The 72,089-nt window shown below is 37.1% G+C and overlaps 3 protein-coding genes across 6 annotated transcripts in view; all 3 read left to right on the forward strand.

The window, feature by feature from the left end:
* The window catches only part of LOC120107389 (fasciclin-like arabinogalactan protein 2), a 1,618-nt gene extending 1,207 nt beyond the window's left edge, over window positions 1-411 (forward strand). Inside the window, exon 1 of the mRNA XM_039120653.1 lies at window positions 1-411. This exon is cut by the window's left edge and continues 1,207 nt beyond it. Within this exon, the coding sequence (XP_038976581.1) occupies window positions 1-104 (104 nt within the window). The 3' untranslated portion in view covers window positions 105-411.
* Window positions 412-21,080: 20,669 nt separating this feature from the next.
* On the forward strand, window positions 21,081-58,690 carry LOC120107391 (NAD-dependent protein deacetylase SRT1-like). 4 transcript variants are annotated; one of them, XM_039120657.1, is made up of 14 exons: window positions 21,081-21,516; window positions 28,777-28,806; window positions 28,937-29,029; window positions 31,066-31,185; window positions 33,640-33,740; window positions 33,948-34,056; window positions 40,936-41,015; window positions 42,182-42,293; window positions 46,166-46,219; window positions 48,484-48,582; window positions 53,854-53,934; window positions 56,761-56,828; window positions 56,940-57,042; window positions 58,109-58,690. In XM_039120657.1, exons 1-14 carry the CDS (start codon window positions 21,418-21,420, stop codon window positions 58,400-58,402), a joined length of 1,443 nt encoding a protein of 480 aa, XP_038976585.1. In that variant the 5' UTR covers window positions 21,081-21,417; the 3' UTR covers window positions 58,403-58,690. The 4 variants fall into 4 exon arrangements, with proteins under 4 accessions (XP_038976585.1, XP_038976586.1, XP_038976587.1 ...); XM_039120658.1 differs by having other exon boundaries at window positions 21,083-21,516; window positions 48,484-48,577; window positions 53,852-53,934; XM_039120659.1 differs by having other exon boundaries at window positions 21,083-21,516; window positions 42,215-42,293.
* Window positions 58,691-61,844: 3,154 nt separating this feature from the next.
* On the forward strand, window positions 61,845-66,570 carry LOC113463113 (nuclear transcription factor Y subunit B-6-like). The gene is made up of 2 exons (XM_039120656.1): window positions 61,845-61,947; window positions 65,821-66,570. The coding sequence occupies exons 1-2, from the start codon at window positions 61,845-61,847 to the stop codon at window positions 66,546-66,548; spliced, it is 831 nt and encodes a 276-aa protein (XP_038976584.1). The 3' UTR covers window positions 66,549-66,570.
* Window positions 66,571-72,089: the final 5,519 nt, after the last annotated feature.

Below are 72,089 nucleotides of genomic sequence, written 5' to 3' on the forward strand. Positions count from 1 at the left end.
AGAAGGCCGCGGATGATGAGAGCGCCGCCGGCGCGAGGGCACGTGCCGGGCCGTGGATCGTGGCCGCCGCGGCGGTAGGAGCGGCGGTCCTTATGGTGGCTTAAAATTCTCTTTTTTTTATTCCTAGCTATTATTCTCTTTCTGTATTTGATTGGGAGGGAATAACAGAGCGAACTGCCTCAGTTTATTTGCTTTTTGGGGTTTTATTTTTGGTTTATTTGATTCGCACTTAAAAAAAAATCCTGTTAGTGCTTTCTTGTTCGATGCTTGGATTGTCCAAAACCCCAAATTGATGTATCCTTTTACTTTTCCTTTTTTTTTTTCTTGTTAAAGATCTTTTGTCATTAAGAGTGGCAGTATTAAGGGTGAAGGAGTGCATGGACTGTGTTCATGTAGTGGCCTTTTTCTTTTCTTGGGGTTCAAAAACTTTGATGCTTGCAAATTTTATAGAAAATAAAAAAAGGACATAATTTAAAATATATTGTGAAAAAGAAAAGCTATGCTCACACTTAATTTCAATTGCATTCAAGAAAGTCTTTCATTTTAGGAAGGAAATTTGGTAAATTTTGGTCCCACTAAAGGTTGATTTTAACAATGGATTTGTGAGATCCTGGTTTATTCGGATATGAATGAGAAAGGTGGAGTAGTTGTGGATGTAGCTGGAGAGCCAACAAAATCTGGCTCTACTGTTTGGTTTGGGATTGATATGTGACTCATTGCACATGGGGGTGGGGCTCCATGGAGAGAGCCACATGCTTCCATTTGAGAAACAAAGAATTCAAGTGAGATGGGCCCTCCTTAGTGGAAGGGAGAGTCCCTACTTGTACTATTTTGAGGGTGTAGGGGTACACCAAATCTGCCACCTTTTGGATGCAAATATTTCTTACTTTGTCCATCTATTTGCTAGGGTTTCTTGTTGTTATTCTTCTTTTCTCGATATTCTGTCAATTTAATCAATGACCCCCGTAGCGATTTGTGTTAAAAGATTGCTTGAGTGATGTCTGCCAAGCATGCATAAAAAGTTTTCCGCTTGATTATCACATTACTCGTGTTGTTGTAACCTTGTTATAATCATGGTTAATAGCATTAATGGACCTTCGTCGACAATGATACTTGTTTGGTGACATGAACACTTTATTGTATGGCCCAACTTTTTGTGACATAAGCAACTCTAATCTTTCAATGCTGCAAATTTTGACCTAATGGTACAAATCAATAGTCCACATGTTTTGTGATGCGAAGAAAGTTGCGCAGGCAAATAATTATGAAACCATGACATCGGATACTAGCTAGGGTTTTGGATAAACTATTGCAGCTAAGAAATAATGTAATATCATAAGGGTGAGCCATATTTTATATGTCGAGATCTGAGATTCATACTTTGTATATCATCTATTTGTAATATTTTACACATTTTTAACTATACAGTAGTGAGGTAGGAAGGTTTTCCATGTACAATGTGGGACCCTTCGATATCTTAGATAGGGTTGGAGAGGTAGCCTATCATTTGGCTCTTCTACCAACTTTGGTAGAGGTGCATAATATTACATGTTGAGAAAATATATGCCGGATCCTAGTCATGTGGTGAGGTTTAAACCCTGTAGCGTAGTCATGAGATCTCTTATGATGAACAACCTATCAAGATTGTAGATAAAAATGATCAAGTTTTGAGATGGCGCACCATACCATATGTGAAAGTCCAATGAAGCAACCATACCGAAAGAGAGGTCACTTGGGAGCTAGAAGACAAAATGAGGTCTAGATATCCTTAAATGTTTCAAGGCTCGGGTATGCCTTAAATTTCAAGGACGAAATTTCTGTAAGAATGTTAGGGTGTAACATAACTAGAGAATACCCTATCAATACCTATCATAATTAAAGGGAGGATAACTATGATTAATCTATTTAACATGCATCAGTTTATGAAGGCATTTCATATATGAGATAACCATCAATAAATAAAATGAGACGAGGTTACCTACCACAACTGCATTGGATGCCTATGCATCCTATTTGGTCAGAGCATAGACGCAGGCCTAGGTCTTGGGTCATTACTTTCCTCTATGATCTTGCCCCGAGGGAGTATCTTGTCTGGATTGAAAATCCTGACCAGCAGAGAGAGTTTGAGAGGGTGGAGGCTTCGGAGTAGTCTAGATTGTCCGGCTATACCGCCCACTTCTATGTTGAAGATAATCCATAGCTTTGTGGCCTCGCCGACCACACTCAAGACAATGTTGAGGTAGAAAGATTTCCTATAATATTCTTTTTTTCTATTTATTTTTTAAAATTTAAAATTTAAAATTTTTTAAATTATGAATTCTTGATATGGGCTGAGATGAAAATGCTGCCAACTGAAGGAATTATAGCAGCTAAAAAATAATATAATATGAGAATGGATGAGTCATATTCTGTATGTCAAGATCTGAAACTACTCTGAACGTCATCATGGACTTTGGGCATTATATTCTCTCGTACTGACACTTGGTCCTGGCCTTCCCCTGTAGCCATGTAATATTTCTCGATCCACAGCCAAGGCCACAATTGAAGTGGCCAAAGAGAAAGGAATAATGTTTTTGGGGGAGGCAATCCAATCAGCTTTTGTAATATGTAAAAAATTGCATTTTGACTTATCTATAATTGGATTATAATTGCACTACCCTGGTCTTAATTCCAGAAAAAAATCCAAGTGAACTTTCAAAACTATAATTAGAACGTAAAAGGAATAGGGAGAAAAACCCTTTTCTTTTGAAATAAAAAATACGACCATGCTTGATAATCTCTAGGTTCAACTCATGCTTCATATTAAACTATGCTTACAATATCATGGTCTTGTTCAAATAGGAACTTTATGGCATACTGCATCAGTTTTGTCAAGATTAGCTCTAGCTTTAAGTTTATAAAAACAGAAACTTAAATCTAGCATGACTGATTAATCCATCCGAGTTGGTAGGAGTTTTTCTTTTTATTAAAATACATTGTTGAATGTTGCTTTGTGGTCTCTTTTCTATGTTAAGATGTTCTACCACATCTTATAATTGATTAGGTTCTACATTAATTTGGATATGAATCAATTTAGAACATAATCAAATACTAGATGAGGTAAAACATTTTTTCTTTTCTTCTTCTTTTTCTTTTTTAACTTCTAAAAAAAAATTCATATCCGTCGATATTCCCTTGTGTAACAAACATGCATCATGTACGGTGCACGTGCAGCACCACATGGTATTGTGCAACCATGGATAGCCGCTATTAAGAGATGGACGTCCATCAAACAAGACAATCTATGAGCGCATACCATCTCATACACGGCATGTGTTGTTTGATGGCTATCCACCTTCTGATGGGGGGAAAAAAAATTTGGATGGAGAAACAACAAAAAGAGTAACCATTTTTAAAAGGCGAAGTCCCCACATTTATGTACGACTCTACTGTATGGCGATGATCATATGCCTCCGTTCTTATTTACATCATTAACCGTGCTTTTGCTAGGATTTGCATTTTTTCCGTTGTTGCTACTAATGGTTATGATTGTTAGAAATGGTATCTTTCTGTGACAAGTGATTGCAAGAGTGACTTGTGTTCATTGTGAAAGCCTCTTTTTGAGTACTTCTCTTACTCCTTTCATGTGACAAATCAAAATTATTGGACCAATGGGTCATCAAGACTGCCACATGGCTCCAAGCCCCATTAACGTGAAGTAAACTTTGATGCTCCGCAAAAGCCAACCCACTTTATAATGCTAAACCCACTTGGGCTTTCACTTCAAAAAATGTAAGGGAACTAATATTTTTCCCTAGCATTTATAAATCAATCACTTTAAAAGAAAAAGAACAAATGCTACCAAAAAAGAAAATAAAAGAAAATAAAAAAAATAAGCATGCCGAGGATGAATTTTGGCTGCACATTAGAACTTATAACTTTTAGATATGGTCACAATTGATAATTCATAGATTTGAATCATACTAGCAACCCGTACATACAATGCATGTTAATATAAAATAAAAAATAAAAATAAGTGCTGTGATAAACATGGATTAGATAATGAGTTTTTAAAATTTTACTAGAGTCCAATTGATCGGGGGCATAGATAAGAGATGGATAAAAGTTTTTCCTTTTAAATAAAATCCAACTGTGTAGAAATGTCTAACCCATGTGGGCATATGTCGAGTCCCACATTATTTGTGCATTGATAGATCCTGGGTACTTAGATACAAGGGCATATGTTTAGTCCTACATTATTTGTACTTGGGGATATCTTGAATAGTTATGCAGGACCAAAGAATATGAATAATAACTTCTGGCTAGCTTTTTGGATGAAGTCTTAGGTAATTACATGTCAAAGTGGAGATAGTCCATAGCCTAAGTGGACTAAGATGAGATCCTAAGTCATGACAAATAAAGACAAAGGAATAAATACCGAGGAATCCAATATTGGTATCAACTTTGGTTAATATGTTTAGGATTGGTTTTATTGGAATTAGAGAACTCGGTCAATTTTGATAAGAACTGTTGGTTGAGTAGCCTCTGCCTTGGAGTTCAATAGTTATTAGTCGTTTCATAGCTGCTCTAGCACATGGAGAAAATAGGCTTCAACTATTTGGCATATATACTAAAGATTAAGTTGGCATCTGGTGACAGAACTGAGGTTTTTTCAAAGGAAGGCACAAGCAAAGTCTTGAATAGACTGATCGAAAGCTTGTGCACTCCATATCAGGTAAGAGCCTTGACAAAAGGGAGTGATGATTAATGGTGACAATGGAAAACAGCAAGCAACAGAGAATGGCACCATGTTGAAGCAATAATGACCAAACTTGATTCTGTAGCACCAAAATCAAATGAGTTGGAGATCTGAATAATCGACAACTTGATAAAAAGTTTGGGAACTCAACATCAGATCTGAACTTTTTTTAATTCATTAGGAAATAACATCTAAGACATCATTAAGAAGATTTCTGATTTAGAAAAGTAGTCATTGATTCCCCTTTCAAATATCATATCAGAACTTTTATTTTGCCTAAGCAGAAGAAAGGAATTAAAGTGTCATAAGCTACAAGAAAGAATTAAAAATCTACCTTAGAAACCTATTGGAAGTTACCTAAATTTAGTTTCTATTAGAGAATCAACAAAAAATAAGGCATCACTAATGTCAAGGATGCGTTCAAATGGCTACTCATACAACTACTCAGAAATTTTCAAAAAGTAAAGCAAGAATTCTTTCCACAATTATCAAATATTTGAAAGGAAATTCAAGAAATATCAACAAAACTATCATGGATTTACATCTATAGTAGATGATGCTTGCTTGCACAGATTTTGGTCAATAATTATTAAAGCACTGCTATCACTGCATGGTCACTAATTGTCAAGTGGACCTTCTGGCAAGACATATGAAAAAGGTCAAGATGTATATAAATTTTCCTAGATTCAAATTTTCAAAATGTTTTTTTTCCCTTCAATTCAAAGTTTAACCTATTCAAGCTTTGGAGATGTCTCATGTTTATACTGATTTTACACCTATAGAAGTTGATAGAATAACAACATAACCATGATGTTATACAAAATCATGAAGAAACAATATTTCAATATGCCAAAGTAATCTGCATTTGAGATGAAGGATTGTCTATTGCTTATAGTTTGATTTTCACTAATAGGAGAGATTTCTGAAATGTTCACAAAGTTACAAAGTTACAAAGTTGTATGCATGTAACATTGCTCAAATGAATGCTAAAAATATCAACTCCTAAGAAGCATGTGGAAGTTCATGTCATTGAAGCAAGTCGTTTAAAAGAGTTAGTATTCATGCATAGTTTTCAATTAATTTATTTATTTGAAAGCTGTTCAAATGATCCTTTAGACTAAAATAATTTATTCAATCAGGAGGGAAAAAAAACATCTATGCCCATATCATATTGCTCTGCATGTGTTAAACTTATTTTATCATACCATCTAATAGCATAAGATGATGGTTATTTAACATTTTATGTACGTTTGTATTACACTATATCATTGCACACTTTTGTTAAATAGATACAATAATCTGTACTCAATAAAAAAAGAATATAATTTAAAAATATTAAAGTCAATGTTTAACTTAGTCTTGGCCAAGTTTAGATAAAATATTATAGAATTTTTATTAATAAAATATGAATTATCTGATTTTATTATAGAAAAGTAATGTTACAAGGCCCAAGTGCTACATGAAGAAAGAACGCAAAAAATGGTAACTCTTTTTTGTTAAATTTTATTCCCACCCAATAATAATAAAATTTTTATTAGCCTTGAAATACCTTTTTAGCCTATAAATTTTCACTATCATTATGCTATATTGATTGCTTCGAAGTTTTTAATATTTTATAAGGTACTTTTCTCAAAGAAAAAAGAATCAAATGGTGATTATAGATATGTGTTGCTAAGACTATATGATATATAAATTCCATCATAAGTTATAGTATTTATATAATATTATTTGCTTGGTGTAATAAACATGTCAAATGATTCTAGGGTATCTACTTGATTAATTTTCATATCATTTAGAAAATTTATATTTTCAACAATTATATTTAAAAATTGAGAAGAATAAATATACATTCTAAATTCAGATACAAGTTTGAATAGGAAGAAAATAAAATTATATTTTATTCTGTTGAGTCCATCATCAAAAGTTCAAACATATGAAGTAAGAGAATATTAAGATCTTATAATTATCGCTAGATACATTACACTTACATATATCTAATAGTCTCAATCAACATTAAAAATCTCAAATTTATAAATAGCCTAAAATATGCTCATATCATATTTTACGGATTCTTATTGTAGTACTAAAATGCATAGTCAATTATCAGTTTTAGTATTACAACGCATAATTTTGAGACATGAATTATAAAGATAGTAATATAAGCGTAAGGTTTAATCAATTTGTGAGGAAAAAATATGAAAAAAGTATTATAATTTAGACATAAAATATATATCATATTTAATATAGTGGTTGATGTACCTCATTAAGGCTACAAATTGTATTAGTAAATTTTTTCAAGCAATAGATTAGTAAAACACAAATGACAAATCTTGTCCAAATTATTTAAGTTAGCTTATCATAAATAATAAGAGGTAATTAAAAGTATGTCATCAAATTCTGTCCAAATTCATCATAAATTGTAAGAAGTAATTAAAAGTATGTTATCTCGAAGACTAGGATGATCTTGGAGTAAGGGTAGAGTTGAACATAGGTCTTTTGTATCAAGCTTTATCAAGTCAACTAGTTAGCACCCTATAATTAAAAGTATATTATTGATTTTTCGAAGGATTGTTCAAGTGAAATGAGTGTTGTATTTATATATATATATATATATATTCTAAACAATGATTATAGCCTATATGCATGGGTATGCAAAAATTAAAAACCCTTTTAGTTTGCAGTATAAATAAAGCCATTATTGAACATACAATGTTCAAGTATCACTCTCCATTTCATTCTTCTTGATGATGGTACCAAATTAAAATTCCCTAAAGTAGAATCAAGTAAAATAAGAACAATTAACATGACAACTCAAATATTTAATTGTCAAGTTATGGGAACATCCCAAAAGGGCAAAATAAGAAAAAATATTTTCATGATTAACATAGGTAGCTAGCCTATCAATCTATTTCATAATCTATTTTCATAATTCATTCATTATGTCTTCTTCCTCTAGTACCAGCCATACCAGCTCCCAGTTTTTGATCCCCAACTCAGCTTCCTCTAATGCATGTTGAACTAGTTGTCATAGGGCCAATTTTTTTTTTAAAAAAAACATATCAAGCAAAACTCGATGCCAACGAAGATCAGATGAAGAAACAAAATTACATATATGCAGGCAGAAAAATGAAATGCATTGATTTCCTTGAGAAAGAGATGATCCAAATATTCCAAATGCAGGTAGAATATACCCATATGTAAGGATGATGGGCAGACTGGAAGTGAAAGTCACAAATGGAAAAGCCATAGTAGTCAGGACAATGAAATAATCAACAATGAACACAAAAAAGTAATCAGATTTGGTCACTAGGGGGGAAATAAAGCAGCTAAGGAGAAAGCCATGGTAATAGTTAGAGATCAAGATAGAGCTAGGAGAGATCCCCTTTTCATATACTTATGATGCAATGAATTTAAATTATAAGGTGTTGATATTCTTATCCCTTCATGTCTCCCTCATGGTTAATCATAAGGTGAAGGGATGTAGAAAGTTGGTTATTATTGAAAGTTTTTCCAATACCAAAGGCACCAATATAATCCATGAACAGGAAGTAATAATAGGTAGTTGTTGAGTTAATGCATTTACACAATTAGATTGGTGCAAAGCATTTTGTTAGGCTTCTACCCCCACCAACACACACATACACCTAACGCACCCCCACCCCCCTCCCAAAAGAAAAGGAGCAGTCAGGGATGCATAATATGAAGGCAGAATAAAAGCATATTAAGTTAGCAAACATGATTTATATTCTTTTAGACAATTGGTCCTTATACATGGTGTCTGAGATGGATTTGTCCTTATAAATTTGGATGGAGACAGCCTGACCACCTGGCCAAGAACATTGGCAAATTCAGCATTATTTTTTTTAAAAAAAACAAGAGAAGCCCAGACAACTATTGGAGCAGGGGCAGGATCAAATTTAAATTCTTGTATCAGCTTAAAAGGTTCGAAAGTTGAAAAAACTCGGCCAGTTGGCACCTTTATCAAATCAAAATTAGTTAACAAAGTCTACGAAATATATGGCTCTGTATTAAGGTCTAAGAGTGGAGAGAACACTGGTTATAAATGATGAAATTTTCCTGATCATCCTATCTTACTTCCAAGTGTTCTTCATAGTTTTAAACATTTCCGGATGACATGCTTGATCATTTGGAGAAATGCTTCCAGTAGGCAACTACTCATTCAGACTTCAGTTGCTGAAATAATGAACCCCCCCTCACGACCTGATAGTCATCACTATCGGTGAATGCCTAATGCCTGGATGGTAATTCCTTATAGGCAGATATCTTAAGCCAGCCAACCTTTTCTCTCTCATGGTTATTTGTAAGACCTTAGTGCTCTTATTTGTAAATGCAAATCCTTCAAATCATCATGGTTAACAGACACTGGAGTAGCTTGGTGGCACGTTATATAGTTTGATCGAGCATGATTCAAGCATTCCATAAGGTGTGGATGGATACATGCAATTAGGTCTAATTCAATTGATCAGTACTCACTCGACATGGAGTCAGTTTAAGCAATCTTGTACTAAGCCCCTCGATGCTCCGATTAACCAATAGATAGAAATGTTCTCAAAAGAGTTAGGCAAAGACAGCAGTTCATTGCAGTCTTACAAGCAGCAGTATGTTCTAGGCGACACTTGGCATTGTGAGAGAGAAGATAGCTGCGCTGTGAAGGCTACCTGCTTGCGATCTTTGCAGTAAAACAGGCTTTGCACCCTTCTTGTTGGGCTTTAATATGATACTTCATAAATGTCAGTAAACGATATAGTTTACTCTTGGCTCCCATAATCCATTGGCAGAGTACTAGCAAAATGGTAGCAATCTTGGTGGACTGGGTTTTCCAAAGATAACCGACTGAGCCTAGTGTTTACAGACAGATAACAATTACGGTAAAATAAAATAAAAATGGTAACTGTTAAGTTTCCAGCTACTTCCATCATTTCCTCAGAACGAGTGTCAGACTTCTGAAAACATCCAAAAACACTGCGCAACAACTGCGATGAAGACATGAGGACAAACCCATAACCTCCTACAGTGAGAAGCTGACATCATGTTCACAAGTTGCTCGTGAACCTGCTCCAAACCCGCCCACAGAGAGAGAGATAGAGAGAGAGCAAGATTTTTCCCTCAATAAAACAAAATTACATGGTTAAAAAATACAATTATATGAACATGTAAAAATGTTCACAGGGAGAGGGTCAAGGAAAATATAGAATTAAAATATATAAAATGTGATTGATACAAGAAGAAAAATTTACACAACAGCATGAGTTTATTGCAATGACAATTATGGATTAAAAAATATTCTAAGTGGCATGATCCTTCCTTCATTTTATACAAAAAGGAAATTCTACACTATAGCTTGAGTTTATTACAATGACAATGATGAATTATCACATAACCCACAGCCTTTATTACAAACACTTGAAACTAAATGATCTTGGAAAGACCTACCAAATATAGTAGTTTAGAAAAGAGCACAACAGAAGGAGGACAGGATGAAAACACCAAAGAAAAGAGGGCCAAAGGCTTGGCCAGACAATGCCGAAGGGGATGAGGCTGAGTAATTGTAATATGGCATATAGATAGAAGCAGATGGAGGTGGATACTGGCCGGATGGTGGATACTGGCCGGATGGTGGACACTGGCTGGATGGTGGGCATTCGGCCTGAGCTGGTGCCGGCGGTGGCGGTGCTCCAGACTGTGTACAAGGTGGTGGTGGTGGTGGGCTGGAATAACATGAGCTGCCACAGAGCGAGCAGTTAAGACATGCAGTTGGAGGAATATCACCAATGGAGGTATCTCCAGCCTCCACAAAGATTATGTTGCAAACCAAGAGCCACAGCACCAAGAGAATGCTTGTTTCAGGCAAAGGAAACATAATTCTGCTCGCCATGGAAGACAGTAAGGTGAGATGGGAGAGATGATGATGGCTACTGTACTTAATAGAGAGATGCAGGATGTCGCTAGCTTAGGTCCACCGTCTCTACCTTGCGTTTGGATTAAGAACTTTTACGTGTATTCAAGTGGCAGCTCCACGTGGACATGCCTTCTAAGAAATGGAACACCAGGTGTCTGCACTAATTTTATCCTGCTGTTCTATTTTCGTAAGAGCATTGAAAGCTCATTATTCGTTTAATATTTTATTAGTTTGTTTCTTGTTTAAGAGATTTTTTTTTTCTCTCGGATAAGGCTGCAATCCTAATTTTGAACGCAGATCCGATTTAGTTGAAAATCGGATCGGGTCAGGTCGGATCCATGCCTATAAATTTTGACCCGACGAGTCATTCAGGTCGAGTCGGATCTGAGTCGGGTCCGAATCTGGATCCAGATCTATGTATTTTTATATTCAAAGTTCCACTATATAATAGTAAACAATATTAAGCAAAAAAAATGAATCGGGTCGGGTCCAGGCTCGGGTCGAGATTGGGTGGATCCGATCCGAACCAAAAAATAGAACGGGTCCAAATTTAGGACTCGACCCGGCTCCGCGGATCCTAAAATTTGGGTCGGGTCGGGTCTTATGCGGGTTGGGTCAGGTCGGGTCACGAGTCGACCCGACCCATTTGCAGCTCCCTATCAAAACCTCTTGTAATTTCCAAATTTATTTATCCTTATTTGGAAACTCAGTTATTATATGTCTATCGACAAATTTTGTATAATTCTTACCATCTTTTTTTGTTTATCAAAGTGCCAAGTGCCAATTGTGATTCTTACAAAGTTTGAGATGTCAGTTACGCTTGACATTCGTAGACTGCTGCACGAGTGTGGTGTCCATCAGACTATACATATCTACAGAAAAGCGAATGGAGCAGCTGATTAAGTTGCATCCTATACGGCCCACCACTCTGGCGGATTTGTGTGGATGGATCGGAACAGAGTGCCGGGTTCTTTATCTGTTTTGTTGTTTTCTGAATTTGTCGTCTGCATCCACATCCGTAGGGTGTGAACTGCCGTTGTACCAAAAAAAAAAAAAAAGAGGAAGACTTCATGGTAATAAAATACAAATGCCTCCAAAGAACTTAACCTTCTTAGGACCCAGTCAAGTCTCAAAGTATCAGCCATTGTATGAGCATCTCCTTACTATTTTTATCATGTAAACGCAGAAATGCATCAAAAGTAGCAAATAAAATAATCCATAAAGATATTTGTTGGCATCATGCTTTCAGAAGGTTTGCAAGCCATCATGATTGAAAAATATTTTCAGTCATAACCTATCAGAAGGTGTGGGGTTACCCACATGAATGCAATAGCCCATACAGACAGTCAATCTGACAATTAATTCACAACTCTAACGACTAGAAATCAAACACAGGCATCGGATCAAGCATGAGAGCATAAGATTATTGCCAACATGCACCATGGGGTTAGGAATTATTACCATACTATATATCTGCATGCTCGTGACATGTGACATACCAGCGATATAACTCAACAAACTGTGGGTGCAAAGCCACTGAGGTGGTAGCCTAATGGGAGCCTGGCCTTACTTCCAACCAAATGGTTCCGAGTTCGAAATGCACGGGCGTCGATTAAATTGTGAAGACCGGATGCTTCTTGCTCGGACACGGGGTCTGAAAGGGCGTATCGCTTTGTTGGTAGCCTCGGTGGTGCCAGGTGTGACGTACTCACATGTGGTATTCGTCTCGGAGCCCAGAAGGGTGACCGAGCCGGGCCCACAGGTGAGGAGGGTATGAGTAAAACCGGCCGGGGTGCCCAACACACGGTCATTTCTCCTGGCAGGGTGGAGACCCAGTGAGGGCTGCTACGCGGGGTGGGCTTGTCCCTTCCTCCCTCCTTCCTCTTTTTTCAAAGCAAAAAAAAAAAAAAAACTGTGGGTGCAACTGCAGTTTCAGTTTGTATTAGGTCTGAATAGTTGAAATATATAAAATTTAAGTGGTAGCATGAAACCTATTAACTTTATAGATAATATTTTTTTCAACTTGTGTTGTAAATCAAATTAAGGCAGTTATTTTCTCAGTCACTAATGAATCAAACATTTGGACAAAAAAATGCAAATTAACAAGACATGGCAAGAATTTAGATAACTTCAGATGCATTACTAGATCTTCATGGCTGGTTTAGGTCCCTGCAGTTTACATGCAGAAAGCTAAGCCTGTCACTGAAAGCTGATATTGTAGACACTGGGGAAAATCCAGCATAGTTCTTGTTTGCATTTGTCATGCCAACCTCAACAGTATACTTCAAAATCTGATGTTTCTGAACAAAAGGTTGTGCTGCAAATTCCTCAATTAGTAGCCACTACATAAGAAAAGAAACAATGTCACCATCATCCTCCAAAGACTGACCTTGTTATTCTGTAATTCACAGCAGTACGTGAAACCATTATCAGTTTCTTCTTTATTAATGAAAGATCCATGAATGCTTGCATAAAATAATGCGATGCAAGAGTTTCAAATTATTGAATCAATTGACAAAGGAACAATTAAAAATCTACTCTAGTGTAACCAAAGCAGTCATCTCTGGTTTCTATATTTACTGAAGAAAGAAAAAGTCTAGATAAAAAAGAACATGAAGAACAAACAGAAGGATTGGCTTACTAAGCAGGCTCTCGCAACACCCATGATAAGTATGTGCGCGCCCAAGCCAGATAGATCAAAATTATATAGAGAGATGCAGTACTAGAATAGCTTTCAATTTAATAACTACATTCTGGCTAAGCTTGGATTATATTTTGGTGGAGAACAGCATCCATGTTATCATGTGACTTTATGTGCCACGTTAATGTCATTCACCATTTGTCACTGTATTTTATGAAGATAACATTGATAACATTATAATATCACCATGTTGCGATCATATGCTTATGCATATGAATCTAATGAGGCTCCAGCACTAAAGGATAGCAGTATCGCATATCGTTCTTATGCACACTGAGCCCATAATAGTTAAGGATTGACATGGTATGCATACCCTGTCATACCGCCCCATACCACTAGATACGAAGCATACCGTACCGTACGGGAGGGAACTAGTATAAAACATGACTTCGAGTTAGTACAAGCCCCATACAACCCCATACCAAGGCATACCGAGATGTGTACTTGCTCGTACCGAAGTGTACAGACTTGTATCAATGTGTACCGAGATAAAAATTGAGAAAAATGGTTCAAGAGCTATTTTGGTACAGGAATGTACCATACCGTACTGTGATGAACAGATAAGGTACCGATACGGCCGTATCCGCTACCGAGATTGCATATCTTGATTAAAAAGGTCTCCTTTTTCATTGTCCACACACCATTCATGAAGCCTTGCATGATGCAGAACCCTACCTTTGAGTAATGCATCTCTCTCACTCTCTCTTCACTAGATACACCCCCTCAAGTTTCTCCGTCTCTAATATATGACCAAGAGAGGGACAAACTGGATTGATTTTTATTTATCAAAAATCGGGGTGTAGTTATCAATCGGAGAGCATTTTCTTAACAAATTCCTGCACTGAAGTACCAGATATGCTTAAAGGTGGAGATTAATGTACACATATGCCTTACACATGCTCCAAGTTAACCTCAAGAAATAAAATAAATTTGAGAATCATCTTTAATTTCTTGCTTCAGACAAAACAGTATTTATTCTTGACAAGGAATAAGTCGGGCTTGATGCGATCCTAAAAATCTATAGGTGCCCTTGTCATTAGTTTTCAATCACTCAGTCATGCATCTCCAAGCAAGTAATACTCGACACTTGGCAATTATTAGCATTTGCTTCATCCTTCAAATGAAAGGAAAGAAAATTCAATATCTTTCAACAATTGAGTTGAGTTACCTGGGCTGCCTCGATTTCTAATTCTTGCTTCAGAATGTCAAATGAAAGATGGCGTAGCATGGATACAAAGAACAGGTCTGACCTCTTGAAAAATGACATGTGGCTTTACCTGTAAAGATACCCGTCATATAAACTTGCATATTACGAACTTCAAGATATAGGATAACATGATATGTATCATTTTCGAGTCATATAGCAAACATGTGTTTGCATTTGGAAAAGAAGCAAAAGACGATCATAACCAAGAAACTCAACACTATTTGAGTCTTGACTTGGTAAAGTGGAAACTAGAAGCAGATCATGAGCTGAGGTACTGTGGGTGCAATATGTGTGTTCATTTGTGTGACAAGTTAATATTATGTCAAACAGAAAACACCATATTTGTGAGAGCCCGTGCAGGCGTGTGTTTAATCCCACATCGTTTATTCGCTGGGTAGATCTTGAATACTTATAGAGGACGTTTGGTATGGGGTGATCGGCCCAGGATCAAGGATGATGGGGGTGGAAGTGATGAGATCACCGCGTTTGGTTGCACCATGGTAATCCTACGTGGCGATGATTCTAAATCACCTCCACTTCTCAAATCACCCTCCAACCCTGTGATGGGATACCCATCCTTGAGGTCGGGAATATAAGATCACCCTATGGCAGTGATCTTAAGTTGACAATGATAGACCAAAATACCCCTCAACCATTTTTTATCTTGAGTCGTTACCTCTTTCTTATCTTTGCTCCGATCTCTCCGATCTCTCTGCTCTCCTTTCCAGCGAGCGCAAAGGAGTCCGAAGGCGTTCGGCGGCGACTTCCGGCGGGGATCCGAAAGGTCTCAAAGATTCAGGCATGTACTCTATGCTCTCCATCGTGTTCTTGTTTTTTTTTTTTGACTGAATGGAGAGTTTCCTGGCCTGCAGAGGGAAGGGGGGAGGAGAGAGAGGCTCCTTGCCTGACCAAAAGGAAGCAAAGGCCCCATATAAAACGGGAACAGGAGCTGGCTACGAGTCTTCCCCCTTGATGGAAGGGAGGTGGAGAGTTTTCTGGCCTGCAGAGGGGAGAGGTGGGGAGGGGAGGAGAGGGAGGCTCCTTGCCTGACCCAAAGGAAGCAAAGGTCCCATATAAAACGGGAACAGGAGCTAGCGACGAGTCTTTCCTCTTGATGGAAGGGAGGTGGAGAGTTTTCTGGCCTGTAGAGGGGGGGGAGGAGAGGGAGGCTCCTTGCCTGACCAAAAGGAAGTAAAGGCCCTATATAAAACAGGAATAGGAGTTGGCTACAAGTTTTCCCCCTTGATGGAAGGGAGGTGGAGAGTTTCCTGGCCTGCAGAGGGGTTGAATGGTTGCTGTGCTATGATGTTGCAGTTGCTGCTTGGGTACTCGAAGGGGAGATGGTGGGATGAGATTTTTATTAGTTAGATGGAGTGAATTTCTGGTAATGCCCTTGCCAGTGAATTTGTCCCTTTCTGGACAAATTCTTTGTAACTTAAGGTGTGCCAGGATGGTATGAACTAATCTTATCTATATTTAAATAATTCTTAATTCTCTGGATTTCCAATGTCATTGCTTTTGTTCATTTGCGCTAAGCAATGCTGTAGTTCTTAAACTATCTTCTCTCACCTAAGTTAAATTCACGAATCCATAGCCAAGTGGTGTATCTATTCCTTTTATGCATTTAAAATCAATTTATGCTAACCATTGATTCATAAGATCTTTGTAAGGGATCTACTTAATTCCCAGCCTTGTCTTGACTGTGATGATGTCCATTTATAAAATATGAACTGATTTATTATTCCATCTAATAGTTGAACATGTCAAAAAATTATGTAAATAATTAAAGACATGAAATAAGCTGACAAGAATATAAACTTGTAGGTATATATGCTTTACTACATAGCCGCATTTTTTTTAAGTGGTCAATGTTTCATTATAGTTCTGTATTATTAGAGAATTTGTGTCTGGGTCCTTTTTTTCTCCTCTCTATGGCTACTTGTTGGTTATTGTACCATGCTAGTGAATTTGTCCCTTTCTGGACAAATTCTTTCCTTCACCTTGACCATGAAGTGCCATGGGATAACCTATTCCTATTCTCGTCTTGCTTGACATGGTAAAGATAAGTTCATAGATAAGTTACTTATGTGGTTTTCTTTTGATATTAAAAGAAAGCTTGCCATGTAAAATTAAATTGTTTGCAGTAATGGCTCGATTTTCAAGGTCAAGGCATTTGCAGTTACTTGGTGTCTTACTTTTTCGAATGAAAATGATGGAGCACATATACTTCAGCATACATTTGCTTACTACTATCAATCTAATTTGAGATTAAGATAGAAAATGGATTTAGTTAGTAAGCACTACATAAGGTCTATGAATTTGGGTAAAATTGTGTTTGATAGTGACTTAGCCTCTGTTGAAAATATACGGATGGATAGGAGAGCCTTTCATAAATTATGTCATTTACTAAAAACACAAGAAAGACTCAAATCATCTAAAAACATGGATGTAGAGGAAATGGTTGCCATATTTTTATATATAATTTCACATGATGTGAAGAATAGGATAATTAAGAGACAAGTCGCCCGTTCTAGCGACTCAGGCTGTTTGATCAAACATAGCTTCTGTTGAATCTATCTCTACTTCCAAATTCACATGCATACAGCCCAACATGGATCATGTATTAGATAGATTCCGACAAGGGCATGAAACGGGTTTTTTTCGTAAGAGCACAAGAGAAGTTGTTACATTCCTTCCAACGCCTTGAAGAGCTACTTAATCTGTTTCATATGTTGGTATTTAAATGTGACGAAAGGAAACATTTATATATCTGTTCCCGCCACACCTCGTCTCTGCATTCTCTTTCTCAGGGGGTCAGTATGTGTCTCTATAGTAAATTTTACTAGCATAAATGGTCGTCAAAGAATCAAAAAGAAATTTTTTTATAGGGGAATAAGCAAAAGAAACTTATTAAGGACTACTAAAAGTAGAATATGTGACAAAATTACGGAGCTATTATAGGAATTAGCATATTGACTTACAATTTTAATTTATGAGAATTAAAAACACATAAAAAATCTAACTAAGATATATCAAGGGTATTTGTGGTATTATGTGGTCGGTGATCTTGGATCCCCATACCATACCAAACAAGTTACTCATGGATATCCAGGGATTTTTAATTACTGGACCATGGCCAACCAAACACAGTGATGTTAGATCACTGGGGATCAAATTACCCTAGTATTCGAATCACCGGAGATCTTAGATCACCATGGTGATCCTGTTGGGGTTACCAAACGCTCCAATACAGGATCAAAGAATCTAAATATACCTTTCGGCTAGCCATTTTGGGTGAGGTCCTGGATTGTTACAAATAGTATCAGAGCGGACTCGGCCCATAATCCATATGGACTAGGGGACACTGCAACACAGATCCATTGAGGCTAACTACGAGCCGATCGTAGTGCTTGTGATTAGATTTAAATAAATTTGAATTCTTAGCCTGACGAGAACGTCAGGGCTTGAACGAGGGAAGTATGTGAGGCCCCATATGAGCGTATGTTTAGTCCCACATCGATTATTCATTGGGTAGATCTTGGATACTTATACAGGATTGCCATTAGTTTCATGCATGTCATAATGTTCTTAAATTAATTCTCACAATATTATGGTGCATAACTAGAAATAGGTCTTCTATTCTGACTCTCCAGGGCATATATTGCCATTCATGTATCACTCGACACATTGACTCAAGGTTAAAAAAGTAGACGAATTTTCGTTTCACCCATGAGCCCTGATATAGTGATCTAGAGAAAGAGTGTGTATGATGGAACATTTATTTATAGAAAAAAATCTGAAAATAAAAGTTAAAATTATGAATTTCAAAACTTCTGAACCAGACACTTAACATGATATTTCCATATCATCAACATTAATTAAATGCACATAACATTTAATTATGAAAATAGCAAATAGGACAAATCACATATAGCATACATATTAAACTACATGCGTTCACAAGTAATACAAATTTCATCCTACTTCATACATAAGTTCAATGAAATGTACAAACAATATGTGCACATTAATCTCCGCCTTTAAAACTTTGAGACACTGGTATTTTTCTATGGATTAAATTACTCGCAAGTTTAAATCCCATTTTTTCTATCCAGGGGTATAGGCCAATGCAACATTTTGTACTTTGAGAATTTGAACAAATGGAGAATGTTGCAGCGCGCTTTGCAATATTCTGCATATTAAACTCCAAATCAAGTTCCCACTCATAGCACAAAATTCGTTTCATAACTTTGTACTCCTTTTCAAGGAACTCCAATTGTGCCCAATTATCGTTAACTATTGTAGCCTAACGGGCCGGTGAGGACCTACATAACCCTTCAACCTTTTCTTCTTCTAATAGAACAAAACCAACCATCTCAATGTTCACCTAGTTCTTTAAAGTATTGCCTAATAGTATGATTTGGGTCCATTTCATAACACATTAAGGTACAGTATAATTTCTTAAACTCATAGGGCAACATCCTTTTATTATAGTCGGCGACATCCCTTAAAACATTCTCAGTTTTTGTTTCTTAGCTATAGCCATTTTTAATTCGGCTTTCTTGGCTTCAGTTATTCTGCCTCTTTTTTTGCTTTTATTATGCAGTAAAGATGCCATCTATTGCACATAAGAAAATACCAAAAGTTATGTAGAGGCTATTGAGAAAAAATCAACTACTAAGAAAATATAATTTATGTTCTTGATATGAAAGAGCAATAAATTTAAAAATTTTCAGAACTGGAATCACAATTTTTTGATTAATATATAGTTCATTATAATTTTTCAAAAAAATGAAAAATAATGCCCTTTTGTATATTTTTGGAGAGTATAAAGTCATGCTTCATTTATAAACTGATGATTTGTGTTTTTTCTTATTTTCATTATCTTATTGTCTGATGATATAGAAAAAGAAAACAAAATTTCCATTTCATCTCTACTTTACCCGTTTCTCCACCAAATATGCCATGTACTTACAAAAATAAAAGCTCATTTTGTCTCAAAGTTTTGAATAAGATTACAAGATTGCATGCTTAGATACAATGTATTATGTTTCGCTCTAAAATCTTGGACCGTACAATACGCAGATCGCATTAATTAAAAAGATAGATTACTCCTTATAAAAAGATAATTATTCTCAAATTTAAATGATTTTTAATTTTTCTAATTTTTTTAAACACACAAGAGTTTTTATTTACAACTCAAGCCTTGTTCACATATACTAAACCATAGCAGAAGCAACATGAACTTGTGATAGGTCCACCCACTGTGTCTACTTTCTCTCTTAATAAACATAATTCATCAACCAAAACAAGGAGTGTATTTATAAATTTGACTACAAACAAACTATATCTATTATCCAATACTTCTTCCTCTTGTAAGTATAAAATGCCAACAATATATTTGATTCAAAATCTCATCATAGTTGTAGTATCTTTAAAAAAATGATGGGAGGTGATGTAACATCACACTCATATATATATAAAAAAAAATCAGTTGTATTTCTATCCACCTATCCCTAATTGGAGACAATTAATGCAATAAGAATATACTTCATCTAAATAGGCCAACAAGAAATACCGATTGTTGATGCCACTTCAATTGTCTCTGGAGAGTCAACATTTATCTCTAATCATCCAGCATGAATTCCAATATGGCTCGGAAAGCCCATGCAATCAATTATAATTTACCATTCTTTCAAGCCAATAAGTTTACTAATTCCTCATCCAACATATTGGCCGCAAATCAAAAAGGATATTCAATAATAATGATATTAGCTTCTGAACCAACTTTCAATCAAATCAAAAACTATTACATAGTTCAGAAAATTCTCCTAAATCGAGCTGTAAGCTCCAAGGTTATAACACACCATGGGCTGTCCCCTCATAAATAAAGAGTAAGCCAAACCATGATGCACCTTGTCTGCGTGTGCTATATCCTTAAAAAGGGGAAACTATTTCTTACACTACATATTAATCACAGTGGATTAATTTTACAGCCGTGCACCATGCTTGATAAATGGGATACATAGAAACAAACAGTGTAGAAATTTTTTTTTCTATAAAAAATGCCATAAAAGGTAAAAAAATTATTGTCTACCATGCATGCAAGCAGCCAATAGCAACTGCTAGTTTTTATAGGCTCTATCCATCAAGAATGTAATTAAGTTTTCACAAAAAAGACCGAAATATCTGGATGACAACGAGAGATGGGGTGGCCTTTCAGGCCAAGCATGTATTTAGAAAGTCTAACAGAGTTGCTGACTGAGTGGCTGCCTACGCGGCTAACTATTTAGATATACTTTGTGGTTAGGAGAGAGGGGCACACCCTAAGTTTGTATTTTTTGATTTTATTAGATGTATTCGTATTATATAATGAAATATCTTTCATCATAACCTCGTCCCCCTCCCCCCCTCAAAAAAAAAAAAAAAAAAAGGAAAGAAAAAGGAGAGAGAGAAAAAAAGAAAAAAAAAAGAAAGAGAGACCGGTAAAAAGTCCCCACCCCTCCCCGACGACGCAACGCCGCCCATTCACAGGTGCCATCATATCTCCCCGCTCCTTGCATCCTCCCCTCCAAGAAACGACAAGAAAACCTTCTAGAAGAAGTTTTTGTGGAAAAAGGCTCTCAACGGGGCTTGAGCGGACCGGATCCAACCCGGTCCCGTTGTATGAATTCGCCAGCCGGAGTCTTCCGGTTTTCCGGGCGGACAGAGCCTAAGTGAGAGGAAGAAACGGAAGACCTTCGCCTCTCTCGTCCCTTTTCCGAGCTTTCCCTTGGGAGAAGAATCCAAACCCTAGAGAGAGAAGGGTTTAGCGAGATTTTTGAGTAGAGAGGAGAAGAGGGGAGAGAGCCATGTCTTTGGGTTACGCGGAGAAGCTGTCGTACAGAGAAGATGTGGGTACTGTGGGGATGTCGGAGATCTTCGACCCACCGGATGTTCTGCAGCAAAAGGTGGTGTTCTTGACCCTCCCATTGCTCCAACCTTCTTGATGGATTTCAGTGCTTTTTATGCTGTTTCTTTCTTTTTGTGATTGTCTTCTCATTGGGCTTTGTCCGAAGAATGGACGAGTGTTAATGGTGCTAATGGTTTGGCATTGATGTTTGCTTGGCGGAAATTGGACGAGTTCTAAAATGGTTTTGATCCAAGAAAGACTCAAACTCGTTACAGTTGATTTGAGGAGAAACAGTTTTTGGCGTTGTTGCGAGGATTCTGTGCTGGGTGGATTGCTTGAAGGAAGATTGTTATGAGGATTGAAAAGAGAGAGAAGGGTTTTCAACTAGGTGCTTTTTTTTTTTACCGTGGATTATTGGATGGTTGTATAGGAAAATTAGGGATTTTACCATGATTGGCTCTGTGGTTTTTGATTTGAAAGTTTGTTTGGCGTGGAGTAGTTGTTTTGTTTTGGACCAACCTTCTATAGGCATCTAACTTGAAAAAAATGGTTACAAAAAGGCTAAGCTATACATTTTTCTTGTCTAGCTGTCCTCTTTTGAATTAATCCTGATAAATCAGATTGTGATATGGTTAGTCGAAGCATGGTATTACCTAAATACCTTTGGAGGTCATGTTCATACTGAGGGGGATCGAGGTCCATTATCGCAAAGTAGGAGTTTTTATGGCTGAAGAGTGATTAAAAGAAGAAGTTAAATAGGGATTTCATTGTTACAGATACAATATCAGCCTATTAGGCAAAGCCTTGTGAAGAATCACTAGTTTATTCCTTTATGGCTTGCTGCTTTATAATAAAAGATTTATGCAGATGAAAGATGCCAGAATTAAAGGATTCATGGGTTCAATGTTGTTGCTGGAATCTGGGTAAGGCTGTGAAAAGAGAGATGTGGTGATACCACTGCCAAAGAAACTAGAGTTGCAAAGATTTTCTTTCTATTATCAAGGGTTATGTAGCTGTTGTAAAATGCTGTTAATTAGGAGATGTCATTGTTGCCTTGATAACAATGAAGGCAAGGAGTAAAATCTTGATATTGGTACCATAGTGACAGCTGGCTGGTATGATACGTTTTGCATTGCACACCACACTGATGAAGAGAATTGATCCATACAATTTGATATGGCTGGTCCACCCAATTTAGGGACTGTTTCAATCTTCTTCTTTGTTCTTTTCCTCATGTCTTTGATGCTGTGTTTCTGCAAATATTGATTTGAGTGTGTCATCCTATTCAAAATGTGTGTCAAAGCTTCTGCATTGCCAGTTTATCATGCAACGTTACACGGCTTGCAGTTAAAGATACATAGAAAGCATAACCATGTCAAAAATAAACAGTTATTTTACTAGAAGCCAACCTTTTAGGGTTCAACCGAAAACCAAGTTTTTGTGATTTTAGTCTGAGGTTCATGCTCCAAGTCATGAATTCAGTGATTGCACATTAGTAAATCTTCCTTCAACATAATCCTTAAAATATTTTCCTCAATTTAACAATGATTTGATCTTGGATATTTAAATAACTAAAATAAGGGATAGAGAGAAATGTTTACCAAGCTAGTAGCTTGTACTATCCTGAAATATTCATAGATCTCAGCTTGAATTGTCCAAAATCAGGTTGTAGGGACCTCCACCATTCTCTTTTTGCTTGTTCCCTTTTCAAAATGGTGGAGAAGGGGGTAAAGAAACCCCTTAAACCGGCACTCTTTTGTGGTTCAGAGCAGGATTAATTGACTTTAATATAGTTGACAAGGTGGTTTGGTCTTGGTTTGTCACGACTGGGGCTTATTAGTCTATCATGTACCAGCTCAAGGCTTGTAAGACCATTATTTGATTCCAAGGTGCCGAACATCCAATGGCAACATGTCAACATGCGGGAGGGAATGAAAGTAGTTGGCGAAAGCTTTTCAAGCATGGTTTGCTGTATCACCCCGTATAATATCGGAAGAAAACTGGTACAAAACTTAATTTCAAGCTAGTACAAGCTCTATACCGTCCTGTACTGCCCTGCACCTAGGCCCATACTGGTCCGTATCGAGGCATACCGATCTGTATTGAGGCATACTGAGATAAGAATCGAGAAAAATGGTTAGAGAGCTATTTTTGTACAGGGGTGTACCGTACCATAGTGAACTGATAAGATTTCGATACAGTATCCGATACCGAGATTGTAAACCTTACTTTCAAGTTTTAACAAAGTCCATGTTGGTATGGAGAACAATGTGGTCAAAGAATATACAATAAGAACTACGTAGTTTGTCTTCTAGTGATTTTACTAGGTTGATAATGAAATGATCTTTTGTAATTTAGTAAGGGGCTTTAAGGGAATTTTTGGGGATTGATGAACTAATGCGTTCCAAAAAGAGATCCTGGTTTGGTGAATTTTTCTATTGAAGTGTAATAGACTGATTGGTGATTGCATTTTTGCACATTTGAGATACATGATGTGCAGAATCTTGTCTGTTTAATGGCTATCTTCAAAACTAATTAAATTTGTATATCTTCCTCTCAATCTTTGCTTTCTTCCTTCTTAGTTTGGATTTTCTAGGTATAGGAACCTCTAAGGTTGCTCTTTGATTCATGAGCTTAAACCATAATTGATAGGTAATGGCTTTTTTAAAAGTATCATATACAATACCCATGCCAGTTAAGGTTTTGCATGATGCGCATCACCTCAACATTTGATATCTGTTGGTAGGACAATATATTGAAGCATATAAAAGGATATGGATGTGTGCTATTCTTTCAAGCAGAGACTAAATTTCGTGTTTTATATTTTCTAATAATAGAAATTGAGGATCGTAAATTTTGCTAGACATTTTCACTTATAATGAAAATTTTTAAGCATATGTTGCATGAGTCTTCATAATTTGTCATACAAACTAATATTAAATGATTTTATTCAATATGAACCAATTGTTAAGCACATGTTGCATGGCTTCTTATATTTTTTTGTACAAACTAATGTTATTCAGTATGAACGTTTTAAAAACAGCACAGATGAGCTCAAAATTCACGATAAAAAAACTGTAGGCAAATATAGAAGTATGTTTACAAACTAATAACCTTTATAGAAATGTTAAAATTGTCTAACTTCATGTAGAAAGAGTACTCTTAATGAACAGAAATATTAAGGTAATTAATGCACATATCCATTCAGCCATTTAAGCATCTATTTATATTTAATACTGAAATAAAGTTAAAAATAAATGTACTCTAGAAAAATGAGTACATTGGTTCATATTATTAATTAGCATGTAATTATTATTATTAATTATGTCTTCATTAGCATGTAATTTGAATTGGTCTATCGTAATTATTATTAATTTTATTTCAGAAGTTTTGAATTTCATGGCACTGTGTTGATGGAGGTACAGAGAGGTTGAGTCAACTTCTTGTAGCTTTTAGTCTAGAATTTGGACTTGATCTTATTCACTTCTTCCATCTGATTGTTTCATTTTCTTAAAGGTTGTTCTGCATCTCAGGAGCTAGATTTGGTATTTTGAAATATTCGCTATTGTTACCAATTGGATTTATATAAAGTAACATGCCTGTTTTTTGTAATCTGGGTCTTACTTTAGGATCCAAGTTTAACATTGTTTTCTTATTCGGCTACTTGTTGGTTAAGTTGCATGAATTATGAGACTAAAATAACCCCCTTTTCTGGTACAGTAGAATAACCCTTTTTTGATTTGAATATCCTGATCTCCTTTTTTTATTCGTTTCTAACCAAAGAGGATTATTGAAATCTAATGGCATACTTTTTGCTACTTTTGAACTTAGTGATTGATATGCAAAACTTCTTCATTTGTAATACTTAGGATTAATATTTTCTTGTAATATCTTCAAGAAAAGGGAGTGCAAAATTGGACCTGATATGCATTCTATATTTGCTAAACATGAGTGAGAGAGAGAGAGAGAGAAGCTTCTAATCTCGAGGAGGAGCAACACTGCTGATGTCCTTCTTGGCCTTCTATTTTGATTATTTTCTAGGCTTCGATGTCAAGAAGGAAATAGAAAAGAATGAAGAAGAACAGAAAAGAGAATTAAAGAAAAAGAAGGGATTTCTGACTATCTAAATTTAAATATAGGAATGCAAATTGAGTACCTAAAGACAGTTATGATTTTAAATTATTCTTAACTCAACCTGGTTAAATTTCATTGAATTTGGAAACAGGCTAACCCCATCTATGCCCACTCTAAGTAAATAATATATTTAAACCCAATCACATAATCAAGTTGAATTTGCAAAAGCTAAGGCTATGTTTGTTATAGAAAAATGTTAGCTTAAAATAAATAGGGTAGCTTGCTCCTAACACTTTTTACTCCGGAATAAATTACCCCACCATGTAGGGTGGAGTAGTTTATTCTAGGTTAAGTGAAAAAGTGGCTATGCTTACTTTCCACAATATTTTTATCCTAGAAAAGCTATTTTTCTAGCATTTAGTTGGTTAAAGAGGAATCAGTTGTGCAAAAGGGCCTTATTTATAGCCTAATTGGCAATGCAATCATAAATCTTTAATTTGCTTTTCTTGGACATGACATTTGAATGACATTTTGTTTGTGCTACCATGGTTACTTAGGTGATGGAGTGAAAATTCATTTAATTTCAAATTGAAGCAGTTATACGTATTCATTTTCAGTGAGCAACATTTCTTAAACTAAGGATACATATGACTAATTTCTTAGGAAGCAATTCTTTGATTTGAAGTCATTATAAATTCAATTTGATAGAACCATACAATTACATGTCTTAGTATAATTTTAAACAAGCAAATAACTGTTTTAAGTTTAACTCTATGTTAATGATTTTTCAATGCAATAATATATAATGTGATATTAACTTCATTTTGCTTAACCAACATTGGCCTATGTATGTACATATATAAAGTCCATATGCATGTAAATATGATTTATATACTAAATAATTATTTGTAGATATATACCAAAGGATTTGTCACATGCATGGCACTGCGATATACTAGTGAACTAGAAATGTCATACACATACCGTTGGTAATGTTGGAAGCTTATACTCTATGATCTGCACATTGGCTGTACTCTATGCTAATAAATGTGTTATATTTTACTCTATGCTAATGATTTTTTAATGCAGCAATATATAATGTGATATTAACTTTATTTTGCTTAACCAACATTGGCTTATGTATGTACATATGTATGTATTATGTTTGTTTTTATGCATGTATGTATGTATGCATGTACATATGCATGTAAATATGATTAATATACTAAATAATTATTCGCTGATATATTCCAAAGGATTCGTCACATGCGTGACATGTGCAATATATGAGTGAACTAGAAATGTCTTAAACATACCGTTGGTACTTCGTAGTGTTGGAAGTTTATACTCTGATCTGCCTTGATTTTATCATTGGTTCCTGTGTAGAACAATGATCTTATTTCATGTTGTGTTCATACTAGTCATCAAACCTTCACATTGTTAAAAAAAAAATAAAACTTCTAGATTTTCTCTGTAGAAATATAGCTGCTTAGGAGATGGTCATGAAGGTTTCTAGCTCTGGAAGAGGAGGGTAAAGCTTGCTCTGATATATATTTGTTCATACTAGTGTATATCACTTTGATACAAACAAATACACACCAATATAGGTTGGTATAAATGGTATAGAGGCATGCACCCTTGTATCATGTCTATAAACTTTTGGCATGGCATGTATCATAGATGTGCCATGTTATAGACAGGAACTTTAGTCCTTTCCAATAAGTTGGATGCTCTGCTTAGTGATGGGCCTCTTAATTTTTCTGACAGGTTTCTTTTTTGCCTATGGTTGCCTCAGCTAAGAATACGAGACTGTTTCATCGATGTTGAGAGTTGACATTAGATTGATAGTTGCTCTCAAGACACTTAGACTTCTACGGTTCATAACTTGATGAATAAGATAGAACAGTTACAGATGGGATGAGCCTGGTTAACTAAGGTTAAAATCTTTAGACTGGTTATAATGCCTCACACTTTGGAATGAGTTTAGGCAAAGATAAGTAGGTATATAATTTGGAAACTAATGAAGGTTTGCTGTCTCAGTACCAGACTTCGTATCGGTGCCACACCAGCACTATGTCGGTACGGTATGGTATGTGGTCTTTTCGGCATATTGAATATTTGTATGCCACCCATACCGGGTATCGGTACTGAACTGGTACGGTATAATACGTTCCATACTGCCCAGTTTGGGCCGGTACGGCGAACCATAAAACCAATCCTTTCAAGTGCCATAGAGCTTATCCTTTTAACTATAAAGATTGTCTAATTATGGTGTTCCTTTTAATCACTCTATTCCTCTTAAAGGGAGGAGCTCATTGTGATATTTGAATTTAAGAAATTCTAGTTTTATGCAGTGAGGTAGGCATGAATACTTGTTGATATGTGATAACTTGATAAACAGTTGTTAATGTGGACTTATTGAGTGCAAGTTGGTTGGGCAGTGCTGGAATCAATCCAAAGCCAACAAAAATTAGCCCAATCCATACCTAGATTTTAAATTCATGAGTTAGTTATGGGTTGCACCATCCTTTAGAGATTGTCACAGCAGCAAGATGAAGATGGATAACACCGCAATCATGTCATTTGCTGGTACTTGTCATTAGACAATATCCTGTTGATATGCTACAATGAGCTAAAGGAATATGGGAAGGAACCGTGGAAGTTTAGACAGTCCTTAAGTTTTGGGAGAGCTTTTTCTGGCCCAAGCTAATGTGCCCAAATTTCAATTGATATCCACCTGAGTAGCGGGCTGGATTTCTTTGGGGTGTCCTTGCTGGAGGTATTCTGGCCAGATATGTTCTCGGCAGAAGGCTGATCTCTTTGTTCATGGTGTGGGCATTGTTGCTCTTGTTTGAGCATTTTAAAATTCTTGTAGCTTGCTGGTCATCTTATTTGTCCTTGGGTTAATGCTTTTATGCTCCTCCTATATTTTGTTTTATTTTAATTTGACTATTTTAATGAAAATTATGATGGTACTGCAGCAATGGCTCATCTCTGTTCTATAAATGTTATGATCATCACTGTAAATAATTCATTTTTCCAAATTTCCTTTTTGGTTGACATCCCAATAGCATTTCTCTCTCTCTCAATTATTCTCAGCATAGAACTGACCTTGTGTGCTGGAGTTATTATTGTCCAGACTTAGCTTTATATTTATTAGGTGAACCTTTTCATCCTTACATAGATCCTGATATCTTCTGGCTTTATGACTTCTGATATCTTTTGGTTTGGTTTGTGATTGCAGATTGAAGAGCTTGCCATCTTGATACAAAAGGTAAGAATTATAGTATTGCCACTATATGTGCCATTTGTTTATGTTCGAATTTGATCGTGAAGATATTAGCATCATTATGTTGATAGCTGTTATCTAACTTTATTCAAAATTTCTGCATCCATGATTGCAGAGTAAACATCTGGTAGCATTTACAGGAGCAGGAATATCAACTTCTTGTGGCATACCTGATTTTCGAGGACCTAAGGGGGTCTGGACTCTTCAGGTAAATGGTAAATGCATTGTTGATGTATGCATAATGATCCAACCAACCAGCCTAATACAGCTTGAACTTTCGGTTATTCTTCCATTGTGCTAGTATCGTACTGGCTTGGCATTTGCGCAACACTTATTGTGCTATGCCAGTGTTTGGCATGTTTTGCATGTAGTCAACATCATGCCAATGTTGCCTGTGCATAAGGCATTGGTGTGTTTTGTATTGTGTGGTATCTTGCATGCTCAGACACCCTAGGGGGCGTTTGGTATGAGGTGATCCACCTAGGATCAAGGGTGATTTGACAGGAGGTGATGAGATCACTTTGTTTGGTTTCACCTTAGTAATCTTATATGGCAGTGATTCTAGATCACTCCCACTTCTCAAATCACCGTCCAACCCAGTGATTGGAAGCCCATCCTTGAGGACGGGTATCCAAAATCACCTCAGCTTGGTGATCTTGGATTAAAATATGTTGACCAAAATGCCCTTCATACTTGCCATCGTAAATCTTTTCCTTAGTTGAGTCCCAGTCATATTTCATATTTTTTCCAAGCTTTAGAGTTAAGCGTACCTAGTAATTTAAAGCCTCGGAACTGGAAATTACATGAAATCAATACTTATTGCTTGTTTTGCTACTATTTTCTAAGTCATAATGAAGTGGTTATGATATTCATCCTCAATCTACTTACCTGTTTATTACAGATTTATTCACTTTTTAAGATTATTTTTAGAGAGCAAGATGCAAATTGCAAATTGCTTCACCCCATGGAAATACCTCAGGTCCTGAACCATCTTACAAGTCAGTTTTATAGAAATGTCTAGTAACCTACATATTAGCATGGTTTGCAGTTTCACTTGGAGCTCCAAAACTGAAATTATAATGTATTGGTTTTGGTCAGAACTGATTTGAAATTGGGCCTAGTTTTGGTAATTCACGGAAACTAATGGGCTGACTTCATTATATGTATGATTTACTATACCATTTCTTTTTTCCCGGCATTTCTCTATTTCCTTTGGGAAGAACTTTTAGTATACCGAGATTTGTAAGTTTTCAGAAGATATTTGGAATCATTGCAACATTAGGTCCAATGAGATTCAAATGAAAGTCTATTATTATGGCATAGGCTTGCCTATTTCCACTAGGAATTTAGGCTGTTCGTTTTAGATTGCTGCAGAGAATAAAATGATAAACTATACCTAAACATGCTTTTTTTTTTTAAACATATTTTTTTGAATGTTTCTATATGAAACCACAAAATCAGTCCCAGATGACATATTGTACTTCAGAATGATGTCTTCTTAGGTTAGTTTAATTTTCTTCACTTCTATATTTTGCTAATATTAATTAGGTATTTTTTTAATAATTTTCAATCAAAATTGCTGAATCTAAAGAAAAACCACTAAAACTGCTGAAACTGAATCATTTGGTTTGGCTAAATTGAGTTTTGAAGCCTTGATGTTCAGCCCCTCGCGGCACTGGACGTAATCTTTGAGATTTATTGAGTAGATAATTGTGAGCAGCCATTGTGTTATTCCGGACCTTACTTCTCCATTAGAAGATGCACGATTCTCTCCATTTTGTGGGGACAGTCTAAAATGATCTTCATCATTTTTCCGCATTTCCAGACAGCCATTCACAGGACTGAAATCTCTTTCACTATGTGGCAAAAAACTACTTGTAATGGTCATTCTGATAGTTATGCGAGTTTTTTGGCAGCTAAGACTTTTCTCAATCTTTCTTCGACACAAACTGCTGGACCTTTATTGTCCAATAAAAAGGTTTGCTTCTTAAGGATAAACAGATGAATGTGGCGTTAATGCTTGGTACAGAGAAAGAATGCTTAACAATCTTTAGCAGATGCTGGAGTGGTAATCAAGTGACAGTTGCAATTACTTATCATTCTTAACATGGCCTGACCTTGATGTTGTGATTTTTTTTTTGAGAGTTCTGCTATATTTCTCAACAAATTAATTTGTAACATAATTTTGGTAAATCTATGGATTTATTCTGTATGATTTACTAATGCTCTGATTTTGAGCTGCAGCGTTCTGGCAAGGGTGTGCCTGAAGCATCTCTACCATTCCATCGTGCATTGCCAAGCTTGTCTCATATGGCATTAGTTGAATTGGAAAGAGCTGGCATCTTAAAGTTTGTTATCAGCCAGGTATGCTAATATGTCGCTTGTTTGAAATGTCTTCTAATGTTCAAAATTTCAAATCATATATCTTTAATCTTCTTTCTTGGTCAACATTTAAGATAAATCATGCAATGGTCTTGTTATTAAGAAGAAAATCTTTTCCTTCTATCTGGGAGTGAAGTCATCGGTGCATTCCTTAGCACTTATTTGAAGTGGCGGTATGGGTAAATAATGCTTTACAGGTTGGTGCAACAGAAATTGATGTGAACTGGAAGTTAGAGATTCGATGACTGTATTGATGTGGCCAACTAGTTGACTATTAACATGTGTTTTGAATTTATATTATCATGCCTTTTGATGCTGCAGTGAATATTTAAGATAGTCCATGCTGTAGTTTTGCTATTGCCGACTAAATCTTTCCCGCCAACTGGGGTGACAAGTTGCACATCCATGCTGCTTACAGGCTATATTTGCTGATTTTTTTTGGCTGAAGTTAACTATCAGACGTTGGGTCAGTGGAACTGGATGTGATCTGGATGGCAGAGAGCTGATGTGCAGCTGGATCTGTTAAATCAAAACATGAAAGAAATGTTTCTTGGATCAGATCTACAACAGAAGGAAACATCCTGTCAGATCATGGCGCAAATGAAGGAGAATATTGGTTGAAACTATAAAAAGGAATCCAAATTTCAGTTCCAAAACTAATGGATCATCTTACTCAAGTTGGAGAAGTGTGACACGAATGGGTGAAGAACATTATCCTAAAGCTTTTAACTTACATATCCTTAGAAAAGAATGAAACTTGGAGGTGGACAAGAGGGCGAGGAGGGGGCAAAAGCAATGGAAAGAATTTGGTGGAATTTGTAGAGTCACTGAAACTTTTCTTTTACTTGACACACATAAAAAGAACCTGGACCAAATTCAGACCAAAGATGAGACAGCAAAAAGGAATGAAAAAGAAATTGAAGAGTTGGGAAGATTTGGAATAAATCGTATCATATAGAAGAAACGAAATAAAGCACACACTTTATTTACCATATCATTATAGCCCTATATATGTAATAAACCTTAAATATGTAATTCTCAAAGTTGTAAAAGGATTAAAGGGCAATGACTCTTTAAGTAAAAACCTGCTTAAATCCATAACAAAATTGTATTCATTATTCAGTATAAAATACTTTGATGTGAAAATCTTTCTGGAAGATAAGCTATCTAGTATAAACTGAAATAATTCTGAAGTTCACATGGATAAATAGCTGAATAGCTGTTATCCTTCTAAAGACAAAATTGCAGACTTGCAAGATTGTCAATTACCTAATTGATGAAAACAACAATACTTGTTAAAAGAAAGACAATTGAATTTGATGCTTCACCATTGATCCTCCATAACAACTTCTGTAATGACCCAAGACCTCACTCAAAAAATCTAGCCAAAAGGTATTAACTGGGATCCATGGCGTGTTCAAGTACCCAAGATCTCCTCAACACAAAATGATCCATCACAGGCTCTCATAAACTCTCCCTATTTTAACTCTGGTGAGGGCTAATTGTGGTGTTTGTGATTGGATGCTAAGACTTAAATATGGGGAGTTTGTGAGGATTTGCGTGGGTGTGTTTTTTTCTGCATCGATTGTGTGTTGGGGAGATATTGGGTACTTAAATAGGGCTATGGATTCCAATTAATACTTTTTGGCTGGCCTTTTTTTGTGAGGTCTGGGCTTGTGACAGTTCTGGACACTTTGACATGACATTCCATAGCACTCTGAAAGTGGAATGTAATGCTTACATCAAACTTGAAATGTTAGTTCCTGGCATGACATTGGGGATTGATCCGTTAGAGGAAGTTCAGTGGAAGTGATTGCAATTCAACTTTAAATATTTTATATGCTAAAGAATTATTCATGTGAAGTGTTTGGCCACTTTCTGTATCAGATTTTTTTATTCTTTTTCTTTTTTGGTAATGTCTTTCTTCTTTTTCTTTCATGCTACATTTCATGAAGACACACGCACATACGTACATACGTACATACATACGTACATACATACTTACGTATATATGTATGTATTTCAAAACAAAAAGTGCTGCTGACTGGTCCATTTAGTCTAATAGGTGAGATATTGATATATTTGTAAGTTGTATTGTATGGAATTGTCTGAGTTTTGGGGGCTGAAACATCAGGAACTTAGGACAATTACACATTTGGCATATATCGCAAGTTCTTAGGAATGCTAATAGCCATATTAATCGCTCACGTACTTTAGATAGTACCTTTTACTCCCTTGGGAAAACCATGATAAAGAGTGCTACTATAGACACTGTATATTCTTGTTTGCTTGAAGGGCTCTTTTGGTTGTAATGTGTTTTTCCGTTTATTTTATACATTGGTTCTAAAGTTGTCGAGACCATTTTATGAACTTTATGTGTTAGGCATGTAAGCTTTCAATTTTGATGGCACTCTTATCTTTATGTGTGTTTTCCAGAATGTAGACAGCCTTCATCTTCGATCTGGTATACCAAGGGAAAAACTTGCTGAATTGCATGGAAATTCCTTCAGAGAAATTTGCCCTTCATGTGGTACCGAGTATGGCTTTTAACTTTGTTCTGTTCTATAAAATTATGCTTAGCATTTAATGGCTCTTTATGTCCTTTTTCATAACCTTTTTTGCCTTCTGCAAATCCTACGTTTCTATACTCATATGGTTGACATTCTTTATACTTGAGTGACTGAGTCAAACATGAAAAAATTGTTCTTCTCACTCTTTGATGCTAATATGTTCTATGACTGAAGGTACCTTAGAGATTTTGAGGTTGAGACTATTGGAATGAAAGAGACATCAAGACGTTGTGCTGACACAAAGTGCGGAGCCAAACTTAAGGACACGGTTCTTGATTGGGAGGTGACATGCTGTTGATCTAATCTGTTGCATTTCATTAGCCAACATGCATAATGTAGATGCATTTATTTTGCAATTTGGAATGATTCTTAATGAAAATGTCTTTTCAGGTTATTCTTGATAACTCCAACAGATCATTAGAATTTATATTATTTGAACAAATTTTTCTTCTAATTTAATTCAGAAGGTCATCTTAAAGTAATCAGTTAGTTATTTGAAATTGATTTTCAATAATATATGTTTCATATGCATGTAATTCAGCAAGAGAATTTTTTTGTTACTCTATTATTTTGTTGAGATTTATGGAAGGAAATAATCAGCTCGATTGTTTTAACAATTATAGAATTGGTCTTTGACATGATTTTGAAGAACCAAATATTTCTTAAGATGTATGAATCTAAACATCTAATCGCATTACTGGACAATTTTTGTAGTACATCGAGATGACCATTTCTTGGATGTTTTGGAAGGAGTATCACAGAATTTATTTTTGACCATGCAAATGCCATCTTGGTTGGTCAGTCCTTTAGAGTCAAAAACTTGTGGATTTTGCTCTTGGGATCTCAGAAGTTATTTATGTTCAGTGGGTTTTGTTAGTGCATGGGGATGTTTGGACTTGGTATTACTTTTGAGAGCAAGGTTTTAGAAACCAATGTCGGGCCTGATACCCACTTTGCCTGGATTGTTATGGTAGTAGGCCATCTTGTACCAACACATGGCACAAGACTTCATAAAGGTCCCATATTGGGATGGCTAGAAATTGATTTTTTTATTTTGCATGAAATTTTTGGTTTTCTTCACCTAAATATGAACTTGTTTTGCATCAGTATTCAAGAATTATTTTTAAAGGATATGGATAATTAAGGGTTTATAATGGTATGGTCACTTAGTTTTCAATTAATTAACATAATTTATGAGTGAAGAATGGAAAATACGATGTAGTATTGTAAAAGGAAAATCATAGTAACTGATTTTGATAGTCTTAATCTCATGGAGAATGTTGATGCAATTGAGCCTCCAACCTCTTTAGATATCTATCCCCATAACCTTGATCCTAGGTGCTTTAACTGCATCACTCCTGGATCCTCTCCTTGTGTAGGATAGTGTCTTCTTTTTAGGTCTAGTTTGAGTCTAGGCTCTGTGGTCCTTATCCTACATGGCATGCGTAAACTCTACCTCGCTAGTTAATGGACTAAGCCTTGAGCACCACCACCTCCTCCAAACTATCCATCATATCCACTTTGGTCTCCTAGACCCATCACTTGAACTATTATTATCATTAATGTTATTATCACGAGACGACCTAGGCAAGCTGAGATTTGATGGCTCTGGTGCCTCATTGTCATCTTCTCGGATTCGTGTGTTGTCTGGATCGATGACTAGTGAGTGCCCCTTAGACTTGCCTTTCTCACCATGCTGACTAGCCTTGAAGGCTCGTATGCCATGTTATGACCTGAACATCTAATGATCGAGTCGCTGATTAGAATCCTCATACTAGAATCCTCATACTCCATTCGAGTCTCTCCTATTGGGTCTAACTCATGGTGGGTGAGATATGCATCTCTACCCATTTGTCTACATGATGCACCCTCAACTCCTTTGCCATGGTTTTGTCCGGTCATGGAAGAGCCCTTGGCTCATTTAGCATCTACGTCTCTTGAGACAACTGATCCAACACCAATCCAAGCATCGGATCTTCCTTGTTATGAATGAAGTCATCTACCAATGGGTCTTCCCGTTTCTTTTCCTTGCCCTGATTCAAATACTTCTGTATCAATCTCATCTTATAGTGTGTGAATACCAAGTTGTGCAGCCGCTTGCTCGTCAATCAATTTCACACTTTATTATGGATTAAGGACAGGCTGCAGTGGGTCTCGGATGGCAATCTTCCTTAAGATAGGTGCATGGGTGCCTCACTGCACCCACCACTCCCTTGCTAGGATGACAAATCTCGGGGGCAATAAAATTTTATGATTTCCTATTAGAATAATTTCCTAAGGGTGCTTGGAGACATCCTACTTACTGATTGTTGAGCTCCATTTTCCACAAAACTTCGCATTTTTTGTGGAATATTTCCCCTGATCAGATGCATAGGACTTCATGTTAATGCCATTTAAATGTGAAATATAGTGCATTGCTATGTATATTACCTCACTAATTACTTTTGCAGTGTAGCCATGATCTGGAGACATTCGCTGCATGAGTGCCTTGACTACTCAAAGCAGCTCCTTATTGAAGCCTAGCACTTCTTCCACTGGTACTTCGGATTCAACTTGTAGGTTACGTATAACAAAGTACAAAACTTGCAATCATCAAGATGTAAGAAAGATTAGTTAAAGTAAACACTTCACTTAAGATCATGTATATCTGCCAGGTGCAACTCCTTGTCCATCTGCGGTCCCATCTATCCTCATTCCTCAATAATCTGAATATAAGGGGATGTTTCCTTATAGCCACTGCATCAATAATATGTTGCTTGGCATCCCGTATCTTTGGATAAAGAAAACCAATCCATGGAAACTTCTCATGGTCAACCATTCGCAACACCCTATGCAAAGGCTCCACTGCATTTACCACATTTGCACATCAATCCTAGAATGCATTGTTCAACACGATCCCCTTGATTCTCATGCCATCAACAGAGTATCGTACTTGCTTGTCTTCCACTCATTGAATGTAAACATAGTTTTGAGACCGACTTTATTATTAAAGAGGCTCCTTAAAGCTAGGTAATATGTGGCAACTAAGTCACCCCTGGCCATGGTAGTTCCTCACCTACATGTTGCCTCATCAATGCAAGGACGCATGTATGATTGTATATATACTTTGAGATAGCCTATCCGTACTCTACAACTAACTTAAATCGTGGTAGGTCCCCAAATATCTTTTATCATCAGATCAATACAATGGGCTGCACATGTTGTCCAGTAAATATGTTGCATGTCCTTCATTATATTCTCACCTCCTTATTTGTACTAGGGACCATTATCTGTCACCACCTAGACGACATATTGTGACCCAGCATCCTCAAATATCTTCTTCATCAGACCCAGTATGTATTTAGAATTGTGGATTCAGTTAGATGCATCAATTGATGTCTAAAAGAAAGTATACTATGAAGTAAATGATGCTCTTAGTCAACCTAGACCATCCATCACACATCAGTGTCATGCCATATAATTGATATTGTTGCTTATATCTATTAATGCGTTTCTTCAAACTGTCAAGCAAGCTCTGTCTTCAAATATAGCCTGTGTATCTCATACAGAGTGGGAGGCTCAATATCTGGACTTTGCTTCTAGACTTAGGTAATCATGTTTTGGAAGAAACCACTCATTGCAGCCTAAGTCGGTATTTGATAGTAATCAAACCTGTTGGCTATAATGACCCCTATCATCTGCTGCTTATCCTTCTTGATATAGTCATCTATTCGAAGATGTGTAGCTAATGGATTTGGGTGTGTTGCCCGATCGATGTCGTAATTCCTTCGCTTTCAGAATTGTACTAAATAGGATTTTGATCCCTTAACAGCCACCTTTGGTTGATTGAGTCCGGCATAGCTATGTGCCTTCCCCTGAATATACCGGACCCACCACCTCTTGCATAATGTGAAGCCCCAAATTGTTTATGATGCCTCATGTTCTTTTCGTACTTCCATTATGCTTGCTTAGAGGCCTGAATATCCTCCTACATCTCAGAAGCCTCCATATCATTTGGATCAAACTGCTCACTCCCACTATCTTCATATTCCTGCCATATTGATTATTGGCCTCAGTTGCCCTACGGTCCTGCGAAGCCCGCTTATATTTGGCCACTTACTTTGCTTCCTTTAGAATTTGCTCTCATTGCTTATTTAACCTCCTCGAACATGTTGGTTCACTTTTGCACATCACTATAGCTATTTGCTAGATATTATTTGAATCAGGTGAGTCCCACCTCCTTTATTGTCCATGCCACAAGGATTATATTACCTAATGATGTCTCTCCGAGCCCATCCTTCTATGGCGCTATCTGGTATCGTGCTCGTTCTAACCTTTTTTGTTAGAAGCCATTTGCCAACCGAAAATTTGTGCTCCCTACTTATCATCCACTCAAATCAAGTTTCACAAGACATTTTTTTGATGCCCGTTTTACTTTGCTAGAATCTTATCATATATTATTCATGATTCATAAATAACTTTTGATTTTTTATTTTAAAAATAATTTTAAAATTATGTTATTTTTTTGTCGATGAACAAAATGCAAGGTAAGTAGTCTAGAGTTGTTCACACTAATTAATGTTTATTCCATGTTTTTAATAATTAAATCATTTTTTAATTTTAAAGTATTTTTTCTAACATGTTAATCAATAAAATACAAGATGGTAATTCGATGTCTGTTACATTTAACTAATCTTTCTCAAATTTTTATTTGTTCTCCATTAATAATAGTCTAAAGAGCATGAAATATCCAATAATTATTGAAATGCATGATAATATAATTTAAAAATTACATTGATACTTTAGGACATCTGGTAATAGTATTTCAGATTTTGAATAAATTTGGAAAATTTGAAATTATTTTATTAAAAATTAATTAAATGATTATAAATTAAATAAATGATTATAAATTAATTAAATGCATCATGCTGCAATTTTTTCACACTAAATTCTCATATGTTTTATTTTTGTTAATATTTTGATGGAAAATATGTAATTCATAAAAATATATTGCCAAAGAGAAAAAATAAATATCAACATGTTGTAGGCTACTGTCCACCCTACAACATATCCAAAATTGAAATAAAAGAATTTGACATAAGTTCCTCCTTTTTTCTGATTTTCGCCTACTTTGGGAAAAAAGATCAAAGGGCCTCACCCAAATGAAGTGCCTTTCTCTTGTTAATCCGCTGGCGACCCCTCCCTAGGGAGAGCAAAAACCACTCTCCTTTCCCTTCATCCTCTCCTCTCCCTCCTCTCTTTCTATTTTGGGTCAAAAGTTTGTTACAAGATGCCTAAAGGCATCAGAGTACCCAATTGCCCCCCGCTTTTCCCACATTTCTCTTTAAAAAAAGATTAAATGGGGCATCTTCATTGGGATGCCTTGGTACTGGTCATGTTGGGTTCAGTACCGTTTGGCACCAACCCGATTTAGTCTAGGCGATGGATACCAGCATCATCCCAATTGTGTTGGCCACTACCGAGCTGTCCTGATGGGACACCCTATCTTAGGCTCATTTCGGTGACCTAGGCCCTATCCCAGTGGGAATCCCAACAGAATGGTATGGTACTGGTGGTACCGTCCTATTCTGCAAACATATCTGAAGGAGATACTAAAAAGTTGTGACATTTGTTAATCTATTTCAAGGATGAAAGGTGTTAGATAATTTTATTACTCACTATTAATGAAGTAGCTCTACATTGGTGAAAAGGAAGCTATTGAGGGGTTCTTTTCAGATATTGAACATCATGGGTAACTTAAAAATATTCTGGTGGTGGACATGTTTTCATGACTTATGAATGCTTACGATTAAGCATTTGTATGTGATGTTTAAGTTTTAAGTTTACATGTTGTTACCATGAATATGTCAAATCTGATGATCAGAGGTGAAAGTGGAATGAGGTTTCAATCAGTTTGGTGCATGTCTTGCTATGCATAATGATGAACCCAAAATGCTACCCAAAATGTTTCTAATATAGTTCAACAACTAGCTGATAGACAACCTCATTTCTATCTTGTGTGGTTTCTTGTTGTAGACTCTTCACATCAAATGTTCCCCATGGTGATTGATCCCCTTTTGACAGCTCTATCATACAAGGTTTGACATTTCCATCTCCCACCCTGACCATATCAATTTAACTTTCTTCTGTCATAATGGTGTAGTAGTTTAATGAGGAGCTTTTGGTTGATGTTTTATCTTGAGGTGCAAGGTTCACATGTCTAGAAGTTTACTTAAATATCCATCAATGTGAATGGATGAATAAGTCAGTTTTTTAACCTCAGTCTAGTATTTGGGTTTCTTAGATACTGCAGGGTTAGTAAAATCTATCAACCAATGGACTTGACCAGCATACCAACAAGACAAGTCATTATTGAGCTAAAATTAATGCAGCATGGGTCTAATGGTTAGATTTCATTCAAATTTCAGTAAGAGTAAAATTAGAAGCTCCAGAAAAGTTATTTTCCTTTCATGAATTGATATGTGATTTGCATGAGAATCCGAAGACATTACTATTAATTTTGGGAAGCTGTCAGCAGTTTCTTAATGGACTTATAATTTGATCTGGCTTCTTTGTACTACTGGTACTTGATAATCTCTGGTCATGAATATTAATAACAAAATGAAGCATTATTTCTTATTCAGGTGACTCACTTCTATGGAAAACTGAGCTGATATTTATAGATGAACAAATTTGTAGAACATGTATCATTTTTTGAGCATACTGAAAATCTTAAAAAAATTTGATCAAACCTGAACTATTTTTATGTGCATTGCCTAAGGTTACTAGTTGATGATTAAAATATCTGAGTCTCTTCTCTAGGTTCAATTATATTAGGAGCTTTACAACATTCCACAAGCATTTCATGCTTCTTTAAAACTTAAGTGGTCAATTGATTTTCCTAAGAACATCATCTAACAACGGATTAAGATATCTTGAGTTCATAGAATGAACTGGAGAACATGTGTCACTTTTGATATCTGGACATCAGATATGTGCAATTAATGCAGGCATTCAATCTTGCCCTCTTTAAGCTTCAAGAAATATGTGTATATGTGGATGTGCATTAGTTTCAGTCTATAGCTTCTAAACATGTTATACGACATATATTTTCTGTGTGCATGTTAGGTCTTTCCTGCCTCCCCACATGCGTCCAATATGAATATGCTTAAACATGTTGCAGGATGCTTTGCCGCCTAAGGAGATGAATTCTGCAGAGAAGCATTGTAGAACAGCCGACATTGTGTTATGTCTGGGGACTAGGTAATGGTCACATTCGCACTGGAGCAACAATATTATCACTTATTTAGTGATCATTTCCTGGTATCTGTTTCCATCATTTGAATCATTGAATACAATCTAATTATTCTCCCTAAACATTATGTAAGGAAGTTTGCATTGAGAATTATCTGATAAACTCATAGTGAAGGCGGCTTAACTATTAATTTCCAAGGATTTCATGTTATCATCCTTACTTCTATCAATGACCTTATGGACATGCGTTTCTCATAAAGAAGCATATAAACATGATAAAGTGCATGTGTGCCAGTGATGGGAAACCAGCAAATGCATTATATAATTCAGAATCAAAATAATTCTGTTTGACAAAATGAAAAGGATTAGGTAGTAAAAGCTGACGGTTAAAAATGCTGGTGAAGTTCAAAAATTTCTTCATATAATAGTGAAGGAAAACACATTATATTGAGATGCTGGATGGAATCAAAAGAGATGACAATGTCAAACCAGAATTTACCATTTTTGTCTTTTTATGTTGTCAAAAATAGCTCCAGTTGTGATGTACCTTCAAATTTTTTCTGTAAACATATTTTTAACCTTTTCATTTATAACTGCCCTAGTATAATCTGTAAGACTACTCAGTATAAGCTAGTTGAAATATAACATTGCACAGTCTTTCATTCTTTTTTTGTCTCAAGGCAACATGGAGGTGTTCACCAGATTATGTGAAGTAGTTAATCCAAAAGGATATGGAGATAGCATATGAAACAACCAGTACTCAACCCAACAGAAGATGGAGATACTGAAGCACCTTTTAATTGCACTTACTTAGAAGAACGCATGACCTGATTCAGAGTTTGAGATGGTTTCCAAGTTAGGGAAAAATATAACTCCAGTAGTTCTAGAGGAGCCTATGCTCAATTACTGGCATACAAGATGTATTTTCTTAATGAAAAAGAAAAGAAAAATGATATTCTACCTTATCAATTATCAAGCGTGAATTGATAGGCCCGGCTGAAATATAGTCTTTGGAGAGCTCGCAAGATGCTTGACTTTCTGCTATCCTTATTCTATCTGGCCATTTTCATTTTTAAAAATATTTTCCTATGGCGTACACTCTTTATTATGCATAAGAAGTTTGCAGTCAGGTGTGACCCATGATGTCCTGCACTGCTGTTTTGATGCTTTCTCAGGCAACAGGGCCTTACGAAACCTACTCTGTGCAGTTTGCAGATCACTCCTGCTTGCAACTTGCCTCTAAAAACTATCCGCAGTGGGGGGAAAATTGTGATAGTAAATCTTCAGGTATATAAGCTAGCATTTCTGTATTTATGTATCAAATAGTATTAGGCCATTAATGCATTGCAGCAGTACTCTTTATTGAAATATTTATGCATGAAGAATGCTGTATAAAATAAAATATTGAGATGTAAGGCTTAAATTTAAAGATAAACTGATGTGCATATGACAGTATGCAGGGATAAGCTTCTTTGTTTTCATTGGTTGTCTCGAGACATTCACATCTACATATCTTACTAATTTCACTTGCGTATGATTTTAACGTAACTTTTTCCATCATGATCATATTTCCTCCTTTACAACAATAGGATAGTTTTGTGTGTTCAGGAATATAGTCTCAGTGGATAAGCATGTGAATAATCTGCGTGCCTCCACCATGTAATAAATCAAAGCATCTGTTTGCTGTGCTGCTGCAAAATTGTCTATCAACTGATATTGAGGCGCTTCTGCAATAAGTACTTTAGAAGTGAGGTTGGCAGAAGCTACCTTATGTCACTTTTTGGTTAACATGTTGCTGCAAGATTGGCAGAAAAGAAGTGACAAGTTGTGCTTTAGTTATGTTCAATCTTCAGTTAGTACTGACTTCTCCTAATTTGATCATTAACTAGTATTCTGCCTATAATTAGACTCTCCTATCTTAAAAATGAGATTTGTACAAAAGATGTAGTTACCTTGAACATGCAACTAGAAATATGTAATTTTAATTGTATCATATTCATCTTTGTAACCTACAAATTCTTGACATAAAATGATATAGTAAAATACATAAAATAAAAGACTTTAAAGCACCATGTAAAAATAATATCTGAGTCCACTTTATGACAAGATGGATCCCCTAAAGAACCTGATAACTGGCTCCTATCCAACTTGACTAAAATCAGAAAATCCTATTTAAGAAACAAGTCTACTGCTTGGGCCCATGCTACTATTCCGTATACTGTAATATAAACTGTGCCATGAATATTAAACCTTGCAAAGGAAGCTCCATATACAAAATAGAACTTGTTACCATCATCATAGTCAACCATTCTTTCCCCAACTAACTGGGTTTGGCTTTATGGGTCTTTATTTGCCAAGCACTCCCATGTAGGTTGACTTCTAAAGTTCTAATGACTTAATTCAAACATCCACCACCATCAGGTCAGGTTGTGGTGTGTCACATAAAATAGGAGATGCCCTAGCATTCACAAGTATCAATTTGCATTCTGTTTGATATGTGTTTCACAATTGTCTCTGAATCTAATGTCAAACTTGACTTTTATCATCCTTTTATGATTCAATTTATACAAAATAAAACTCTCTAAATCTATAGAAAACTTGGGCTGTAAGTTAGTCTCTTTTTGTTCATTGATTTTGAATTTTTGATGCTCTAGATGCTGAGATTTGCCGTCTCGGTATCAGATCCCATACGGGTACCATGCTGAGACAATGTCGGTACACTCAATAAGGGGGTTAGTTTGGCATACCGGGGCTTGGTACGCCCCCGTACCGAGTCTTGGTTCGGTATTGGTATGGTACGGAACTTTTAATATGGGGTGGTACACAACTGGTGGGCGAACCTTGCTAGATACTCATGTGCTTCTTCAATGCTTTGGACAGCTAGATATTGTTCTTGATCATCATCGAGCTTCGTCCAATGGGCAATTTAAGCTCTTGACTACATGATTCCATAATTGCAGGAGTTCCTATGCATACACAATCCAGGAAGCTGCTTTTTATAAACAGTTCCATCCTCCTTCTCATGCTCGTCGTGCATCTAGTGCACGTGCATCCCTGATATTATGTACTTGATGAAGTTGCTTTTTGTGAATTTGTCAAGGCTATACAATATATCTGCATCTGTAGGTCATCAAAACATGTAGAAAAAAAATGTGTATTGATTTCTTACAAGGTGTAGCATAACTGAATCATCTTATAAGTTGTTTGATTTATATAAATAATCTCGTCGCCTATATCATGTGTTTATCTTTGAACTTTATTGGCAGCATTTTCTTTAGTAAACTTCAATGTTAAAGAAATTTGAGAGGCTACATTTCTAAACATGCTTGGATTTGACATGAGATGAAGCTTTGGCATGTAAATGCAAATATTCTATCACAGTGTTTCAAATTGCCTTTTTGCTTATTATTTGTGGCTTAGAGATGAGCACAATTCTCTATGTAGAACTTTGTTATCCTCTAGGCTAGATTCTTCAGGCAAAGGGAAATTTTGGAAGGTAATTTCCAGGATGGATGAGCTTAAAATCTGACCAGCAAGGTAGGTCTCCGTACCGGCTGTCCTTACTAGGTTTCATTGCAGGCCCCTTCCTTGCCTGCAGTTTCCTCACCAAGGGATTTAATATTGATTCTTAGAGTTCTGACTCCAATTTTATAGCCATTTGTAGATATCTGGTCAGCCTTCCATGAAACATTCTCCATCTAGAGTTGAGTGCACATAGCTGACAAAATTTTGGCGGCAGAAGGCTAGAACAGGGGTGGTGATGATGGTCAAAAATCATAATTATATATACACACAAGTGATGATAGTCGCTTGTGTGTGTGTGTAGATTTATCCATGTATTTGTTTTCTCTGATAGTCTGATTATGTTCCTTCATTTTCTTTTTTTAAGAGCACATTGATTTACAATGTCATGGGTTGATAGTTTTTTGAAGCTTCATCTTTAATTCTATTAAATACTGAATGTATTATATGCATTTGGTTTTAATTTTTGTACCTATTCTAGTTGCATCTCCTTTTTCTCCTCATTCGTTGATGTGGGCGCTCAAACGCTTGCACTAGTGACTGTTGTTCATTTGGCTTTTGTTAGATAGCTAAATGGTCTTCTCTCTCTCTCTCTCTCTCTCTCTTTGAGAGCTAAATGATCATTCACAAGCAAGAACACAATTTGACAAATAGGAAAGATGTTTTCACATAATGTGGACTAAGGTACGCCATCTCGATACCGGAGTCTGTATCGGCGCCACCCTGTTACTATGTTGGTATGCCCGAAACGGAGCCGGTTCAGTGTACCGAGTGCCCCCCCCCCGCCGCGCGTGCGCGCGACGTAGTGTGTATTGGTACTAAACCGATATGGTAACATACGCTACATACTACTTGGTTCGGTATGGCATGGCATAACTTGATGTGGACTATTATGATAATCTCATTAGTACAGATTATAAGATGAGCCGATTTGGCATACTATCTGATCTACCCTTCTTTCCAAATCCTTTGAGCAAATCCTAGCTCTTTCTTCATCAAGGTTCTTGTTTCTTTGTTTGCATTGTTGCAGATAATTTGATTATCTCAACTGCTTCTTTACCATCTCATCCTCACGCTGTGCACCTTTGTATTCCTCCATTACACTTGTTCCAAATTGCATTTGTAATTATTACTAAACATGTTCCCTGACTTCATGTTACAAGATTGAAATTTTAATTACGTATTGTCAAAAATTGTGGTTCAAGATGAAGGGAACATTTGTGGATGAGTCGCAGAGTTTATCAAAGAGTTAAATAAAATTACGTAGGAAGTAGGGGAACTTTATGGAGGATATTGTTAGGAAATATAAGAAATTTGAAATATGGGGAAAGCTGCAAGCTGCTGTCAAATATACAAAGAATATATCTTCAAGCAAAGTTTGATTAGAAGACGTCTTAAAGAATTTTAGCTGAGAGAATTTTACTAGCTTGCTTGCTCTATATTATTTTTCCTCTGAGTTGATTATCCTACATCCACTCAAGAAAATTAAAGGCTACAAGAAAAAATATATTCATTTCTGTGTTTAGTTCATCGACATTTTAATCCAAATTTTTTAAGCCCTAGATTAATGAGAAAATTGTATTTGTTAATGTAAAATTTCCCAACCAGTCTTAGGTATTGTATTTGAATTTTTGCAGCCAACGCCAAAGGACAAAAAGGCTAGTTTGGTTATCCATGGGCTAGTAGATAAGGTATGTAGTTTTATGATTATAAAGAATCTCTTTGGCTATCTTTTTCTCTGAGCTCTGTGTCTCTCCTAATGCAGGCTATTTATTGTTATTTTGTTTGGCAAATTTTATACTTTTATAAGAGAATGCACTTTAGCAAGGTTTTAACTCCGTACTGTTTTTCCATTGGAACAGTACGATATCAATATGGTACTGATGTGGATGGTACATACTGAAACTGTCACCTTCAGAAAAATTAAAAACTTCTCGATATTGACAAGTACGGTCGGTACGATATTGCCTATATATATTGGTATGGACTGGTATAGATTAGTACAGTTGGTAACTACCAATACAGCTGTTTCAGCATCCCAACACTTACACCAATGCCAATTTAGCGCTGAAATGATACAATGCCAGTTGTACCATCCCATTTTGGCAGTTTTTGAAACCATGCACTTCAAAATATCATTTTGCTGCATTATATAGTTGAAAACATTTAAGTGCATGCTTGAGGAAGTCTACCTATGCTTACCCATATTTAAATGCTCATGTCAAAGAGTAACAAAAATTAGATCATTCATCTGGTTTAATTAGTGTGCAATTGTAGATGGCAAAAGAATCCTTGAGTATGTTAATGCAAATTTTCCGACTGCCATAATCAGATAGAGCTAAAATAGGATTTCTGGCCAACAAAGTCAATCTACAGTAGTTAGGTCGTTGTTTGAGAAATCCAAATGCACCTCTCCTTTGTGGATATAACCATCTGCACTTAAAGCAAGTCAAGAGTAAACATAGCGGCTGCCAATTGTCAGTACTCATTTATATGGCAATGCTTTTACTTAGAAAACAATTATTTAGTGCTTATGAGGTTTGCCTCATTGTTTGAAACATATTATGTTAAAACTTTAAATTGACAGAGATCTAACATGCTGTCACTATTCACTAATATGGAAGACATTAATCTCTATCATCTCCTGGTAGCTTGGGTGTCAGGAGCATATTGCAGTTGCTATATGAGTTTTTCTAAAGCATATATTAAAGGAGTATACCAGAACATAAAAGAAAAGATATAGTAAAAGAAAAGTTACAGGAAAATTCAGTAAATTTGCCATTCTGCAGCAAATGGCATTTTTCATGGGGCATTTATGCCTGGGAGTTGTACCATCGAATGGATATTTTATGCCTCCACAGTTCATTTATTTTATGATGGATGAGTAGATTAACATCAGGAACAACTAAAACCGAGATTTGTAGATTGCTCAGCTTGGTGCATGCACCACCGAGCATATCAATATACTTTTTTTTTTACCACTCTGCTAGTGCACAGATTAGCTGGATTGCCTTTCCCAGATAAGACAAATTAAAGCAAAAGAATAAAAGATTCCTCCTACTAGTGCTCCTCTTCCTTCCCCTTCCTCTCCATGTGCCATGTATTCCCATCACTTCTCCCAGTACCATCTTTACCTCTTCCTCGCCCTCACCCTGCTTCCCTCTTCCTTCACTGCTAGCATTTTGCCTTCATCACCACTAACAAACCCCCTCCCCAATTCCTCCATCCTAGTAGATTGGTTGGGGAGGTGGCCACCAAGGTTTTGGTAGTTGTAGTCAATGGGGGCACTTGGTGGTGCACTTGAGGGAGAACCATTGATGTCAGAGTTGTCAAACGTGGAGAACCGCACTGAAGGTGTCAGAAGTTGGATGCCGCACCTGAGGTGTCGAACGAATCTATCGATTGTAGGAAAGTAATTAGAAAAAGCTTTCCATTTCTTTTTGAGTTAAGTCAAAGCGACATAGGAAATAATTCGCCATATCACTGCTCCCTCTTCTTTCTCTTCCCTCCTCCCAAATCTCCCACGATTGTTCCTGCTATTTTATCATTGTTCAACTACACCAACTTATTGCCACACTCCATATGTCGATCTGTCCTGTGGGTCCGTGCCAAGCTGAGTGGCTGCAAGATATTGGTTTTAGTTGTTTTTTATGTTGGTCTGCTCATCTAATGGTAGAGGAATGAGGAGGGCAAAATCGTCTGCCTGACATTATGGAAGTTGCTGGCTTCAATGCGCTGCAAAAGTTGCATTCACGTAAGAATGACATCTTGACTGAATTTTCCATATTTTCCCCTTTCATTTTTACTTTATAAAGATTAAACTTTCAATTTTGTCCCTCTTTTCATTTATCCTACTATTAAAAAAGATGATCAACAGACATCGCTGAAATTTTCATTTATATTTGGTTATTTTTGGATTTTGTTGCTTTATTAATGATGGAATGAATCAGAACAGGTAATTGCAGGTGCCATGCACCTCCTTAATCTCCGGATTCCTCCTTACATCCACATTGACTTTGTCCAGCTCAGTCTCTCTCATTCCCCAAAAAGTAAGGTTAAACTCTTTTATTTTTATGTTCTAGTTCCTTGCTCAACTTATGTTTGAGGATTTATCATTATCATATGGCTAAAAGTCGACGGCTTTACAAATGTTTCAAGAATGCTGGTTAATAAAAATCAGGGTACGCCGTACTGGCCCGTACCGGCCGGTATGAACCGGTCCGGGCTGGGACCGGTCCGGTACTGAAAACTTTTTATTGGGATCCGTACCGGCCGGTATGGACCGGTATCGGTACGGTGGACTTTGATAAAAACTGCAATTGATACCACTACGGCGGACTTTGATAAAAACTGCAATTGACCACAAGTTGTATATACTTTCTCGGTGAAAATTACTGTATAATTCTATGGCCTTAACATGTGCAGCCAACATTGTAGTTACATGTAACATCCAATGCAATGTAGACAACTTGTATTTCACTCTCTCTGATGTCCACGACTCACTTCATTTTATTGGTATGATATTGTGATGTAGCATGAACCAAGAATTTGCACAATGATGAATTTACTCTATGACATATTATAGTGTATAAGAATGTAAGAGATTGATAGAGGATAGAGGGAGTGCAATGACTGTCTTGAGAAAGATTGAATAGAAACATGCCATTGCATAATGATGAATTTACTCTATGGCATATTATATTGTATAAGAATGTAAGCGATTGATAGAGGGAGTGCAATGACAGTCTTGAGAAAGATTGAATAGAAACATGCCATCGTGTTGGCTAAATTTAAGATGATGATCAAAATCCATAGACAAATGACCAAGATAATGCTTGTCAGGAACTGCCGGATGGAAGTCATTGATGTTGATTGAGTTAGCAGCATTACTAAAGACAAGCTATGATGCAATAGGAAACCAAAATTTGCATAAATGATAATAGTGATGTGATTAAAGTTGCTGTTAGGGAAGTCCATTATTCAGTGAATAGTCAGCCATGTGGAACTGCTGCTTTACATAATTGATGAACAGAGTTGGCATCAAGGTGTAAATGCTAGCAAACTTATCAGGCAGTGAAGCTTTGTTGATAAAATTGATATAGCAAGATAAGCTACCATACGAGGTTTAGAATTGTAATTTGAAACCATAACCATATGATGTTAAGTATCTACCTAGAGCTACCATAAATAGGAAATAGTGAAAAATGTAGCTTAAGTTTATGAATGACTAATTAAATCCAAAGGCTAATACGGCAAGAAAGGAAAACATGTGGAAAGTTATGACCTCAAAATTTGTCTTCCTCAAAAGAAATGGGTGTGTGCAAGTATACTAGTCAAACAAGCTGAGCTAAGGGCAAATTGATGAGTTGTGAAGTAGGGAGGAATATCAAACTTGAGAAATGAGACAATTGCTAGGCTTGTGTTGTTGTATTAACTTGAAGAAGCTGAAGGTGGGGCCAGAGGGCATATTGATAAGTCAGATGCTATATGGAAGATTCGAATTTAATGAAACAAATATGGGTTTTACAGATTCCTAAGGATGGCAAGGGATATAATGAATGAGAACAAGCTGTCAAGCAGGGGGAACTTGGATATGCACAGAGGTTCTAAAGTATTGGATGACCAAGTAGAACATAGGTCTCAAAATATTTTATGTTAGCAAATTAACAAAAATCAAAGAAAAAAGATTTCGTGCGTAGGAACCAATAAAGATATTACAGATGCCAAATACTAAACACAGAGTGGACCCAGAATATTGAATGAAGTTGCAGTCTCAAAATAGGGGACGGTACAGACATTTGGTATGCAGATACATATTAGTTCAGTGCTGGTTTCCTTTTTTTTCCTTTTTTCTGTTTTTTCAAGTTTTTGGTTCTTAAGGTTATTTAAGGTTTATAAATATTTAAATTATGATTTTAAGGTGTTTTAATATTATTTTATTTCATATTGATCCGAGAGACTATATGATTGCTTAATGATGCAGTTATAATAATTAAACATTGACTTGTAATAATTAAATAGACAATGCACTTCATTACAGCTCTTTTGCCCTAACATGCATTCATAGAATGTGTGCAGCCACCTATCATATACTAAATTTTTCTTGGTATCATTATTGATCCTACATTTCCATGTTACTTAAGAAAGACACGATTTTTAACGAGAAGTTCACCTAATTTATCCTACTACTTTCCCAGTGTGTATAGGGTTTTCCCAACTAAATTTATCAGTGATCCTCCCATTTCTACCTTCTGCATCTATTTTTTTCTCCTAACGCTTGTTATACAATCTCAAGCATATGAGAAATCAATAATATGATCCTGTGATTAGACAAACTATAAAATCTCTTGTGGTGTCACTGACTTTGAGCGAATCTACTATTCATCCTTGATATAGTGTTGAGCATTTGGATATCAAAAATATGATACCAAGTTTAGGCAATTTCAAGCCTTTTATGGTTTCTCTTTCTTTGTACACATTTGCTATATACCTTTGCATATCATTGTGTGACTAGTTTTAGTCATCTACATCTTTCTTTCAGTCGTTATCTTCTTCATGAACTCTTGCTTTTGACTTTTGACATCCTCCCATTCTTTTAACTCTAATATTTTTGCCTTCGTTTCATGCATTTATATATGCTACATTATTTCGATATAGGTGGACAAGACACCCAAAGGTCTAGTTATTATCTTGCTAATAGGCTTATGGTTGCACCTCTCTATGTCTCTCTCTAATATTTGGTATGCGATTTACAATTAAAGTATACTAGAGAGACAGTGGTTTAAACTTTAAACAAACAATCTTAGGGTTTTCTTAAGCTTTCATTTTATTTATGCAACCATTCCCATCACGAGTTAAACATTATAGAAGGCTTCTAAGGTTCCTAAATGACAAAAAGCTATGGCTAAGTTGCATTATATTCTTGGACATGCTAAGAGCTTGCCTTCTCCAATCATTATTCATGGAAAGTGTTCATTTTTTGATGGTTGAATCAAGCAACACAAAGCTTAGATGGTGGTAAGTTGTTTTATTTAAGGGCATGACATTGCTTATGAACAAGAAATGCTGAACCGGCCTATACCGAACCGGTCCGGTCAGAAGTACCGAACTGGTATGGTCTCTGACCGGTCCAGTTCGGCGTTAAAAAACGGTTCCAGCCCTTATGAGGTCGGAACCCAGCGGTACTAGGCTGGAACCGGCCTAAACTGGCCTAAACCGGCCAGTACTAGATGTGTGCCGGACGGAACTAGACGATTCCGTCCGGTATGGCTAGGAACCAGTGCGAATCGGTTTGCACTGACTTCGGTGCCACAACGGTGCGTTGTGTTAAGGCTACCATTTTGGTACCAGTCCGAACCGGTCCGAGCCAGTATCGAACCAGTCCGAACCAGTATCAAACCGGTTTGGTGGCCGACTGGTATGCCTACTAGTACCGACTCGGCGATCCTTTCTTATAAAAAAGGTTATTAATGGCAGGAAAGATTTTTATTTAAATGTTAAATTTTGTAGTTGTGTGTTTTAATAGTCCCTTGTCTAGATGAACTGAAGAGAACCTCTTTCATGGGGATCTATACGAGATCTACATGTCGGATTCTGCCATTCTCTACAAATTTAGAAACTGATTATAATTAGTGCGATCTTCTTTTCAATGCCTCTTAATTAGTGCAAGGATTTTAAATTTTTATCATGGACCTATCTTATGATAGAATGTATGAGTTTTTTCCGACGAAACCTATCCTTCCCTTCAAATTTGAAGAGATGAGAATGGCATCTTGTAACCTGCTCCTTTTTTGGTTATGGAATGGCCAGAATCAACCCGAATTGCTTTGAACCAAGTGGAATTGGGCGGTTTCTCACGGTTCAGAGTTGTTCAGGCCGGTTTTCGCCGGTTCTTGAACAGAGAGGTCAAACGGAACTGGTTGCATACTGGTTCAGGTTAGTATGTCCCAAACCAAGCTCTTCAGGTTAGTTTGGCAAACCATGGATTGAAGGCTTCAAAGCTCTCAAGTTAGACTAAAAGAAAAAGGAAATCCATATTTAGAATTAGTTAGACTCAAGAAGATATAATTAGCAACCAATGGGATGAAATTGGGTGAACAAATTAGGGGACGAGAAGTTGCTTTCAGGATCAAGAGTAACATAGAAAAGTTAGCTTATGCAAATTGGTTGAGCAAGCAAAAGGAAAATGGATAATTCCCTAATCAATATATCCAGCTTGTAAGTTTCATCAGGCGGGTGAAGAGCACATTGCAATCAAGGAGAGGAAGATCACCTCAAGCACTTTGGATGATAAGGTCTTCCATATAGTTTTCTCAAGCTTTGTTACAAGTGAAGAAGTGATCGTTCATAGGGGCTCGTCAGATCTTCGCCATCCTATAGCATTCATTGACTCCATAATAAAGTAAATGTAAATGATCTTTAAAGATATATGATTGAAGACCACTAATGGACTGCTCTCTTAAAATCTTATGATTCAGATTGATATTTAAAAACTAGTTGTTAGGCGTTCTGCTAACGAGTCTACTTGTATGAATGATGTGGACTACTAGTCTCAAACAATCTTCAATCTTTGAAGGTCATGAGATGGTGATGCACAACTGTGATTCCATGAAACTTGAGTGGCAAATATTGATTGTATACACTAGGTCATTGTGACATTAAGTGAAATATATTTGTTAAAGGACTCATCTTATCAGTTGGGCACCATACAGAGGAAATTGTATTGTAGAACCTATATACAGACTCTAATATATAATCCATTTATAGGCATTTACTGGATGAATAAATCTGCACTTAACAAATATGCCAGTACTACAGGAGTTTAGGTTACATTTTTCCTTTCATGGTCTACCTACTGTATCTTCTTCTGGAATTTGCATGAGAAACATGTATTCTTGTTCTTATATGTTATAATTTATTTTCATTTAATGTTTCATCAATTTGACTTTGTGGATCCTTTCAAAAACAATTATGAATCTTGATGATCCCACATTTGCTTGAAGTTGCATCATTGGGTTTATAAATATGTTACAAATCAATAAATGCTGAATGTTTAACAAATTTTCCTTTCTTCCCTGGACATGTCATGCTCAGATAATTTCTATGCACCCAAACCTTTTTTTTTTTTGTAAGAATTTTTTGGCAAATTCCTTTCTGTGCACATCTCGTTCTGTGATTCTTCAACTTTCAACTTTACTGAATGTTTGTTGGTTTCTTGAAAAACTTTTGGTTTTTCCTGATTTATATCAAGAAAGGTGAGAGATCCTCACCTGACAAATTTGTTTTTATTATTTTATTCAGAATTTTATTCATTGAAAATGCAGAGAAAACTTATGTTAAATGGAACCTCAGAATTGCAAGCATACATGGACAGAGAGCCCCATTACCATTTCTGAAGTCAGTTGAGGTAAAAAGTAGAAATAATGTACATATTTGTACAACTTGTACACAGACGCGCACACACATGCATATTTACATGCAACATACGTGTTATATACCTATATAATTAAATATGTGTTTATATATGTATCTATATTTGTTTATTCTTGTAATGCTAGCTAGGTTTTTCTTTGTTGTCAGTGCACTTTCTGGACTCCAGGTGCATTTCGTTTTTCTTTTGATTCTTGCTGATAAGTGAGGTTTTGGAAGTAGTGTTGTACTTATATAGACAACTTAAGTTGCAGCAAACTTTTCTCCTTGTGTGCATGCGTGATATTTGAAATCTGAAAATTTCATTTTTTCAGTTTCTACCTATTTAATAGAGAAATCTGAGCCTATCAAAAACTGGCAAGAAAAATTATTGCGAGGGTCAAGTGGGTTGCTAGTTCCCATGGATACCACCACCTTCCACTCCCAAGGCATATTGTTTGCTGCAGGTCCAGCTTGGAGAAACTACCATTGTAGTATTGCACCATTCTCGTGAAAGAGTGAAGAAAAGCTGGACTATGCAACTAATCATGCAAGATCAAACTCTCTGTAGGGCTTATGATTTCCTTGAAAACATAAAAGTTGAATGGTGGTCAGATGAACTCGAGATGTTGTATCCATGTTAGTCTGATTGTCAATAAATTGTTAGTAGATCTTATATTTGCTTGCTCTAGTCATGATTGACCGACAGATCAAATGGAATGATAGCGGTTATGTTGTTAAAGAAAATTTTGAGTAATGTGTAAGTTTATGTTGATCACAGCATTCTATCTATGCATAAGAAGCAAGAAAAAGTAAATAATATATTCTATTTTTAGTTGTTTACTAGGAGGCAGGGGACTTGTGCTATGTTGTACGATGAGTTAAAAATTTTGAAATTCCTTGCTCTGATGGATCAACAAGTAATGACATCATTGATGAATCAGCATCGTTTGATGTGAGCTGGAGTTGAGAACTTGAGATGCTGAAAGAATGAAGGTGCTAGAGATGACACCATAATACCATGAATGCTTTGAACTTCAAGAAGTTGTTGACAAAGCAAGCTGAGCAAGTTGGAATGATATGTTTTTTTTTTTTGAAACGTTTGTAATGATGTAATTTTGTGTTGTTTACACTTATTTATTGCCTTATGTCATTTACATTTTAAATGAAAGGGTTTGGCTAATTGTAATCTTATGCATTGGGTTTTGTCTATGGTCGGTGGAACCATCCCGACTCGGGCGGTTCCACCCGTTCTGAGCTGTACTGGTGGCTCACCGGTACGGTTTGGGTTTGGCACGCTACCGGAGAAGGAGAAGAGAAAGAGAGAGCGAGCGAGGGAGGGAGGGAGAAGGAGAGGCGGGGAAGGCCGCTGGGGTTGAGGCTGCGGCCGGTTTTTCTGTTTCGAATGAAATAGGGATTCGGCCGTGGCTAATTAATTTCAGAATTTTTAAGTGAAGTCGGCAAGGCTGCGGCCTCCGCATCCCCCCCCTCCGTCAGCGTCTGCTGCCTCTCCTTCTCCCTTCCTCCTCCACTCTCTCTCTTTTTCTCTCCTTCTCCGGCTCCGGCAGCATGCCCTCTCTCGGTAAGGACCTGACATGGTTCATACCAACTCGTCCCGCTAGAGAACCGGTACGGTGCCTGATACTGGTTCCTCTGACCTTAGTTTTGCCTAATTTTTTGGACGATTGCATCATTACAATGCATCCAACACTTGTTCTATATATTTTAAAGTATCAAATCCAAGATTTAAAATCTTGGTACCAATACCTGTATAGGTCGTATACCAGACTGGGATGGTACTAGTACATACTCTACCTTACTGACACATTGATTGTTCGTTCCGATACCAAAGCTGGCATGAATTCTCTTTTGGTTTTTTTTTTCTTGCACCGGTACGAATGGCGTTCCAATTATCGATCCTTCACTTGTTTGGTACAGTCAGTATGTTTTGGTACTTAAAATCAAGGATCAAAACTCTCTGATGTTTTTCAATATATCCCAAGTTCTCAATCACATGTTCTGACTGTTCCATCATCCCTGTGCAAATATATTTCTCTGAATGGTTTTTGGCTGTGCATTTTGCTGAATTGTTGCCAGAGCAAGTGATTTGAATGCCAAGAAAAACTAATTGTTGCTGGTTTCTTGCATTTCTTTAGGGTTTTCTGTCCATGGCTCTTTACTGATATCATATTGGTTGTATTTTTGATGATTAGAGTAAAATGTCGGGTTTGTGGGTTTCTCTTTACATCAACGAGCTGCAATATGATCGACATGGACAATAATGTATTTTCTGACTCCAGAGATGAGTGGGCTGATGCAGTAGTTTCCCAGTATCTGGATATGACAACATAGGGGTGTATGTGGACAAGCATGGATGTTTTAGCATGAAATAGACTATCATGTGAATGCCATAATATTTTAGTACATTATGCATGTTTTGGCACCTGCATTGACCTTGCAAACATGGACATGCATATTCACCAAATCATATCCTGTTACTACCATTATCCTTGGGAGAAAACAAACTGTTTACTGTCTATGAACCTTCAATAGCTTAATAGTATGACTAGTTTCCTATTGCTTTTGTTTACCTTTCTGTTTATGGATGTTGTTTACCTTTCTGTTTACTGTCTATGAACCTTCAATAGCTTAATAGTATAACTAGTTTCCTATTGCTTTTGTTTTACCAAATTGTTGGCTGCTGAATTTCCTTGTTTAAATGGTTATGCAATTAGCATTTTGATTGTTGTCATAAAAATACATGGTTTCTTAGTCTTGCATAATTTTGACCATTAGACCCTGACATCAACTTAATTTCTGTAAGGTTTCCTTTCCTGAGAGACCAGACTTGAAGACTGCTTTCCTACACGAGCAGCCTTTTTATTTGAAAAGGTTTCTTGAATAAGTTCATTCAGTGGACAACTTAGTTTCTTGCTCAGGTTTTGTATAGAATCTTTTTGATCCATTAAGATATATTTTCTTGACCTATTGTTTATATTGTAGAGAGACATTGAGGAAAAGACCATTCAAAATGCTGTTGACATTCAACTTTAGTGATGGTTGCAGCTGTCTATGTACTACAATTGAGTGGCCCATCAATTTTCAGGTGAGAAATATAGGTTAGTCCGTTAGATGTTCTTTGCTAATTTACATTTTCACTTCTGTTTGGTGCTCCTTTGAATTAGAAAGGCTAAAATAATTATGGTTGATTTGTTACTCTTCTGACTTATTGTAGCATCTATTGAGTAATCTCTTGTATCATTCAACCGATGTACTCTCAAGTATTTTTATTGAAATGCTTGCTTTCCATTTTTATGTGTCAGCAGTCTAAACACATTGACCTACAATGAAATTTCTGTTATAATGATCTTGTTTAGATCCACCTATTTGACAAGATGCCATACTAATGGACCATTAGAGAGTTAATGTCTATTAAGTATTATTGGACTTGGTTCAATGTCCTTGTGTGCTCCTTTTTTAAAATGCCATGGAAATATTTTTTAATAATATTGTTTTAATTGAATTTTAGACTGAAAAATTGACAATTTTGCTTGTGCTTTAGGAACCTCCTTTTTCTTTTGGTTTATATATAATAGCATATAAACTGGTTTTCAGATCTTTATACTAATTCTGTGGGATCGCTTTTAAACATAAAATGTCTCTGACATGTATGTTATCCTTATCTTTGATAATGATGATAATTACATACCTCTGGAGTATAATCAAAGCACCTTATAGGAAATATAGAATCTGAGAAAGATGCAGAGATATTTCTAGTCTCACCTTGCTGGTTTCTGGGGCCAGCTTTTTCATTTTAGGAACCAAGTGCTTCCACATGTTGAATTCAGGAAACGATGAATGTCAAAACCTTGAATAAGTTAGAACTAAAACTACTGGAAAACAAGAAGTTAAAACTAAACTGTTTCTTATATTTTTGTATTGATAGAAGCAGTAAAATATGGGCCTGAGTTATTTTATACTGCCCTTTAGTTTGGGCTACACATCTCGAATTAAGAATTATGCTTCTAAATTTGTATTTGTTTTTCATATTTTTGTGGAACTTCAACATGGTTGTTAAACTAATTATTGTCTTGGAAAGAAAATGCAAAAAAAAAAAAAAAGAAGTGCAAACAGAATTTAAATTGAAGATGTGAACACTTTATGCTGTGCAGGTTACAAAAGACAATTTAGTTCTTGAGAAAAATGAAGTCCTTCGCGAGCTCAGGGATGCAGCAGACAAGGAGTCTCATTGTGGGCAGCATGCTGTTTTGGAGAGAAAGGTCAATCCCAGGTCTGAAGTCACCATATATGCTATTGTGACAAACATTCGTAGGTATAATGACCCAGAAGAGGCCAATGGAGTACTAGAGATCACCCCTAATAGCAATAGTAATTTTATGATTAAGAGGTGCAGTGAAGGTGTGAATGGCAGCCAAACGTCTCAGAAAAGACCCAAGTGGTCGTAAGCACCTACCTTTTCGCTTCTGGCTATTTGGTTTTGTATATAAGATGATGTAGATACTAGCATTAGGAAAACTCCAGTAGACTGATCTATAGGTACTGATAGACTGGAATTTTGGTGCATATACTTGGATAGGTTGGGTGAATTTGGCATACCACCACCTAAACTGCAATTGCTGAAAGGGAAAAAAAAAATATCTTGAAATATACTGTCCTGTAAAGTTTCTTAGTTCTTACAAGCTATATTATATTTAAGCAAGGGTACCCAAATTTAATTTAAGGATATTCTTTCATTTTGCTGCTGCTGCTGCTTGGATGTGAATGGCGAAATGAGTAATGCTTAGTTCCATTACCTTAAAAAACGTTGATCTGTGCATCCATCACCACCTTGTTTTTTACTTGCTAACTGGATGAAGACCTAAAGTGCAGCCATTTTATAATAGATTGACTTCATCGTTTGGATCGAAGTACATTTAATGGAGCTGGAAGATGTGGGTGCAGAACACTGCTACTTGATTCACCTCACCTCCTCTTGGTCAGGAGCTATGCAGGGTGATCATTTAGCTCCAATTTGTTTGATCAATTAGAACTTGGACTAGCGTTGATTTTGCAGTACTAGCTACAGTTGGGATCGTTCCTGTGGTTGCCTAAGAAAACCGGTTCCAATCCTAAACTTGTTTAATTGCAAATCAAGCCTCATTTGACAAAAAATAAATAAATAAATTGTGGGCATAATTCTTGAGGGCTGAAGTATCTATCACAGCTGCGGTGCTTATTCTGCGTCTTCTTTCTAATGGTTGGCTTCTTGGATGTAAGGACCAGTGAGTTAATTTGATTTGTTTGAACTACTCTTGCTCTTAACCTTAACTCTTTAGCCTCTCTTTTGGCACTGTATCAAGTTCCAGCCATCAAAGCTGCCCGACCAACCAAAGTATCCAGTAGGGTGAAAGGTGGTGATGTTAATCCGGGAAGAGAGAGCTACAGAGGGAGGTTTTAGTCTTCAGAGTCGTCTCCTGCTGTGGGAAGAATGTGAGGCCTGTAGCCCTTGGCTACTGTCGTGCACGGCTGTACTCGTGGTCGAGACGGCTGGACTGGTTCTTGAGAAGTGTCATGGTGTACGTAGCTAAGTTCCACAGCCTACAGCTAAAATTAGGGCTGGAAATGGATTGGTAGATCCCTTTTTGAAATTACTTCGGGCCACCCTGAACCGACATTATTTGACTAGGCTGAGATTTGAAAACATGACCTGTTTCTTGTATTGATTCAATTGGATTCTTAGATTTCCATTGACTTTTAATCTTCTATAACGCATGATGACTCTTGTGACCTTTGGCCTTCTACTTTTTTTTGACGTTGTCTTGACTTTTACTCTCCAACTAGAATGCTAATTGGATGCCACGTCATCTTAGGAATCAAGTTTATTATGACATAGATTCTGCAGTTTCTTGGTGACTAGCCAGGTGAGAAAAATAAGGAGCAAGAGGAAGTTAAAAAATAACCACACGATGCTGATGCTGCCTTGTAATTCCCGAGTGCTGCCTAGGCCGAAAGCCATCGCCAATGTGAGCAGACCTGAAATCACAGAACTCCAGAGCACAAGCAGCCTCATCTTGGCATGGAAGAAGCTCGGGTGCAAGAGCATCACGATGGTGATTATCGACAATGTAAAAGCGGTGGCGTTGGCCGCAAAGAAATAATTGTATCGAGTCGGACTTTTGTCGGCCAACACCGGATTCCGAGCAGTGTACGTGTGCTTTAATGCTGCTATGCGGATAGGTGGCTGTGATGTTGGGATTGCTGGTATTGAAAGAGGAAACCGGAGATGGCGTTGAGTCGTCTTGCCAGAAACCACCAGGCGGGTTTAGCCCGGCGCTGTATGCATCTCCTTGTGCCATTCTTCCACCTTTCCTATTTCTTTTTGGTTCGACCTTTCCCCCTTCACTATGACCACCGTGTCGCCACTAGCTGATGACAAGGAGCTTGACACCGTTTGAGCGTGGATTTCGGTTGCTGCCGCAATCTGATCGTCCGCCACTGGAAGGGTCGGTGGTGGAGGAGAAGTAGAAGAAGAAGACGGAGGTGGCAAATTCGTGGGCATTTTAAGGCTTGGGTCGTTGCGTTGGTGGTGGAGGTTTTCGGAAATATGGGGAGGCTTTGAGCCAAGCTCATGGTGACATATCCATGACATTAGATAGAGTTCTCGGGCTCGGAATCTCGGGCAACTTGTACTGTTTTCAAAGCATTCTAGTAAATAATTTATTTTGTTAAGTTTGCGCATTCTGCAAGGGGAGCGAAATTTTAGCTCGAGATAAATAAAAGTATAGCAGCTAATTTTTTTAATGGCTTGTGGGCTTTTAACTCGCTTCCTATACTTTATTACCTTGCGATCTCTTTACTTTTGCCTCACCGAAGGCATCTCCTTATTCCTCTCTAGCAAACATGTTTGAACCAGTCCTAACACAAACATCCTAGTGTTCAAATTAGATCACCAGCCCATGGTCATGCCCTTCACTTATGTCACCATAGGGAAGCATGGGTATTGGCTCATCAAATCACCGCAATATGGTGGCATATTAACTGGATGGTGGCACTTGAAGAGGATATTAGGATGCTGAGGAGGACCACCTCATTCCTCTATGGCATCACAGCGACCATCCTAAAGTTGCTGAAAATTTCTAGGATGGGGTTCGTCTGCTTGGTGGATGGACTCAACAGGTTGGTGGTAGATGGGCGAGTTAAGGGTCTCGAGCAGCCATTGTTCATTTAAATTCTTCTATATGAGCTGGCTGTAGCCATCCATTTGCCCTTCTATGGAGCCCTTTTTCACTCTACCCCTCTCTGTTACATTTCTCTTCCTTGGTCTTGCAATGTTGGCATCTCTGCTAACTATAGCATAAATCACTTGTATCAAAATTCCAGCATTAAAAAAAAAAAGAGGATATGTAAATAACTCTACTGTTGTAATGGTTATATCTAAAGCGATTAATTAACTGCTTGTGTGGTCCTTGCATAGCTTCACAATCCCTTGTCCAGAATGTTCTTTCCTTCGCTATTAATATGTAAATAACTCTACTGTTGTAATGGTTATATCTAAAGCGATTAATTAACTGCTTGTGTGGTCCTTGCATAGCTTCACAATCCTGAGAATAATGGTATAAAGAGTCTAAGCACGTCTTTAATAGCATTTTCTGGGGTCATGTTATTTCTTTAGCCTTTTATGCTGGATGAGAGAGGCAAGCCAGGCATCCATCCATCTTTCTTTGGTTTTAGTACTGGGGGAATAAAAAAAGGCATCCATCTCTTCCCTTTGCTCTTTAGAATTGAAAGCAAAAGTTATTAATCTTATATATTAGCAGGTGCCCTTCTCTAAAGCAGTATTAAATCTTAATCAAGATCATAACCATCTCCTACCTTCACCAGGGTGGAGAGGGAGAGAGAGAGAGAGAGATGGCGGAGGACTTTGTGACAGGGATGGCGACGACTGCCATCGGTGCCTTCTCAGAAAAACTGTACGTCAGACATGTCATCAGAGATCAACATGTCTGGACTCGTGCGTCAAGATGTCCAATTTGTCGAGACTGAGCTCAGTAGAATACTATGTGATAGTGGACTATTTAGTGGGTTAGATACCTTGAATAATTTTTTATGTTATTTTGGTTTTGTAAGAGAATATATATATATATATATATATATATATATATATATATATATATATATATATATATATATATATATATATATATATATATATATATATATATATATATATATATATATATATATATATATAAGGGACATGGATGTTTCGGTTCTTGTAGCGTTGCTGACAAAACGCATTAAGAAGGAAGAAAGAGGAAACCGAGGAAGAGCTGAAGAACGAGGAGACTTGAGAAGCAGCCAAGGGCCCGCAGAAATAAAGTAAAACTACGAAACGCATGAAAAGGTGGAGTCGATCGAGCACCCGTGCGGACCCCTGCGTGGAGCTGAGCTCATATTACTTGGGAACAACTCACGAGCGAAAACAAAGAGCTCGGTAACTCGAGACGAAGGCCCTCTTAAGACATGGCATTGCCTCCAGTCTCATATTACTTGCTATCGAATGGAATTAAGTAGATATTAACAATGTTTGTTTTGTCTTGTACGTTACCACATAATGGCATCATGTATGTGTACTTCTTTACGCATGTTTTTCAGGATTATATACGACATGATGCCTTTGTTTGGTTGAACTTCATGGATGTCATCATCATGGCTATCTGGCCATGAAACTGAATCCACTACATGATAGCTTCATGTGCATATGTAACACTTAGTACATAACATATTTTTCATATTACATTGGTATCTTCCCTGCGTCATGGAATTGCATAATTTTGATGAGAATAATTTGGCGAATACAATGGAATAAGATGCAACTAAGGCTGTCTAGGTATTGGTCATGTGCGAGAAAAAGTAACCAGAGCTGGCAATTGTCAAAAAAGAGTTGCGACGTAAGATGGTCTACTACTTAAGTGATCTCTATCTCTTTACGTTAAAAAAAAAAAAAGGTGACGGTAGTGCTTTGTTGAGTAGGTCCCACGAAGCTTTTGCATGAGGTTCTTGACTCCATTTAACAAAATATTTGATTCATTCAAAATCCAACGTTCGTATATTTGATCTAAAATTAAAGAAGCTGGTCAGGTAGGAGAAGCTCGCAAAGCTGAGAATTCAAAAGAGTTCTGACGTAAGCCAGTTCCTCTTTCGAGGAATGCTTTAATTGTCGTGCTTTAAGCGACATTTTAAAGTTTTGTTATTGGGGAAAAAACAAAAAGCCCATCAGTTTTTTTTTTTAAAAAAAAAAGAAAAAATGGGGGCCCGAAGAGGAATCATCAACTTTTATGGAGAGGATGAAACGGAACAAAAAGAAAAAGGATGTATGCAGGTCCGCTAGGGACCAGGTTGAAAAATACAAACAGAGAGAAGAGATAAGAGGGAGATGAGGGGAATGCCTTCCCTCCAACTATGCCATGCTCATCATGCAAATTATTCATGAAGTTAGGGCAGAATAGAGAGGTTCAGGGATTGTATGAGAAACTAATGCATGGAAATAGACCTCGAGATGCTGGAATATTATCAAGTAGCAATGGTTGCAGAATAAATTTTGAAGAGATAAGGAAACTTATTCAAATAAGTTTTAGAAGTAGTACTTATTTTGTAGAATATAATAGAAATTTTGTGCATTTGATCAAAGGGGTAAGTGTATATATTTAATATATGTTGAATTTTATTATAATTTAAATTTTATAATAAAGATGAAATTGCCCTCCCACTATTATGTATGTTTAGAGAGTAGATGAAGGTATAGAATTGTGTACTTATTTCGTTAAGGTTAAAATAGAAGTGAGTTGGTATGTATGTGAATGTATACATGATGATCTTAGCTCATGCATAGATGACATTTTATGAAAGACTAGTGCATCAACGTAGCATTCTAAGGAGTGCATAGTGTTCATGATAATCCATCAAGAAATTCATATATATATGTATGAGTCGAATAAGGTGAGAAAAGATTAAAAAAGGAGGATACAACTCAAACAGAACTTTTTTTTCTTTTGAACTCAACTCAAACAAAACTTTATAATTCTGTTGCAGTGCTACAGTTCCCTTCCGGGCTGCAATTCTTTATCAGCACTCCAACTTTGTGATTTCTTTCCAAGCGTTCATAAATTCCAACCCCTCGCAATATCTCTTTTTTAGTGACATCACTCTCTTTGTACAGGCTACAGCATAACGTGTCCATGAGTAAGGTTTTAGTTTTGTGAGCCTCACTGAATTTTTTCTTCGTTGTTAGCCGGATTAAATGTAGCAGGGATTAAACTATAAAGCCAACTTAGGTGTTAAACAAAAGGACGGATGCTCTACTTGCATAACTAAAAATAATTTAATGAACTGGCCACAAAAAACACTTTTATTTGTGAAGCAAGCTAATTCCATAGTTTGTAAATTTGAAAATTTGTCAACTATCATTTTTATCCAGCAAATTAAAAATGCTTGGCTTGTTGAATTTTGTTTCCCCCATCCGATAAAGTAAACTTTCTTCATGACGTCGTTTCTACGGCTTCACCCTTCTAAAAGTGCCACGCGTATTTAACTAACGTGTAAGGGCATTTTATAGGAGCCTCACTCCCACAGAATTCACCATCTCCACTCGCTCAGTGAGACAGAGAGAGGAGAGAGAAGAGAGAGAGCAATGGCAGGAGGTGGTGATGGCATCCCAATCTTCCCACGGCTACCAAGGATCAGCTCTGGTAATGTAGAATAATATGCTCATATATAGTACCGATGATGAGTCTTACTCATGTCTTGCTTTCTTCTCTAAAGGCTTCCACTTTGTTCTCTCTCTTTCACCAAAGCCCACACGCATTTGCATGTTCACTGAAAACATTTTCATCTTCGGTTCCTGAACTGCGCTAATTTCCACGGAAGTCTTGCCAAGTACTCTTTCTCTTCCCCCGTTTCTCTTTCGTGTGTGTGCTCTTCCATCGAAGCACGCACCCATGGCCCGTCCTTTATTGGGTGTTTCTATTGATCTTCTGTTCTCTATTCTATCCCATTTCTAGTCCTAGTAGTCTCTTTTATATATATATATATATATATATATATATATATATATATATATATATATATATATATATATATATATATATTATTTTTTTGCTAAAGCGAATATATCATATATGGTGGGTACAGCTACATCTAAGAAAGTTACAAAATAATAATTTTCGGAGCACTCCAGATAAAGTTATCTTCTAGTCAAAGGGTCTTTCTAAAATGATTAGCCAAGTAAGGGGTTACTCTGTCCGTTGGCCTCTCATTTTATAACGAGATAATTTTTTTGTCTTTTTCTCCCCTGCTTTTGATGTCTTTTTTTTTTTTTCCCCTTACCACGGTTTCTTTAACATCCTTCGGTCAACAACCTTTCCCCCGTCAATTTCCATCGGAAAAGCTCGAAACCTTTTCAAGCAGGCAACCTAAGAACTGGCCACCTGTCCTCATGCAAACAGGCCTGCCGCAGGCCTGCGCCTTTGTAGGCTCGGCAGCCAACAAAAGATCGACGCATAAAACTAAGTGAGCGGGCACCCAAATGCCTTCGCCGTGTCCTCGTGGACGGGGTTGTATGTTTCGCAGTGCCAAGGAAAGTGGGCGAGGCGGAGTTGCCGAGTGTTGTATGATACTTTTGCTGTCAGAAACAGAAAAGAAGAAGAAGAAGAAGAAGAAGAAGAAGAAGAAGAAGAAGAAGAAATCCTTCTTTGGGGTGGAAAATGCAACCCCTATCCCTTGTCCCCATAGGACGGGGATACACAAGCGGCGCTTGGAACGCCTCTCTTCTCTAGCTTCTTACCAATTTATTCCTTTGCTCTGACTGGACTGTTGCGGCTTGCAGATGCGGCCAGGCCGTTCGCTGGCGGGATCAACGCGAGCCAGGCCGGTCCTTCCGGAGGAGTCAACACCAACCTGCTGGCCGGTTCAGCCACTCGGACCCCGGTCCGTCCCGGCGCCGCCGCCGCCCCTGCAGCCCACCCCCAGCTCAACCTCCGGGAGATGGAGCGTTTCATGCCGATCGCCAGCGTCACCCGTATCATGCACAGGGCCCTGCCATTGCATGCAAAGATTTCCGATGATGCTAGAGAGACGATCCAGGAGTGCGTGTCGGAGTACATTCGCTTCATCACTGGCGAGGCCAACAAGCGGTGCCGGCGGGAGCAGCGCAAGACCATCACTGCCGAAGACGTGATCTGGGCCATGGGAAAGCTTGGCTTCGACGACTATGTCGCCCCCCTCAGTCTGTTCCTGCAGCGCTACCGAGAGAGTGAGGGTGACCAGTGCATCGGTGAACATTTTCCGATCGTCAAGCATCGTCGCCACCCGCAGATGAGTGACACCATCTGCGCTCCACCGGTCCTTTCACGGCCTCTTGTAATATGCTTGTCGACGCTGCCGCTGCCAACTCCATCGGGCCTCATCATGCCACCAACTGCGCCCCCTCCTCGCATCAACCATCTCGTTGACAAAGGCTCGGGAGCAGGCTACTTCCTCGGGATGCACGGGGATGGGGACGGTGCCGGGCCGAGCAACTCCGAGGCTCCGCCCATGCTTGACTTCTTTCCCTAGAAGTCGTCGAGTAGCATGTATGGTCATAGCAGATAATGGTAGTATATTTATAGATATATATAGTAGGGAAGAAGTTCTTCTTTGTGGAATTGGTCCCAAATAAGAGAGAGTGGACGAGCTTTGTGTGTTTTTTACTTGAGGTTTGTTGGGAGTGTGGTCGATCTTCTCCATTCATCGTACTGTGATGAGTCGAGACTGTGTTTTTTTATAATAAAAGAAGAGCGTCTTCAGCATTTGCAGCATGAATAGCTATAGTGAATGAAGATAGCTTGTGCGTTTACTTGTCCTTGTTTACATATCTCTGTTGTGTGGAAGTAAAATTGTTCAGCTAAGCCAAAAGTTGTCAGCGTAGTTTGGCATAAAAAGTTATCTTAGCACGAAAAGAAAGTGAGAAAGAGGGTTGCGTCATGGCAATCGCCTATCTCTCTCTCCAGGTGGAAAAATAATTGACCAAGTTTTTTGTCCTCCCTCCTCCATCTTTCACTCTTTCCCTGAATTTTCAGAAAAGGGCACCATATAAGATTCCAAGGAAAAAAAAGTACATGCCATAACCAATGCCATCCTACAAAGGATTTCCTATAGTGAAAAATAGGAATGTGCACATGCCATGCATGTTAATATATTAGGATCAATCACTTGTCATTAATAGTTCATACACTATAAAATCTAAATATAATGTAAAGCTAAATATTTTCAACTATCACATAGCAGTATTGTGAAGACCCGAATTGGGCCCATCCTAGGGCCCAACGAACTGAAGTCGGTAAGGAGTGCCGACTTCAGTTGAGTCATCGTGGTCTCCCCACGATGACCACGCCGGCCGAACGGCCAGCGAATCCCCCGCAAGCCCCCCCTCTTCCCTCTTTCCCTCTCCCTCTCTCCCTCTCTCTCTCTCTCTCTCTCTCTCTCTCCCTTTCTCTTTTCTCTGAGAGCCCATTCCTTCCTCTTCGTTTTTCCTCTTTGTGAAAGGATCGCCGGAGCCCCATCACCGCCGGAGCCGCCATCACCGTCGGGAAGCCACACGTCGACGACCGGAGGTGAGGAAGATCACTAATTTACTATTTTTATAGATTTAAAGGGGAAGGAATGAGGGTTGTTAACTGGTTTTCACTTCCCCTGTTTCGGGGAGGTTTCTTTTGTGGGATTCGGCCGGCCGACGGCTGCCGGCCGGGGTCAATCCGGCCGAAATGGGTTCGGCCGGAGGTGGGTGAACGGGGGCCGGGCTTCCAGCCCCGGTCTCCCTCTCTTTCCTCCTTTTCTTCTTCTCCTTCTTCTCTTCTTCTTCCCGTCCGGCGCCGCCTGTGAAGGTGGGATGGCCGACGGCGGCTGGCCGAGCGCCGCCGCCGAGGGCCACGGTCGGCCGCCGAGGGCCGACCAGAGCCACCAGCCCCCCCCCCCCCCGTTCTTCCTTTTCTTCTTCTTCTTCTTCTTCTTCTTCTTCTTCTTCCTTCTTTTTCTTCTTTCTTCTTCCTGGGCGTATACCTTGCTTTGATTTCCGTTGCCTGTTTGGGTCTCAAACCAGACACAAACAGACCCTAATCTGATTGAACCATTGGATTTAGCCTGAACTTGAGTTGGGTAGTGTGGATCAGACCGTGAACCGGTTCCACCCATTTCTTGAATTGGGTTGGGTCTGAGTTTGAGTGAATGAGTTTTGTTATGGTCTGATCAGATCTGGTCTGGGTTGGGTTGGGGGTCTGTGTTGGGCTGAGTTGGACCTAATTGGATATGTGGGCTGGGTTGGTTTGGGCCCGAAATCTGATTTGGACCTGATACCTGGTTTGGTTCAATTGGGCCTAATCTGTTTTGGGCCACAATTGACTTGGGTTTAAAGGGTTCTGATTTTAGGATCTATGTTTGATCTTAGGGGGCCCATTCTTGGATCCATGAACTTAGGAGTTTAAGGGTTTGAAAAATTGTTTAAATTATGTTTCTTAGTTAATTAAATAATTAATATATATGTTTAACCAGGGGTTCGTGATATCTGTGGCAGGGATTTTTAAGCGATCCCAGGTAGGTGACCTATTGCTTTAAAGTAGAATTTTAACATGTATCTTGCATATGTCGATGTTATGATTTATTATTGGCATTATGTGTTAGATTTAAAATTAAATATTTAATTTCATAAATTGTTATGTGCTTTACTGTTGGGAGTATGATTATGACTTTGATATAGAAAGTTGATTTATTAATTTTTAAAATCCGCGTAACTATAGTCTAGGCCCCGCCAATGGGATGATACGTTGGCCCTGTCGACTTGTACTGAGGAACTAGTTCCGACACCGCGACCACCGGTGATAGAATAGTGGCGGCACAGGGGTGCATTTTGCTCTTCGGAGCAGCTCGGTGGAGCGTGAGTTTGGCACCAGGGGGTGCGGCACAGTGGTGCGTTGGCTCAGTGGAGCGGCTCTTCGGAGAGTTGTATTAGCACTTCGGTGTAACCATGCCACTGGGTGATGTGGCCGTAGTCATGCGGTTGAGTTATTTTGAGTCTCGGATTGGGTTTACAGATTATTGTGTGGATTTTTGGATTTATGTGTTTAGCTGCTTTTATATGCATTATGACATGTTATATGACGACTTTATTGCATGATGTCGCCTACTGAGCTGTTAGCTCACTCCTACTATTTACATTTTTTTACAGGTGATGATATGTGACTATGGGGATTACGGGGTGGAGTGATCATGATATAGTTAGCTAGTAGATATTGACTTTTTCTTTTGACTTATGTATATATGGACATTTGATCTGAAAACTGAAATTTTATTTTTAATTAGTTATTAATAGTTGATCTGATTTATCTGCCTTGCGTGCCTGCGGGGTCCGCCCTGCAGGTGCGCGGCGTCTGCTCGCGCCCCGCGCCCCCGGGTTCGGGGCGTGACAGATTTATTGGTATCAGAGCTTAAGGTTAAGGTATCCTAGGGTTTAGGTTCAGGTAAGTGTGAGTGGAGAATTATGATAGAAAAACTATCAAAGCCTTGGTTTATAGTCACTTGAGATTGTAACATGAATGATATTATAACCTACGGCTTAAGACCACTAGGGACTGTAGGCTTAATGGCATTAGAGTTTGACGTTTAAGATCATTAGGGATTGTGACATAAATATATCATAGCTTAAGGTTATGATCAATTGGGACATGACAATTATATTTGGTGCTTAAGGTGTAAGATCACTGGGCATTGTGATAAAATGTATGCATCGGGTTTGGTTTTCGATGAGTGTGGAAGGAAAGTATAAATTATCTTTGATCATGATAAGAGAGGTTTGACCTAAGATAAGTGTAGGAAAATTAACAATGGCATACCGATTATACCATGTTCAGATATTATTTAAACGACTTGGAAGTTCAAACTTGATATGGGTTGTGATATAATCGTACTTTTGGTTTTGCTACTAATTATCAGAGTGTGATTTATACATACATCTTCCGTATCATTGGAGTGGGCTAAGAAAGATTTTTCGTAGTATTAGTGCAGAATGTTTTCGAGGTTAAATCTGTATGGGGATTATATTTGGATTTGACATGTTTGAATATTGTAAATCGGCATATTTCTATTAGTGGATTAAATTCTTAAGGCCATATAGTATGCAAATTGGTGGAGTATTCTAATTATTTGAATTTGTATATTTGGATTGGGCTACTAAATTTTTCTTATAATTATTGGAGACCATTGGATGTGTTAACTTGAACTCAAGTCAAGGTTTATGACCTAACTAGAAATCTTTGTCATTGTAAAATACAAAATTGAGTAGAAATTTCGATTTTGAGATGCTTATGTGAGTTATCATGGGTAGCATTAATCATAGACATTAAGGATTTTGGTAAAGAAGGATTTGGAAGTTGATAGAGTTAATTCCTACTCATAGTGATATTGGCTCAACAGTTCTAACCCATTGAGTTTGAGGTAAATTCTGTTGGAAGGAAAATCAATGTAGATTTTCTAATTAAATTGCAAAGAGAATACAAGAATTACCCCCTTTAAATTAAACCTAGATATTTTGGATTCTAAAAAGGTTGTGGAGATCACATAGTGACCTTAAACTTGACTAAAGGATCGGGGGTTAGTTATGGTATGTACACTCTATATAAATTGAGGACAAAAAGATCTAGAGGTTTTGCTCTAGTTCTACTTGGAAATTTGAAATTTGGAGTTTCTTAGTTTCAATGCAAAATGATACTTTAGTCAGAAATCATTTTGTGACTTTAGAGAATTAAATGAATTAAATCAGAGAGTGCAGCGGAAGTGTGGTGGTTTGACTTATTTTGAAACTGGTTAAGATCATTAATATTTGATCTAAAAGGCATTTATTTGCTTTTGTTATTGATAAATTTGAGTTAATTTATCATGATTTTGAAATGCTAAAATTAGAATGCAACCTAATTATGGTCGTAACCGAAGTGTGAATGAGCTATTCTGAGAGTTTTCTTTGGTAGAGCAATTTGTATTTCAAGTTATGATTAATTAGATTTTGACTAAATTAAGCGAAGGAATATTAATCATGAGATATTATCGTGCAATATAATTATTTTGGAAGTTTAACTTGATATCAGTCACTGTGGATATTGCTTCTAGTTGAAGTTAATTATTTTGGTGACAAATTAAGATTCATCTATAAAAAGATGTTTAAAGCTTGGACTAGAAAATATTTATTGAAATCTGTATGTGGATCATGCATGGAACTCGTATATAGAAGGAAAATATACTTGGGGATGAGACTTAAGAATTTTTATTTGGCTCTACTTGAGACTTGAAACAATTAAGATTGATATTTTGATGGGAAGTCAATTAGTAAATCTTGAGAATATTGGTGGATTAAAATGTTTTTGGGTTAGTCGAAAATAAGACTTGTTTGATTTGGAAAAAGTTCTTAATGTTTTTCCTTGTTAAAAAAAAAAAAAAAAAGATCGTTGGAAAGTATAGTTCTTTGGATTTTGATCGATATGGATATCATTGTTTTATTAGTAGATTCTCTAACTCTAGTAGATTTACAAGATCCCGAAATATTTGCAGTACTGCAAATAAAAAAAAAATATTTTACTTATTTGAGGAGTTGATCTCAATGTAAAATCATGGAGCTTATATCTTGGTGGAATTTCTTGTAAATCTTTGAACCAGATTATTAGATTCTTGTAAGTTAAATATTTATAAATCAAGGCTATGAGTTGATTGTGGATTTTGTATCACCATATGAGAAATGCAAGTGGGATTTCATGAGAGGCCCAAATAAGTTTAGCCTAAAAGAAAAGATTCAGAATGATTAAGTAAGCTCCTGAGTAAGTTAATCTAAAATCTTTTAATTATCGAAGCTTAAAATAAATATCAACTTGTATAATGGAATTGTCAAGGGAAACTAGAATTGGCTTAGTTCAAATTTGGATCTAGAATATGATTACTTGATTATATGATGGTACAAATACGACAACTATCTCAAGGGTTAATAATGACCTAGTGAACTCGGAAAGCAAGGATAAAATTTTGCTTGGATATTATAAAAAAAAAAAATGTTGATGATCTGGGATCATTAAGAAATTTTGG

The sequence above is a fragment of the Phoenix dactylifera genome, unplaced genomic scaffold (genome assembly GCF_009389715.1).
Source record: "Phoenix dactylifera cultivar Barhee BC4 unplaced genomic scaffold, palm_55x_up_171113_PBpolish2nd_filt_p 000848F, whole genome shotgun sequence".
Lineage (NCBI taxonomy): Eukaryota > Viridiplantae > Streptophyta > Magnoliopsida > Arecales > Arecaceae > Phoenix > Phoenix dactylifera.

Bases quoted from the DNA above. Each gene is read 5' to 3' on its own strand.
- LOC113463113 (XM_039120656.1), top strand. From the start codon at position 61,845: ATGGCGGAGGACTTTGTGACAGGGATGGCGACGACTGCCATCGGTGCC. The intron at 61,948-65,820 runs GTGCGTCAAGAT...TGCGGCTTGCAG, and splicing joins AGATCAACATGTCTGGACTC to ATGCGGCCAGGCCGTTCGCT.
- LOC120107391 (XM_039120657.1), top strand. From the start codon at position 21,418: ATGTCTTTGGGTTACGCGGAGAAGCTGTCGTACAGAGAAGATGTGGGT. The intron at 46,220-48,483 runs GTATGTAGTTTT...GAATCAGAACAG, and splicing joins TCCATGGGCTAGTAGATAAG to GTAATTGCAGGTGCCATGCA. The intron at 53,935-56,760 runs GTAAAAAGTAGA...AATTTCTGTAAG, and splicing joins CATTTCTGAAGTCAGTTGAG to GTTTCCTTTCCTGAGAGACC.